This window comes from Saccostrea echinata, unplaced genomic scaffold (genome assembly GCF_033153115.1).
Source record: "Saccostrea echinata isolate AGI-Se365-2 ecotype Australia unplaced genomic scaffold, CSIRO_AGI_Sech_v1 ptg000025l, whole genome shotgun sequence".
Classification (NCBI taxonomy): domain Eukaryota; kingdom Metazoa; phylum Mollusca; class Bivalvia; order Ostreida; family Ostreidae; genus Saccostrea; species Saccostrea echinata.
The window spans coordinates 1,660,419-1,732,507 of NW_026889774.1; the positions used below are offsets into that span (position 1 = coordinate 1,660,419).

At 33.4% G+C, this 72,089-nt stretch overlaps 5 protein-coding genes across 5 annotated transcripts; 4 read left to right on the forward strand and 1 right to left on the reverse strand.

Moving 5' to 3' along the window:
• Positions 1 to 5,033: 5,033 nt before the first annotated feature.
• Positions 5,034 to 14,932, forward strand: LOC133192410 (uncharacterized). The gene is made up of 12 exons (XM_061328421.1): positions 5,034 to 5,141; positions 5,678 to 5,949; positions 7,805 to 7,936; positions 9,385 to 9,520; positions 9,909 to 10,070; positions 10,633 to 10,790; positions 11,026 to 11,208; positions 11,345 to 11,385; positions 13,619 to 13,732; positions 13,952 to 14,035; positions 14,390 to 14,445; positions 14,741 to 14,932. Exons 1-12 carry the CDS (start codon positions 5,034 to 5,036, stop codon positions 14,930 to 14,932), a joined length of 1,638 nt encoding a protein of 545 aa, XP_061184405.1.
• A 15,160-nt stretch (positions 14,933 to 30,092) lies between these two features.
• LOC133192411 (demethylmenaquinone methyltransferase-like) lies at positions 30,093 to 31,418 on the forward strand. Its single transcript, XM_061328422.1, has 3 exons — positions 30,093 to 30,280; positions 30,577 to 30,804; positions 30,927 to 31,418. The coding sequence occupies exons 1-3, from the start codon at positions 30,164 to 30,166 to the stop codon at positions 31,416 to 31,418; spliced, it is 837 nt and encodes a 278-aa protein (XP_061184406.1). The 5' UTR covers positions 30,093 to 30,163.
• A 3,732-nt stretch (positions 31,419 to 35,150) lies between these two features.
• On the forward strand, positions 35,151 to 37,821 carry LOC133192487 (F-box/LRR-repeat protein 21-like). Its single transcript, XM_061328489.1, has 2 exons — positions 35,151 to 35,199; positions 36,083 to 37,821. The coding sequence occupies exon 2, from the start codon at positions 36,112 to 36,114 to the stop codon at positions 37,528 to 37,530; it is 1,419 nt and encodes a 472-aa protein (XP_061184473.1). The 5' UTR covers positions 35,151 to 35,199; positions 36,083 to 36,111; the 3' UTR covers positions 37,531 to 37,821.
• A 2,730-nt stretch (positions 37,822 to 40,551) lies between these two features.
• Positions 40,552 to 42,435, forward strand: LOC133192488 (F-box/LRR-repeat protein 21-like). Its single transcript, XM_061328490.1, has one exon. The coding sequence runs from the start codon at positions 40,566 to 40,568 to the stop codon at positions 42,006 to 42,008; it is 1,443 nt and encodes a 480-aa protein (XP_061184474.1). The 5' UTR covers positions 40,552 to 40,565; the 3' UTR covers positions 42,009 to 42,435.
• A 9,404-nt stretch (positions 42,436 to 51,839) lies between these two features.
• On the reverse strand, positions 51,840 to 72,080 carry LOC133192412 (uncharacterized). The gene is made up of 18 exons (XM_061328423.1): positions 71,783 to 72,080; positions 71,177 to 71,470; positions 70,623 to 70,922; positions 69,670 to 69,855; positions 69,142 to 69,163; positions 68,927 to 69,003; positions 68,786 to 68,798; positions 65,951 to 65,957; positions 65,355 to 65,457; positions 61,225 to 61,538; positions 55,997 to 56,153; positions 55,534 to 55,830; positions 55,042 to 55,332; positions 54,608 to 54,907; positions 54,230 to 54,370; positions 53,967 to 53,991; positions 53,727 to 53,806; positions 51,840 to 53,496 (listed from the first exon to the last, which is right to left on the reverse strand). Exons 1-18 carry the CDS (start codon positions 72,021 to 72,023, stop codon positions 53,492 to 53,494), a joined length of 2,853 nt encoding a protein of 950 aa, XP_061184407.1. The 5' UTR covers positions 72,024 to 72,080; the 3' UTR covers positions 51,840 to 53,491.
• Positions 72,081 to 72,089: the final 9 nt, after the last annotated feature.

Below are 72,089 nucleotides of genomic sequence, written 5' to 3' on the forward strand. Positions count from 1 at the left end.
ACAACCTATTTGGTCTAATAAAATCTTTACCTACAAGGGAAAATCATTTTGCTTATAAAACTGGGTGAAAAGTGGAATCTTATATACAAAGCACTTATTTAAATTTAATGAAAACGGAAATTTAAAATCTTTAGACGATCTTTCATGTTTTATTAAACACAAAAGTAACTGGCTTTGTGAATATCTGATAATTAAGACAGTATTTATAAAATACGAACAAATATTTGATTATTCGAAGATAAACTTCATCAAAATAGATAATCCTATCTTAACCCTTAAAAAACAAAACACCAAATTTTTCTACACTAAAATAAAAAAGGAAAAATTACAAACTCCATGCTCTCAAAGTAAACTTGATATCGAATTCCAAATAACAAATAATTCGGACTGGGAAATATTTATTTACATAAAATAAAATTAATGGAGGACAAAAAGTTAGCCGAATTTAATTACAAGCTACTAAATAATATACTATGCAACAATTTGTTTTTAAGTAAATGGAATAGACAAATAAACAAATATTGTAAAATTTGTCAAAATCAATTGGAGAATACAAGACACTTAATTTTTGATTGTAAAAATGTTTCTCAAATATGGAGCACAGTCAGTGAATATGTTGGTTTTCCTGTTCATTGGAAGCACATTGTTGTCGGATTCTGCTTTGTTCAAAACAACACAATAAGACTTTACAATAAACTTTTCTCTTTTATTGCATATAAAATATATAAACACAAAATGTTTTGTCGAATTGATAATATTGAAGAAAGTGAAAATTCTCTGATACATGCTGTAAAAGACTCTGTTAGGTCCTATGCAAATGTTATGAAAATTATGAAAAATACTAATGATGGAATTTACTTTCAAAATTTGTCTTTGAAATTATAAATTGTTAACTCTTTTTAATTTTATTTTAAATGAGCACTCACTGCAGGGTGGGTCAGTCATCCTGTTATAAAATCAACCTGGAGGTAATGTGGATGGACTCTTTAGATGTTATTTTATCTCCGGTTGAATGTGAGTGTTTCTCCAATGCTATATATTTATAAAATCATCATTATAGTCAATTTTACTATTTACAACTGACAAATATTTTTCTTTGTATTTAATATTATGATTTTTTCAAATTTCAATATGATCTATGTGACTATGTCCTCAGAAAATGTAAATTGTGTAAAGATATATGTCTGTAATGTTTGCATTATTCACACAATGATGTTTATCTGTCTTTTTTTTATGCCCCCGGATCGAAAGATCCAGGGGGTTTATTGTTTTTGTCCTGTCTGTCTGTTTGTCTGTTTGTCCGTTTGTCAGTTTGTTTGTCTGTTTGTCTGTCTGTCTGTTGTCAACTTTAACCTTGCCCATAACTTTTGATTGGTTGGAGCTATGACTTTCATATTTCACATGTGTATTCCTTGTGACAAGACCTTTCTTTGGGTACCATCATATTTGACCTTTTGACCTTGACCTTGGATTTTGACCCACTTTTGCAAAAATTTTATGAGACTTTAACCTTGGCCATAACTTCTGAACAGTTGGTGCTTGGGGTTTCAAACTTCACATGTGTAATCTTTGTGACAAGGCCTTCCTTCGGATACCAACAACTTTGACCTTTTGACCTTGACCTTGGAGTTTGACCTACTTTTGAAAAACTTTAACCTTGGCCATAACTTTTGAATGGTTGATGCTAGGGCTTTCATATTTCACATATGTAATCCTTGTGACAAGACCTTCCTTTGGATACCAACCACTTTGACCTTTTGACCTTGACCTAGGAGTTTGACGTACTTTTGAAAAACTTTAACCTTGGCCATAACTTTTGAATGGTTGATGCTAGGGCTTTCATACTTCACACATGTAATCCTTGTGACAAGACCTTCCTTTGGATACCAACCACTTTGACCCTTTGACCTTGACCTAGGAGTTTGACCTACTTTTGAAAAACTTTAACCTTGGCCATAACTTTTGAATGGTTGATGCTAGGGCTTTCATACTTCACATTAGTAATCCATGTGACAAGTCCTTCCTTTGGATACCAACCACTTTGACCCTTTGACCTTGACCTAGGAGTTTGACCTACTTTTGAAAAACTTTAACCTTGGCCATAACTTTTGAATGGTTGATGCTAGGGCTTTCATACTTCACATATGTAATCCTTGTGACAAGATCTTCCTTTGGATACCAACCACTTTGACCTTGACGTTTGACTTTTATTCTAAAAACTTTAACCTTGGCCATAACCTTTGAAGAGTTGTATCTAGGTCTTTCAAATTTCACAGGTGTATTCCTGGAGACAAGACCTTTCTTTGGGTATCAACATTTTTTATCTTTTGGCCTGGATTTTGACTTGCATTTGAGAAACTTTAACCTTCGCCATAAGCTGCCATACGGGGGCATCAGTGTTTCACAAACACATCTTGTTTCTGCTGTTTTCAAATATATTATGGAAATATTCAATAATTTATAAACGAAATTAATTACCAATCCAGGGAGCTCCTGGCACCCCAGGTGAGGTATCTACAGAGGGCTTCTGAGGAAGTGTTGCCTTAAAAATATGTTGTATGTTATTGAAAAATAAAAGTATTTAAAAAAAACAAAACCAAAAAAAAAAAAAAAAAAAAAAAAACAACAAAAAAAAAACCAAAACAAAACACGGAAATATATGGGCATCCTTGAAAAAAAAATGGTGTTGGGGACATATTAATATTGTTGACATTTCCACCTAATTTTGTCAACATTGCTTCTTCCAGGTGACTTTGACAGTCTTATTGAAACTTCACAGTAATGATCAGTTTTGCATGCAACCATTGAATTGGCCACCGTTGCTATGAAAACGAAAGAAGGTCAGCTCGGGGTAACATAGTCTATTGCTTGTGATAGCAAAGTTCCAGTTTTAATTTGGCTTTAGTTCGTAGTTCCCCTTTCCAATATAGGGGATCACGTTGCATAGTGAAAAAATTGATGTTTTTTCTTCAGGAACAGCAAGGCCATGGGTTCCTTGTCATATTGATATTCAAGCAGCCCCATGTAGTGGGGATTCAAATTTGCTCATATAAATACCTCCAGGAATTATTTTGGGGCCACAGAAGGAGGACTCTTAATTTTAATCTTCTTACATAGCTGGACTACAATTTGTTTTTAAAATAAAGAAATTATGTTCAAATGGTTAATAATTTTACATGAAAGTACACTGTATATACACTTCTGCAAGACAACAAAGCTATAATTTATAAACTTGACCTCAAGCCCGATTATACGCTAAATGGAATTTAAAATTGTTAAACCACAGATTTTTAAGTTGCTGGCTACATGAGGTTTGTTCACATACCAGATATTTATTTGTGACTCAGGTGAGCTTTGTATCCCTAGCCTCTTGTGTCAAGCTTTGTTTTTGATATATAATTCCTCCAAATCTTTATCTGAATAAAGGTTACTGGGTATTAATTTTTTAAACAGTAAAATGCTTTCTTTGGTTGTTAGTAGGGAATTAATGTTGCAGCTGTTGCAGAAAAAATACATAACCTGCGTAAGCGGGTTATGTATTTTTTTTCTATACCCAATTATCAAATGTGTGCAAAACGGGAACACACCGCTTAATTACGGCTTTAAAGTTTGATAAACAACCGTGGATGGTTGTAAGAAATAAAGGATATTTAGTATTCAGTGGATGGCAATATATATACACGTCTTTTCGAGCCTGGGGGTGCACGCAAAATTCTTCGCTAAACAACACAAATGACCAATACTGTTTTTTAGAAAAACGGCGACGAACTACATTAAATTTTTCATCTCATTTTATTTTCGGAGAATTACAACACAAGATTAAAAAGTAAAGGATCCTCACTAACGAATTATTGTTAGACTTTAAGAAAATTATAAAGGTGTAAATATTGAATTTATCTTTTTCAATTCGGTTATCATACGCTGTTGAATACTAGCCATTCATACCCAGGAAAAAAAGGTTACACATGTTAATATATCTTGGCAAAATAAAATGTCAGAAATTTTTAAATTGATTACAAATTGAGTAATACATTGTGGAGTTCAATTTATTTTATTTCAATCTAAACTATCCTCAAGAAATTACAAAGCAACAGAGGTCGTGAACATTGAAAATGTTCGACCATCGTTATTCAAGAATTCTGAAATGTGTCTCGTGTTAAGAAACAGTGAATGTTCAAGGCACCTAACTGAGTGAAGCGTGTTTTAGAAGTCTTTAAAAACACACACATTGTGAACGTCGAGGCTTCTGGGTGTCTTATCCAAATAGAAAATGAAGATAAAGTTCTTTTGAAGTACATACTGAGTGACAGTGATTGGGAATTTCTTGTTGTCAAAAGAGTCCAGTGTTTCTTCAATTCGAAAAAAAAATCTGTAGTAGATTATGATATCTACAAAGGAATTGCTCTCACAATATACCCAGAATCATTGAGAATCATTGGATAAAAATCCCCTCTGGTAGCAAAGGGACTGTCGAAAAGCCGATAAAACGTCCCAAAAGATTTAATCCCTTCCGTGACAAAATCTATCAAAATGCTCCAAATGGCAAAAAGCATCTCCTAGCTGAGGTCTTATGAATATGTGATAGTATATAATAGGTCAGATAAACGTGCAATTGTTGAAACATTCCAGAGGATTTTGATAAATGGAACTTTGTCTACCCGATTCAATTGGAACATTTGGGTATAATTTTTCCAAATAATTAGGTGCGAAAGGTCGGCAAGTTTAAGTGTCATTCAGTTGGTCCACTATAGACCTTTTGTTTGACTCTCATATTGCGAGTGATAAGACGCATATTGAATATAGAAGATATTAAAATCTGGATAGCCGCGTACTGATTTAGGGTGACATATTGGTTCTCAACGAAAAATTTATGACGTTTTAACAAACTCTTTCCATATAGATAACGCAATAATTCTGTATCATCTTTTTTTCTTAGTCAATGTGCGAAATTTGAAAAAAATCGCACTATCTCTCCTTTGATGTTAAGTTTGGCAAAGAAAGAAAGACGAACTGTTTTCTGAAATTTGCCTCCAATGAAAGCTTCATTTATCATTGAGGTACTACTTTTGTTCATTATTTCCAACACGAAAGGAAAATTCCTCGGAGGAACCATCAGCAGTTATTTTTATAACAATGTCGCCGTGAGTATATAAATTTTGTTTGTTTGTTTTTGTTTTGTTTCTATGTTTTTGTTTTTTTTTTCTTTGGTTTGGTGTGGTTAGGTTTTTTTTGTCTTGCCTCCAATAAGAAAGAAATTCGGAAAATAGGACAATTTACAGATAAAATAAATCATGATACTCGAATGTTTACAATTGATTAGAGATTTTTAAGGTAAAAATTTGAATTCCACAAATTTTCAATATCAATTTGAAATTTTATAGAAATGAACATATTTGAAAAATTAAAAAAAACTACCTGCATGTAACTGGGAAAAATAAAATTAGTCTTAGTTTTGCCAAAAATGAAAACTTGTAGAAATACTTTTACTCAAAATATATGGAGACACCACGGCATATATTCCGTTACAGAGATCAATATGAAATTCAATGTAAAAGAACTAACTTCTACATTTTTAAAAAAAAACTCAGCACAGAAACTCTCCTTTTTCTTTAATGAATTTAAGTCTATAGCTAGGTTACAGGAGTTTCCAGTGTATCAATTTTCAATTTATTGTCAGAGATTAACGTACAGACTGGTTTGGGAGAGAGGCACAGGGCCCTGCGGTCCGCCATGTTCCCTAAAAGACATTGGAAAACAATTTAATTCCTTGCCTCCTTCACTGTCATCATTAAAATGGAGGTGCACTGCCGGATGTTCTACCAACACAGAACTACATGACGTCAGTTACACGTTAACAGCATTCAGCAGCAGTAATTTGTCTGGATGGGAACAGGGAGAAACATTCTTCTTTTACCCGGGGTGGAAAATAAACAATACCTATGAAGTCTCGTACGTTATATTTCTAACTAAAAAAAATTGACTAATGATTTCAAAATCAGTTTTTGAGTTATCAGCTTTATTCAAAATGCAGGAATTGCATGTGTATAACTGCATCGCAATAAAATAAAATAAAAAAAATTAAATAAAAATTAAGAGGCATTCCATGCGATTTTTTTAAGATTCAACACATACCTCGTATTTTACATTTTCGAAAAATATATTTTACCTGATTAAAAAAATTGCCAGTATCGTATAGGCCATGATGGCAGACAATTAAAAAATCTCGAATTTGTTCTTTGTGGCAACATTTATATGATTTGGTTATTAGTGCAACTTTTTCCAAAATTCTATATACTTTTTGTTTTGTTAAATGGAGCGTTATAGTGAACCTGGTTTACAAATGACGATTTGTCCGAGATTGATGAAGAAAATATGTTAATTTGGCAGAGACGCAACGTGCGCTTTTTTGTTTTCTGAAGCAATGTATACTTAATTTAAACGTGATGAAAAATCAATAGAACTGAGGAATTGAACAGTTTGTGACCTTGCTGTAACCTCTGTCTGGTATAACTTAAAATTAGGTCTTATTTTATTATAAGCGTAATCACAGTTGTTTGCTTACGAATTATTCCGAGTTTCGCCAAAAAAAGGGGGGGAGGGACCCTTGGAAGAGGCACATATAACTTAATACAAAAAAAAAAAAAAAAAAATAACAATTACACGTAAAATAGGAGGTGAATATATATCCTACATTGAACAAACTTGCTTAGATACTGCATCAGGGAATGTTAAGTAATAATACTTCAAATATACAAGACCTATATCAGGTTAAATTTTCTGAAAGAGGTTTATTTCCTATTGATTACAAACTCAAAAATGACCAAACATGCAAAGAAATTGTTTTTGCAGGTATAATCATGTGTCAGATGCATACCAGGCGCGTAGTATTGTTTTTGAAAGGAGAGGGCTGAAAAAAGATAAATTACCTGAAAAATTTTGGACAAGCAAGTAAACTTATATTGTCCAAACTCGAAAATCCTATTTGAGGGGAGGGGGATGGGTGTGGCCGGGTAGGTTCCAACTTTTTCGACAAACAAAGTTTATTGATACATTACCATGAGACGATTTGATTATACTGCAACAAAAAGTGTGTGTGTGAGGGTGCGTGTGTGTGTGTTTAAGGGGGTTGGGGTTGGTGACAACTGGCCTTTCAATGAATATTTTCAGTAGTTAAAAGATTACGTTTGGTAAAAAACTACTACTACTTGCATACGGCATATGTGACCTACAATTACAGCTTAAGTATCAGGGTAAAACTTTTTGACAGTCTATTTTTAGGAATACTGATAATTATTCCAAATTTCGATATCTCAATCAAATTCTCTTTGGAAAGATGCTTTTTTAAAACATTACCAAACAGCCAATCAAAGAGTGCAGCTATTATAACTGCATGACATTCTTAACAGTAGCTTATAGATGTAATATGTTAATGAGATAAACATTAAATCAATCATAATATATTACTCTTCCAAAGTTTGAAAGCATGAAGGAATGTTCACGTGTGTAAAAATTACACAGGAATCGCATTCACACTTAATTACTCTGAAATCACTAATTTTCATACGGGTTTAATTTTTATTTTTTTTTGTAGCTTGAAGAGACCCACGAATTTATACCCCCAACGAAATGATAAAATTCCATACTTTTTATGATGTTTCTCCTTTAACCACGAAATCAAATCCCCTCAAACCAGTTATTTTTTCCTCAAACAACAAAAATTTAAAATAAGTGATTTTACAGTACAATGTAGATCTTGCTTTCTTTTCGTTTTTGTTCTTTACTATAATATAAAGGTCAATTGTAGATTAAGCGGATTGGACTGGCTGGCGCCCGCATCCGGACTAGGTAAGATGGTCGCTGGCTTTGACTTCGGTATACGAAATGATACTGGAGTGCCTAATGCCAGCCCGATCTCCGCGGTGCCATCAGAATTAGGGTAAGTTTATTGACGATGAAGATTTCCAAATTAATAATCGATTATAATAGTGTCACCATTAGAACGAAAATTTATCGTTCTAATGGTGACACAATTATAATCGATATCAAAATAATAAACTTCTCTTTTCAAAATCAAAAGTTCTCGCTCCGTGATCGGAAGGTCATGGGTAGGAGCCCCGTTCGCGACTGACCTAAGTCGATAAAAAAAGGTATAGTAACTGTTCCTTCGCCAAGCGCTCGGCACTTTGAAGTTGCGGGTCCTTCGGATGAGACCTTAAAAACCGAGGCCCCGTGTCACGGCAGGCGTTGGCACGATAAAGAACCCTCACTGCTCAATAGTCCTGAGTGCCGAGTAAAGGTCTAAATTTGAAGCAATTCACCGGTATATGGTGACGTCTCTATATGAGTGAAAAATTCTCGAATGGGACGTAGAACAACATACAATCAATCATCCAATCAAAAACAAAAAAGATTTGTGCACTGTTAGGCAGAACCATGATCACGATATCATTAAATTTTCTTAAAAAGAAAAGTTTATTTTCCAAGGAAACGAATTGTCGCATTCGTATTGTACAATATGTACAAAGACTTTGTGTGGGTAATGGCACGATTTTTTTTGTGTGTGTGGATAATATAATGAGCACTAGGCAGGGGAGGATTCAGGATTTTTATCCAAGGGGGTATACATGTCAAGACTTTTTTGAAATTTTTTGACAAGCCAAAAAAAAAGTAAAGCAACTGGCCCTAACCTGAACAGTCTTCAAATACATGACTCTCCTTACCGTTTTCAGAGGAATCCGTGTTTCCTTGGGGAGGGGGGTCCATGGTCATTTTTTGGTTACGTTTACATATAAATTTAATAACTGAAAATTCCAGGGGGGGGGGGTTCCACCACCCCCTCTATATTCGCCCCTGCTAGGTGTGTTTAGCCCCTTTTAAGTAATACAGCCTTTAACAATTATGATAGCCTGTTTCCTAAAAAGGAAAGCTAGCTAGACATTCGATGCTAAATTCCATAATCCGAGCTGGCTGTCTTGTTTACTATTTTGCTTCAAACTTTGGATTGGTTTTGTTTCCTCCTATTCTGGGAGTTCAGTAAATTTTTAAACAAACATCTCTTGACTTCGCAAAACTTTGTTTCGAAAATTACTTGTACTTGAGATATCTGTATCCAAAGTCTGCTATGTTCGTCCATGTAGTTGAGTTATCCGTTCAATAAAACTATAGATAAGATGGATACATTATCTAGCACCTAGGGACAAGCTAAGCTGGTTTAGCCCTGCTACTCGTCTATGGTTGCAGATTGTTTATTCGTTAAAGTGACAATCAAATTCTAAGCAAAAATGAAGGCTTAAATTAAGGTAGCCTTATGAAGATTTTTTTTAAAGTCCCATTTACACTCTACCACTCCGTTCTGTCAAGTTCAACTGTCACTTTTCCCCACAGAATTCAGTTTGGATGCACAACAGTGATCAACATTCCCGCCGAGGACCCGGATGCAGACTCTGTAAGATGTCGGCTGGCCACTCCCACAGAATGTGGAGATGCTTGCACTAGCGCTCCCAATATCACACTGAACTGGGTAAAATTCAAACACTGGTCACAGCCTTCCATGACCATGATTGTGAAAAGAGCTTTGCACAATTTAGCACAAACTTGCTTTTTCACATGAGACCCTTTGCGTTGCTGAAATAATGAAATATGACTAATATGTATTTGTATCAGTCTATAATATATGATGTTTATTAAAATGAAAATAAGGAACTACATCTTGTCAACAAAAATATGTCACTAATTACAAATTTTCATCGTCGGGACCCACGGGTTGAATAAAGTGTAACGGAGAGAAAACCCTTGGGTTCCGACGATGACAAAATTTCAAAAACTGTTAATTGTAACTGCATTAATTGTAAATGCATTCAAAGATTAAAAGATGCACATAACCCTATTGTTCTAATTTCCTTATCCAGGAGACTTGCTCTATAGCTATTCCTGCTACCACTCGGTATGGTTACGAACCAAACAAAGACTACAGGATTACGGTAATGGTGGAGGACTACCCGGATTATACAATATCTGTAGGGAATCAGGTCAGGTCCATCAGACGACCCATCAGCAAGATCCCAACACAGGTTGGTAGATACACAATGGTTATCTGTAACAGATAGGTGGATCCAGGATTTTTTTCTCGAGAGGGGTGGGATTGAGGTTCATCCATGGATCGAATCAAAAAAAAAAAAATCACAAGCAAAAAGAAAAAGCAGAAAATGATATCTACATGACTGTGTTCTCATATATTCATTTTAATTCGTAGGGGTCATTGTTCGTAGGCAAGAAAATTTTTACTTTTTCGTGGGAACATAATTTCGTGGGTTATTGGTTTATTCGGTAGATTCGATGAATCAAAATGTTTACAAAATAAACATTCGTATGGATATAAATTCGTGGGTAAGGGTGACCTACGAAACTCACGAACTTTGGTCCCCCACGAACAATGATGATTCCACAGTACTAAGAAGATAGGGTTCGAAATCATCTGTAGGGTACTTGGTTAATTTCATGAAAATGAAATTCTAGGGGTATGAAGACCCTCTCCCCAACTCGATTCGACAAATGGTAGATTCTTATTCATTAGAACTTAGAAATATGAACGTTGCCTTTCTCAGTAAATCTTAAATAGTACTATTATTGCAGTTTACGATAACTACTATAAACAGACAACAATCATGCAGTAACATTGGTATGAGAATTGATGGCGTTATCCCAAACCCTAGAAATTTGTTTCGGGTATCGTACGCGGGTAAACCCGTGGAGTTTAATGGGGCTTTCTACATGCAATCACCGAATATCAAGTAAGAATCGTTCCTTCATTACATCAAGGTAGAATAAATAAGATTATTGATTTATCACAAAATTTTCATATATAAAATGAATGTCTTAGCATGACAATGATCAAATGATGATTTATGCTACGAATTGTTTTAATAAACTTGTCTTAGCCCTAAATCATCAATTCAATTGCTTAATTTATTCAAGTTATAAACAATATTTTTTTCTGTAGTTTAATAATTTTGGGGCAAATTTCAGTGACACGACGTTTATAACCAGTTTCTTTGCTGGTGTAGTGTACACCGTGCTTCCGGACGACGAAAATAGAACGATAGGTGATTTTCGTGATGACGTCAGAAGAGTTCGTTACGTATGGAAGTCATATGATCCCCGACAGTATGCCGATACTTTACTTTGTGTATGGGGACGTGGCACAGAGGGGTATGTTTGTGAAATGTGGTGGACTTAAAATAGTAGTGCTTTGATGCATTGTTGCAAAGATAGATAGAGAGATCAGTTAAGAATCTTAGATAATTAGAATATTTTTGGTGTGACATTGATATTTATCTCTTTCCAGTATAACCACAGACAGGTTTTGTTATACAGCAGTATTAATAGGTAAGTGAATAGTTTACATCCATTTTTTCTAAACGAAACTGGTCCGAAACAGGGTTCAACTTCCGCTATTCACTTCCCTTTTATATATACATTTTCTATTTGTAATTGATGGTATTTTTTGATATTTGCATAACGTTATTTCTTTTACTCAAGTCCCTTAACTCAAATGATGTCCCTTTGAACAACGTAGGGACAACGGCCGTCACACTTCTCCTTCCCATTATGTAAATGTTTATTGCTGTAATAATTCACCAACAAGCTTGTATCACAGGGTAACATAAGTATGTTAGAATTTACGTAATTACTTTATATATATATATATATATATATACAAAAATGGCTTGTATACTATAAAAGCCTTTACATGAGATAAATAAGTGTCAATTTCACAGTGACTAATGATATGTCACGTGGCTGCGTGAGTTCCTCTGACTACCCGAACACTGCGAAGTAAGAATCGGTATGTATGATGAAATTCAGTGCTTTATATTAAATGCAATGCATGTTTGACAGTGTTTTAATTCGATGAATTTTCAATATTTATTTTGACAAATATTTCTCAGAAATATCGTGAAGATCTAAGAAGTATAATAAAAACATAAGCCTTGATTTATTTGGTTTTTTCAAATTCTATTGAAACATATAAGTAATATGTATAGAATTAATCTGTATTCCCAGTATCATATTTCCTTTTAATCATTAATATGTAAAAAAAAAAATGTACAGAATTTTAGTATTGAGCTTTCTCTCTCTCCTATGTGAGAGAGAATAATTCCTTACCAAGGATTCGTTATTTACCATTATTATTTACCCTTCATCGTGATCATTCTGACTAGCTCATACTTTATTCTGCAAACTCAAAAAGAGTTGATCCATTAAAAAAAGAGAACTACTTGCTGTCTCCATATTATTAATGTCTTTTACATTATCGTTATCGACAAATTAAGATCCCAAAATTCCGATTCCCTTAGACATTACAATCCTTTTAGAATGTATGTACTGTAAAATTAAAATAACATATTTTCGATGGTTCAAATTTTCTTGGTTTGAGGAAAAGCATTGCTTTGAGGGGATTCGATTTCGCGGTTTTAGAAGTGTTGAGTGATTATGCATTTGAAATTTTGAAATTACGTGATAGACAAAAATTCGTGGGTCTCTTCGTACCAACCACGAAAATTAGTGACTTCAAAATAATAGTGTGCATAAACAGTTTTCTAATTGCCTCAAAATTAAAAAAAAAAAAAAAAAACTCACCATATATTGATAATTTTTTTAAAACAAAATCAACCAGATCTTAAGTGAAATCACGTTTAAACAAAGTTTGGCCAGCTTAATTTCTATTTGGTTAAGCCCTTGTAGCGATTGGTAAGTATCTGGGTTTTTTTAAATTAAAGATAGAACATGCTGTCATACACTTTTCTTACATAAACCTTCTTGTGATTGAAAGCATAATGTTACTTCGGTCACTAAGTCACTGTTCAACAGTTCACTGTTCATGATGTCCCTTTGAACAACATATACATGTAGGCAAACAGTCACAGATTATGCAAATGTTCAGTTACTGTTATCCAACAACAAGATTGTTATACTATAAAGATAAAAGGATTGCTAGTGTTGAGTTCACAGTGACTCACCGAATGTCACGTGGCTCACGTGAGTTTCTTTCACTAACTGAACACTACTAAGCAGGAATCACCATGTTCTGTACAATATGCATGTACTGAAAGTTGGTGCCTTTTTTTATTTAAAACAAAACAAAAAAAAAATACAAAGTACAGATGCACGTTTGCAGGTATTAAAAATCAGACTGAATTTCAATATTTGACAAATATACATGACACCTGGTCCAACCACTGCACCTTGTCAGAGATTCGTGTTTGCTCTGCTCACAATTCATATATTGTTTCTTTGGACTTGGAGTATAGTTACTTCATATTTCATTGAATTGGTACCATCATTAGATGGGAAGACTATTATCTAGTCTTGATAGTCATTCACGTCTATACGAAGCTTTCATTGCGATTTTTAAGTTAAAAGAATTCGTTTAATCCATCCATTCGTTTTCACTATGTCAGTATAGACGCAAGATTGCAAACTAGCAATTTTTGTCTGATTCGCAAATTAATTTGGAAGATGTGCCAATCTGTGATGCCTCTTAAATACAGTTAGTAGAAACATAAATATGTTTTATAAACAGATAAATGAACTGTTCTAATTTGTATTAAACATACAGACAGCGATGATTGCGGAGGAGTCACGTGCCTGAATGGCGGGAAATGCGTGGATCTTTACAAACGATGGACCTGCAAATGTCCGCACGGATACAAGCCCAAAGACTGCTCACACAGTACGCCAAAAATAGTCAAGCATGAAATCTATATATACTATATATAAATGTGTTTCTCTGTACAAGCTTATAAATACCCAATGGTTTTGATTTAAGGCAACACAATATCTACAAAGAATGTTCAAAATTATCTTTATATTTTTATATTAATTATAATTTTTATAGTCTGAAAACAATAGAAAGACAATAAATATTAACAATGTCATTTAAATATTTTAGAAGTAACATGTGCAGACTTCCCTTGCAAGAACAACGGAACCTGTGTAGACACTGGAACTATGTACACATGTGCATGTATCTCAGGTAATTTTTGAAAAAAAGAGAATATTTTAAGCATCGCTGTACTAAAATAAAAAATGTGGTGGTGACCCAAATATATATATATATATATATATATATATATATATATATATATATATATATATATATATATATATATATATATATATATATATATATATATATATATTAGTATATATATTTATAAAAATGGTATTTGATTATTGTTTATTGTATAACTTAATATTTTGCAGAACTTGAAAGAATCTTACATGCGTCTCTCTCTCTCTCTCCCTCGGTGTGTGTGTGTGTGTGTGTGTGCATGTGTGAACGTGTTTTGTTGGTTGTATATAGCGGGAAAATATTTTCTTTTTCTAGGATTCACTGGCCTCGATTGTGAAATAGAGTTGACTGTGACAGGTACGTATATCAAAGCACAAAAAATATATCCCAAGATAGAGTGATATGAAGATAAAACATATTTTTTTCTTTTCCTTTTTCTTACTTTTTTTTTAAATTATAACGTTGCTTTCCCATAATTTTTTTTTCAGTTCAAAAGAAATCGGTATGTATTTTATCTCTCAAAACAATATTAACACAAAATTGAACAGGATTGGATAGCATAACATAACATATCAGTGTCTCTGATAAAATATTCAAACAAAATAAAAAATAAGGTCATATATAATCGATATGATAGAACTAAATGAGTATTGATGCTATGATTAGGACTTCAAAGTGGTTCCCGCCGTGCTGGGTACTATTGGTGGTGTGGCTCTAGCGTTCGTAACAACAGGTTGCTGTTGGTGGTGTCTGTTTGCAGCAAAAAGACCAGATTCTAGGGAGAAGAAAAAGAGAGTGTCTCCAGGGAACCTTCATAACGTCACACAAGAACAAGACTTAGTAAAAAATGGATGTTAAATAAAATTTACGGTTATACAATGTTTATCGTTTTTGCGTCTTAAGAGGAAGACGGACACATAAAAATCATGCACCTTAGCGGCTTATCTGGAGGTATACCGAGATTCCTCCGACCCCAACCCTCCGCTTTTATTTTGTAATATGTACCCGCACATGTCACAATATAAAATTGGAGGGTTAGAGTCATGCAGAGGAATCTCGGATTAATCTGGAAGGAGTGTCACTTTCAATTCTTCAGGCAAAACGCGTTATCAAAGGAATACTCTGATTTCATATGTTATCTAAAGATTTTTTTTTCATGCAATGTAAATTAGTCCGAAATAACTGATGTTTTCCAGGCGTTTTTCAGGATCTTGATATTTGACGTGCCAGGAAAACGTCAGAAGCGGGCGCCATTATGAAAAGTGGAAATGCGCCGCCTCAATGCAACCGGTGGCGGCATTCTCGGGTCGATTTTCGATACAAATGTCGGACTCCCTCTTATCAACAGTACAATGCTTCTAGTACTTACCAATATCACTTTTATTGTTCCTTTGTAATATAAAGTGTCTGGAGAAACCATTTCATCAAATTGTTGAGGTTTGTTCTGATTTCGTGCGTTTTGAAATCTCGTGAGACCTGTATCGAAATGTAGAGTGATATTTTCTTTTAAGCGATATTGGTGAGAACTAGAAGCATTGTACTGTTGATACGTTGTGAGTTTGACATTTTATTCGATTTGCAATCATCGAAAATCGAGTTCAGTTGGAGGCGGTGAAATTTCCATTTTTCATAATGGTGCCGGTTCTGACGTTTTCCTGGCACTCGTGAAAAATGCCTGGAAAACATCAGATATTTCGAATTAAATGTGCCTATGATTTCCAAATTCCAGTACATAGATTTATCAAGACTTAGCGAGATAATTTTACATGATCAATATCCTCATATGTCCGGCTCTGTTGTACAAAATATGAAGTTATTTGTCATGAATAGAGGATGTTTGTGAACTTTAACTGAACTTGCATAATGGACAATCCGGATGCTGATATCATAGCTCTCAAGCCCGATACATAGATGTGTTCACTTCCCTCAGCTTTTGCCGAGGGGAAGGAGAGCACAAAAGTCATATAATATATGACCAGTATGATTACTTCAATGATAGCTAATTTTAGATCAACATTTTTGTTTCGAAATTGCAACACTGGACAGGAACAGCTGCACGGGGTAGGGGGCGTGACCCCCTCATAATTAATATAATATAAAACATTTTAAATAGATAGTTTACGGTTGTGCTCCATTAATAATTACGTCTGATGACCTTTTCTTGGTTTTGAATTGGGTTTCGGCTGTGCCCACTCTACCAACTGAGATTGCTTCCTACTAGATCGATCGTTCCTGTGACAAATATCGGGAACATAGAACATTTTGAAAAAAGATCGAAATATGAAAAGATCGAATTTTAGAAAACTTAGATTGGAAAAATAAAGGGCTTGTTGAATTTTCGTGGTGGATCTGACAATCGGAAATAAATATATATACATCACACTAATGATCAATTGCTTCAGCTTTCAGCAAGAAGCAATCAGAAACCATATGTATGACACAAACTAGCAATCCCAAGCATTATACATAATGACTAATGATGAAGCTCATAAATCCTACATGTATAACAAAACAGATCGAAAAAAGAGGCCCAAGGGCCACAACGCTCACTCGAGTAAATAAGGCCCTGCTGTTCTTCAGCAAGAAATTTTTTCTTCTATATATTCTTATGTAAAACTTTAATTGCCTTTTGTGACCCCACCCTACCCCAATGTGTCATGATTTAAACAAAGAACAAGGTACGGTTTCAATACAAATCTTGCCCTGTGTTTTTCTAAAAATGAAAGTGATGTAAAAAATTAAAACTCATGCTTTCTGAATCATTGAAATTCCATGCAGAAAGATCATACAAATCATTTTTCTCACATGACTTTCTAAATGCTAATTGTGACGTCATGAACTTGTGCATTTTCCCGTATTTTCTTGAAAAGTTGCAAAGGACACCAATTTTCAATAGAATTTTCTTTCAGATAATATTGTCCACAGGCATCGCCCACAAAGATTTTGAGAAATGTGATTTTTTAAAGAATTTTACACAACATATCCGAAAATTAAAGTGGGCGACGGCTGTGGTCACAATTTTGTTAAGGAAAATAACCCTTGAAATTGGTCATTTTGAGGCTTTTTCTGTTTAAAATAGAAAAATGCTTCAAATTAATGACGTCATATTTCCAGAATGGTACTCCTTCATACCATATTCTTTCCGGATTTATCACAGTCATATACTTAACTAATATTTAAGCCAGTTTCAAAACTTTTTTGAAAACATTAAATTTTTAGGGCACAATAAAGCTAAAACGGTACCTTCTCCTTTGAATCTACAATATCTGAGGATACTTCCATATTCATATGACTAATCATGGCTTTGCTGTTCTTGAGAAGAAATTTTTTTCTTAAAATGTGGCCCCACCCTACCCCAGGGCACATTTGAACAAACTTGAATCTACACTACCTAAGGATTCTTTCATATGAATATGACTAATCTTGGCCTAGCTGTCCTTCAAAAGATTTTCCCCCATATATTCCTATGTAAAACTTTGATCCCCCAATGTGGCCCCACCCTATCCCCGAGGTCATTTGAACAAACTTGAATCTACACTACCGGAGGATTCTTTCATATCAATATGACTAATCATGGCTTTACTATTCTTGAGAAGGAGATTTTAAAAGAATTTTACTTATATTCCTATGTAAAATTTTGATCCCTAATTGTGGCCATACCTTACATCGGGGGTCAAGATTTGAACGAAAATGAATCTACATTATTTGAGGATGATTCCATATCAATATCATGACTAATCTTGGCCAAGCTGTTCTTGAAAAGAAAATTTTTAGAGATGTCTTCCTATATAGTTTTATGGAAAACTTTGATCCTATTATGGCCCCACCCTACCCCGGGGTCATGATTTGAACAAACTTGAATTTACACAACCTAAAGATATTTTTATATTTGAAGAAGTTTTTTTAAAATTTTTTTTCCCCAGTGATTCCCCTTTGTGGTCCAACCTACCCCTGGTGGTCATGATCCAAACAATCTTGAATCGACACCATTTATCTGAGGATGTTTCCATATCAATATGAATAATCATGGCTTCGTTGTTCTTAAGAAGGGTTTTAAAGATTTTATCCTATATATTCCTTTGTAAAACTTTGATCCCCCATTGTGGTTCCATCTTACCCCTGGGGTCATGATTTGAATAAACTTGAATCTACACTATGTGATGAAGGTTTAAACTTTTCTGGCCGATAGTTGAGAAGAAGATTTTGAAAAGATGCCACAAAATTTTCACTAATTCTTAATTATCTCCTCCTTAAAAGACGATGTGGTCCTTCGTTTGTGCGATTTGCATCCCCTTCACCCAAGGATTCTTTGTGACAAATTTGTTTGAAATTGGCCCAGTGGCTCTGCATGGAGAAGAAGTCGAAAATGTGCAGAGTTTACAGACAGACGGACGGCGATCAAACTGTGATCAGAAAGGTTAACTTGAGCTTTCAGCTCAGGTAAGCTAAAAAGGACAAAAACACAGACCCCTGGAAGCAACCGAGGTGGGATCATGGAGAAGTAATCATCTCTTGTCGAACGAACACGCCCGCCCTGAACTTTCTTTTTTGATAACGTAAATAGAGTATTTCACGGTCAAAATTAGTTTGAAAGCAATTGTATAACAATTTGTATAAAACATTTAAGTCAAAACTCGACCCAACGGTAGGCATTATTTGCAAACAAGGTCATTATAACGCCTTGTAACATCAACTTCATTGTCATTAACCTTGATTTAAAAACTGATCTAATTTTTAATTAACAAAGACGTTTTTCAAGGAGGGAAATAAAGTTTCGATCTAAAACATCTCTTTGTGGACAAAAACATGTTGTCATTTAGAAATAGTACATATACTTTTGGGTATCTAATTAACATTTTGCTGTGGCAGTTTAAGAAGTACGGAGATATCTCGAACCGTGAGCATAAAAAAGGGCGATGCCAATACTAATTTACGGATGGCACTTTTCTATATTGACTTTCACTATGAATTTAATTGGCGACCTTAAAAAAGTCAGCTAAATCAAGAAGTCTCCAGAAGGCTGCGTGATTTTACGGATTTATGCAGCTTCAGTCAAGATGTATAAAGCCTCTCTGAAAAAAAATGCGGGTATATGAGGCATTTATACGATAGGTGCCTATTTCTGCCCTCTTCATCCAAGATAAATTATGTTTACATGCTCAAAAAGTATGTCAACATGCAAGATAAGTACGTCTACATTTATTTATATTTACATAATTATGTTGACACGCAAGTTACCAATCTTTTTGCGAATTAATTATGTTGATATGCGACTTCTTCATGTCAACATGCAAGATAATAAGTCGCATGTCAACTATCTCTTGACATAAGTCGCATTTCTACATAATTGTCGCATGTTGACATAAATACGTCGAGTGCCAACATAATTTTTGTTGCATCTTGTGTGTATAATGTCAGATCCTGGCATTAGTATCTGTTTATATAGTTTCTTCTACTTGATTAAGTATAGTAGGGTGGTCCCTTTTTACACCCTTAGTTCACCGGTTAGATATTTAATTAGAATACGATATTCTGTTTGTGTTCAATGTGTATGACGAAGTATTTCTAATTAAATCATTGTGCATTTATACCGAATAATTTAACATATCAAAAATACAAGACAATTTTTGACACCTATCGCACTAAAAAATTCCGGAACATTTCCCCCCAAAGAGACTGCGGTTTCTCTATCACATGGAAATGGGTGGAGACATTTAGATTAGAAACTATAAAGAGATACTTGACAGTACGCATTGCAGACACAAAAAAGGAATTTTACAATCAAAATAACATAACATTGTTTATAATTTTGTATCAAAGATTCTCATTTCTTTATTGCACTCTTTTATATCACATATGATTTCTTTTTTTAGGGAGGGAATATATGTTGCGCTGTAATTAGTCCCCTACCGGTGAAACCGGAGGGGACTATAGGTTTCCTCTGAGTCTGTCCGTCCGTCTGTCTGTCTGTCCCTCTGTCTGTCAGTCTGTCCCACTTGGTTTTCCGCACTTTTTTCTAAACGCTTGCAGATATTGAGCTGATTTTTGGTATGTGAGTGTATCTTGATGAGTTACAGATCAAGTTTGCATTTCGTTCCGCTTCATTGATTTTTGACGGAATTACGACCTTTTCAATTTTTACGGGTTTTCCGCAATTTTCTTTTTTCCTAAACGCTTGCAGATATTGAGCTGATTTTTGGTGTGTGGCTTTACCTTGATTAGTTATAGATCAAGTTTGCATTTCGTCCTGCTTCATTAATTTTTGACGGAATTATTGCATTTTCAATTCTTAACGGGAACGGAACCAGATTACACTAGCCGGTAGGGGACTAGTATTGCTAATGCAATACTCTCAGAATGCTTGTTTATGATAAGTATTTTGGCTTAAAGAGGAAGCGTTAACAGAAAGGAATATTCTTGAAAATTTTCTTGCAAACACGAATTATATGTTCAAGAATCACAATCATTTACAAATGCTATTTTCTATTTACAAAACTTTGACAACAAGCATTCTGAGAGTATTGCATTAACAATACTAGTCCCCTACCGGCAAGTGTAATCTGGTTCCCGTTAAGAATTGAAAATGCCATAATTCCGTCAAAAATTAATGAAGCGGGACGAAATGCAAACTTGATCTATAACTAATCAAGTTAAAGCAACATACCAAAAATCAGCTCAATATCTACAAGCGTTTAGAAGAAAATTGCGGAAATCCCGTAAAAATTGAAAAGGCCGTAATTCCGTCAAAAATCTATGAAGCGGAATGAAATGCAAACTTGATCTGTAACTCATCAAGATACACTCACATACCAAAAATCAGCTCAATATCTGCAAGCGTTTAGGAAAAAGGTGCGGAAAACCAAGTGGGACAGACTGACAGACAGACAGAGGGACAGACAGACAGACGGACAGACAGACAGACAGACGGACGGACAGACTCAGAGGAAACCTATAGTCCCCTCCGGTTTCACCGGTAGGGGACTAATAAAACGCTAGAATGAGATGAAATAAACAAATCCACGCTGACCGATATAAAACTGAGTATTTTTGAATTACGAGCTAGCACCCCAAACAAAAACTTTTTTTAATAAATCATGCCAAAATCACACAAAAATCTTATCAAACTTACAAATTCATGATTTTGAACTATGATTTAGACATGATCCATTAAATGGATCATACACAAATCATAAATAATGATAAATAAGGAAGTATGATCCTGATGTAGTTTGTTTCTTGGCTATGAGTCTGCAATGATTTTCTTGCGATTCTGGCATGTGCCATTAACTTAGAAGACAAATGAACATGAGTTTGAAATGATTCGTTAACTTTAACTGCTAAAAGTTTGTAATTTTGATATGATTTCTTAACTTTGTCTTTAAACTCAACGCGAGTTACACATGATTAGTTAACTTCTCTTTTAAGAATCATGAGTTTTATATGATTTGTTAACTTTGCCAGTATTGGTTGCATGATCCTGATATGGTTTGTTAACTTTGTCATCTATGATAGGTGAAAATGGATGCTTTAAATTCACTCCAGCTTGGAGAATCAAACAACATGCATACATCAGTAATAGCCATATTTAAATAGAACAGGAAAATTAAGTTTTAATAAATAAAATGCATACAGGCAGGTACAAAGTTCACCGAAGACAAAAATATTTTAAAAAATAAAAGTTGAATGAAATACCAAATAAATAAATACAATAACTTATAAATAAATTAGCACACTGTTTACAATAACGCAGCCTGGTTTTTTTTTAAAAAAAATCTTTGTCTTCATATTAATATTTGTGATCCACTCCCAATTTAACTCTAAGGCATTAGATTAGGATTGGCTCACTGGTCAGTTTCAGAGTCATAGTAACCTTGCTGTGCAATTTTTTCCTGCTGGGCAGCACGTTGTAGTGTATAGTGGTTTGCTGCTTATCTAGGAATTCTGATAAACAAGATGTGCGCGTTTTCTTGTTGCCGATTTGAAAGAAAGGACTTTGCATCATATAAGCAACAAAAATAAGCGCTGGACTATTAACTCTGCTCTGTGAGTATAATTCCTTTATCTTAGATTTTTTTTTTTTTTTTTGTTTTTTTTGGGAAAAAAATTACTTTTCTAGCTTCTACCAGTACATGATTGAATTTCTTCTTTGTATATGTGTAGAAGATGGATTTGAATTGAAAACTTAATTTAAGCATTAAAGGAGCATTTACATCCTTGATTCAAGTATTCGTTGTATATGTGTAATGTTAATCATCATATAAAATGTTTATTAAAAATGAAATTCTTTTGCAGCTAGTTGTCAGTTCCATCAACATAATCAATATATTTGGATTTCATTCAAATTGCCAGATTCAAAAGACCGCCTTTGATGAAGGCAAAATTTGTGTACGTTAATAATACTCTTCAGCAATATTATTATGTTCCCCAAACGAAGTTTGGGAACATATTGTTTTTACTCTGTTTCTTATTATTATTATTATTTTTCTTCTTCTTCTTCTTCCTGGGTACTTTTTTGTCCGTGAATGATCTCGTCAACTACTCTTCCGATTGAGGTGAAACCTTTTTAGGGTTAATAGGCATGTTATGTAGATTTGCGGAATCAAGGTCATTTTGCGCGCACGTGCATGCACGTGCGTGCACGTGCAATGCGTAAAATGACCAATATACTTGATATAGCTGTAACTTTTATATTTTTTGATGAAATGCTTTGATACTCAGAATATAAGGATGTATTAAAAGTGTAAACAAGATGACATGGTCAACATGCACATGCATGCACGTGTGCGCACGCGCAAAGCGTAAAATAACAAATATACTTGATATACTCGTAACTTTTATACTTTTTGATGAAATGCTTTGATACTCAAAATATTTATATATATTAAAAGTGTAGACAAGATGACATGGTCATCATGCACATGCATGCATATGCATGCACGTGCGCGCAATGTGTTAAATGACCAATATACTTAATATAGCCGTAATTTTTATATTTTTTTATGAAAAGCTTTGATATTAAGAATGTACAGATATATTAAAAGTGTAGACAAGATGATGTGGACATCATGCTCATGAGTGCACATGCGCGCGCGTGCAATGTGTTAAATGACCAATATACTTAATATAGCCATAACTTTTATATTTTTTTTATGAAAAGCTTTGATACTAAGAATAAACAGACATATTATAAGTATAGACAAAATGGCATGGTCATTATGAACATGCATGCAGGTGCGCATGCGTGCAATGCTAAGATGAGCAATATACTTGATATAGCCGGACTTATTTATTTTTTGATGAAACGTTTTGATACTGAGAATATAAAGATGCATTAATAGTATAGATGAGATGACATGGTCATCCTGCACATGCATGCACGTGCGCACGCGTGAAATGCAAAAAACGATCAATATACTTCATTGCCTTATTTAATGAAGCTTACAGGAAATAAGACACCAAAAGGGTGTTGGGGAGCGTTTGGGGAACATCTGTAACGGTCCCCGTTACAATTACAACTAGTTATTATTATTATTATTATTATTCTTTTTTTCTACTTTCTTCTCCGGTACTTTTTTGTCCGGGAGTGTTCTCATAGAACCACTCATCCGATTGACATGAAACCTTTTTAGGGTTAATAGGCATGTTGTGTAGGTGTGTGGAACGAAAGTCATTTTGCGCGCACATGCATGCACGTGCGCGCGCGTGCAATGAGTGAAATGACTGATATACTTGATGAAGCCGTAACTTTTATATTTCTTGATCAATTGCTTTGAAACTCAAAATATAAAGATATATTAGTAGTCTAGACAAGACAACATGGTCAAATTAGCGTGAACTCACGCGCATGCATGTGCGCTCTTCTCTGATTGGCTGATACAAAAATCTCAATAATTTCCTTTTTTTTTGACAAAATACTTTGAAATTTAGAATATAAGTATATATTATAAGGTGCTACAACATGTTATATAGGAAATTTCTTGAAAACACGCGCATGCAGGTGTGCTGCAAACTGATTGGTTGAAACTTTAAATGTCTTTAACTCCCTTGGTTTTTAACAAAACAGGATGAAATTTAAGACATGGATAGGCACATAGAGCTCCTACATTACGATACTATCAAAATTGAATGCAAGGCCATGCATGCGCGTATGCTGAATTTTGATTGGCTAATACTTAAAGGGTTACATCTCTCTTATTTTTCAATGAAATTCTTTAATATTTAAAACAAATGTATGTATTGTGAGACACTATAAGATAATTAATGTAAAAAATGTAGCTATTAGATTGGCTCATACCCATATGGCTATATCGGAGTAGTTTTCCAATGAAATACCCTTAAAAATAAAGTGTCCATCTATATTACAAAAGTATTGTCTAATTTATTGAAGCTTGTAGGGAATGGGGCATCACAAGGGATTGGGGAGCCGTTTGGGGAACATCTGTAACGGTTCCCGTTACAATTAGCACTAGTTCTCATGGTGATTAATCTTATTTTTTCATTAATGAAATGGGGAAAGTACTTGAATATTTCATATTTTCATTATCTAAAGATAATTATAATATGTAGATCGATGAATAAACACCATTTTCTCTACGTTTCTTTTCAGGTTATGCTATACAAAACAAGAACTTATATCCGAGGACAGACTACTTGGGCGCCTTTTCAGTGTTTGTGATTCTAAATAATAGATCCACCACTCTGTTGATCCTATAGTGAACATTTGTTGTAATTACATGTTTTTTGCAGAATCATAAATAAGCAGCGACATCAATGAAGGCGGGATTATTCTTTAAGAAGAAAGGATTTCCGTGATTCTATTCATTTAAAATTCAGTGAATAGATTGGATAATGTTTTTATGCCCCCGGATCGAAAGATCCCGGGGATATATTGTTTTTGACCTGTCTGTCTGTTTGTCTGTTTATCTGTTTGTCCGTTCGTCCGTTTGTCTGTTTGTCTGTTTGTCCGTTTGTCTGTCTGTCTGTTGTCAACTTTAACCTTGCCCATAACTTTTGATTGGTTGGAGCTATGACTTTCATATTTCACATGTGTATTCCTTGTGACAAGACCTTTCTTTGGGTACCATCATATTTGACCTTTTGACCTTGACCTTGGAATTTGACCCATTTTTGCAAAATTTTATTAGACTTTAACCTTGGCCATAACTTCTGAACAGTTGGTGCTTGGGGTTTCAAACTTCACATGTGTATTCTTTGTGACAAGGCCTTCCTTTGGATACCAACAACTTTGACCTTGGAGTTTGACCTACTTTTGAAAAACTTTAACCTTGGCCATAACTTTTGAACAGTTGGTGCTTAGGGTTTCAAACTTCACATGTGTATTCCTTGTGACAAGACCTTCCTCTGGATATCAACCACTTTGACCCTTTGACCTTGACCTAGGAGTTTGACCTACTTTTGAAAAACTTTAACCTTGGCCATAACTTTTGAATGGTTGGAGCTAGGGCTTTCATACTTCACATATGTAATCCTTGCGACAAGACCTTCCTTTGGATACCAACCACCACTTTGACCTTTTGACCTTGACCTAGGAGTTTGACCTACTTTTGAAAAACTTTAACCTTGGCCATAACTTTTGAATGGTTGATGCTAGGGCTTTCATACTTCACATATGTAATCCTTGTGACAAGACCTTCCTTTGGATACCAACCACTTTGACCCTTTGACCTTGACCTAGGAGTTTGACCTACTTTTGAAGAACTTTAACCTTGGCCATAACTTTTGAATGGTTGGTGCTAGGGCTTTCATACTTCACATATGTAATCCTTGTGACAAGATCTTCCTTTGGATACCAACCACTTTGACCTTGACCTTGACGTTTGACTTTTATTTAAAAAACTTTAACCTTCGCCATAACTTTTGAACAGTGGTATCTAGGTCTTTCAAATTTCACATGTGTATTCTTCGAGACAAGACCTTTCTTTGGGTATCAACATTTTTTATCTTTTGGCCTGGATTTTGACTTGCATATGAAGAAACTTTAACCTTCGCCATAAGCTGCCATACGGGGGCATCAGTGTTTCACAAACACATCTTGTTTAAATTGTCATCTGAATTAAGGAAGATCCATTGTTCGGATTATAGTTGCATGATAGTTCATGTGACATATATGTATATTTTTTTATTTTTGGTAACTGAAATTGTATATCAAATATTAAAGGGATGTTTGTTGCAAATTTTAAAGTGTTCAGTTAATTTGTATAAGAATGTATAATTGTCCTATGAGTTGTTACCTTTAAGAGATCATACAAGGATCATGATTTTAATACGAGTTGTTAGCTACAACAGATCATACCAGGACCATGGTTTTCTTGCAAGTTGTTTAGTTTAACAGATCATCCAAGAACCATGATCCATTAGCTCATTTGGATGTATGATTTTTGAATGAGTTTTATAAGCTTTAACAGATCATACCAGAATCATGATTTTAACTGTAGTTGTTAGCTTTAATGGATCATACAAGAATCATGATCTATTAGCTCATTTGCATGTGAAATTTTCCTATACCGAAATCATAACAAAACCATGATTTAAACATGGGCCATTAGCATGATCCCATAGGCTGTTTTTCTTTTTCTGTTTGGGGTACGTACGTTTACTGGGTGTACTTACCCGTGACGAGGCTTGCTATGATTCTAAATAGGTCATAAGAGGTTAATCGCATGTAAATGAAGTCAAGCAAGAGAATCAGAAGAGAATCAAAATCAGAATACTTTTATTTAGAAAACATATAGCACAAGGTTGTTCAACAAAGATATTTTCGCTGAACCTTTATACATATAACATATACACATTATATTCCGAACTTGACTCTAAACAAACCTGTGGCCTGGTGTTCACGGAAGCTTCGAAGTCTGCAGGCATGCTATCGAAGCCATCTTAGGACTAAGACATATCTTAAGAGATATCTTAGTCCTAAGTGAGGCCATTGAATCTGTCCTAACTTAAGACGTATCTTAGAATTTCTCCTAAAGTTAAGACATTGCAAGACCCGTCCTAACATGAACTTAGGAGACTCCAAACTTTGTGCAATCGTTCATTTCTTATCAGACATGTAGTATTGGGGGAGGGGGGGGCAATGTGGGTCCTCCTATTACTCCCCCCAAAAGTTTCTTCTAACCCCCCCTAAAAATATCTAGTGTTTAGAAGTTTTCCTTTTTTTGTGCCTCTCAGAGTTAATCAGGAACTTTTTCTTTTTTTTGTTTGTACGTTTATTATACGGTTGTACATTTTAGTTACAATCTGTTGCTCTGCCCACCCCGTTCCCTCCAACTTTGAAAAACACTGAGTGCTTCGTTCCTACCTATGTATAAATAATTGTCCAATTGTAAATATAACTATTATGATATTTCTTCTTAGCAATTAAGAAATTAAATTGACTTGAATTAAATTGGAGTTACATGTAGTCGTCACAATTCCAAAAGTATTTAAGTAACACTTCGAAAAAGTTGGGATTGCTTTGATGGTTCTTTATATGCGTTAAAACCTAAAGCTATACTAAAGCTGTACTAGTTATTATTCAGTCGAGGATCACGAATGAATGAGAATAGCACTAACCAGCACGGGATTTAGCGGGACACAGTAACTTGAAGAGGTCACCACCAAGGGCTATTCATGCTCGCTGTACCTTATATGAAATGGAGGAGGTTCTATACCGCGTCAAAAGCTATCTTACTATAATCGAGGCAGTATTTCCCTGCCTAGACTCTGTCCGCTAAATCGCTCGCCCAAGCTAATTTAATACCCGACGGGTTTATTTCTTAGTTTGTTAATTATATAAAATTTATTTATCTAATTTGTTTTGCAAGACTTAGTATTAATATTGAAATGAGAATTTTTACAAACTTATCTTTTAAACTCTTTCAAAATGTATGTTTTCATATTTTCTTCATTATATATATATATATATATATATATATATATATATATATATATATATATATATATATATATATATATATATATATATATATATATATATATATATATATATATATATATATATATATATATATATATATATATATATATATATATATATATTTATTTATATATTTATTTAATTATTTAGAGAGAGAGAGAGAGAGAGAGAGAGAGAGAGAGAGAGTTGTCCCTTTAATAAATTTATTAATTAAAATAAGAAAGCGTTTTTAGAAGTAGACAATTATTCTATGACTACTTCTATCTAATTCAATTTTTTACAAGTTATTAAAAAAAATTGTAAGTCCCAACAATTATTTTTTTTATTTTATTATATAACTATAATTATTATTAACATAGTCTGTGATGTTACAATATTTAAGATTTGTCTAAAGAATCTCGTAAGTCTACCCTAGTTAGGACATTCCTAAGAGAGCTTCTATGTCGATCTTAAGAACTCTCTTAGGACCATCCTAAGTTTTGTCCTAAGATATCTCTTAAGTCATATCTTAGGACTATTCTTATGACACTTTCGATAGCATACCCGCTGATTTCTTTTCATATTCATGAAAATCAGGGGATCCCACCTTCAAAACGCAGCTTCGTATGCTGTCTATATCTTTTATTTGACATTTTCATATCTTGACTCAAAAAATTAAGACATCATTTAATGATATAATGTAATTCTTAAGGTTTTGCCAAAGGTCAAGATGTCCAAAAATTTATTTTTACAATAGCTCCAAAACTATGTGAGGTATAAGGTTAAAACTTTTACAGTTTATAAATGTATCATTGGTTAACAGATAGAAGGTATCACTTGAAAACAAATATTTAAAAAAAAATAGTTTTTGAGAAAAAAATTCAATTGGACGTGAATGGTCTCTGAAAGGGTGTTAATTAAAAGCATGACATGACCCCTATAAAATCCGCCATTTGCAATGTACTTTCGGTTTCAAATCTTAACATTTGGACAAAATAAACAGGGAAAACAACTTTCCAGAGGCTATCGAAGTCCAACTTGCCCAAATCTTAACATTTAGACAAAATAAACAGGGAAAACAACTTTCCAGAGGCTATCGAAGTCCAACTTGCCCTTCATTGATAAACATACTGTATATTGTCTCTGCAATGATGGCTTTCACTAAAAATACGGAATTAATTAGGTGTATTTTTTAAAAATATATGCATTTTTTAAAAAGAATTTTCTCGATTAATATTTTTTTTTAAATATTTGTTCTCAAATGATACTTTCTATCTGTTAATCAATGATATATTAATAAACTGTAAAAGTTTTAACTTTATAAACCACATAGTTTTGGAGCTATTGTAAAAATAAAATTTTGGACATGTTGACCTTTGGCAAAACCTTAAGGTTTTAATAAAGGTTCAAAATTTGACAAGTAACCGGGAACCACAGATAAGCCTTATTGAGACTTGTTCTTTGACATTTGGTTTTCAACATATCTTAAATGCTTGAAATGTACATCTAAGAAAAATAGATATTTCATGATATATTTTCTCTCTCAAATGTTGACAAAGTGTGACTATGCCATATAAAACGGGGAAGGAATTAGAAGAAAGTAATCAATTTTGTTATGCCTCTCCCCCTCCTCCGAATTTCATTTTTCAAAAAATAATTCCTTTGTAATTGTGTATTAGAATTAAAGATGCCATCCTCTGGACACAGTGTGCTATATAAATATCATCTGTTATCCTGTTAAGAATTTCGCTTCAAAGAGAAAATAATTAACTTCAAAATTTAACAAAAAAATATTTTCGAAGGTAAATTATTTTCATCCGGCGAATCTGAAATGATAGTTTTTTAGATTAACAAATGAAACTACTCATTAAGATTAAAGCGAAGATCGAGCATTACTTGGAACCAAATAAAAACTGTAGAACATTTATTGAGAAAACATTTTTTCCACTGATACTTTTAATAATAACAAAATTTCCATTCTATTGTAGCAGAAACTACATTTATGTACATACATTCACAAGAGAGCAATAACCTCACTGGGCAAATCCGTATCTTATAGGCATGTCTTTCCGCTAGAACATTCATATACAAGTGTATAAGGATGTTTCGTGGTCTTAATTTCAAATGAAATAAATTCTTAGCTTAATCTTGCAGTTATCCCAAATAGTAAAATGAGTAAATTGACAAATTACAACGAAATTTCTAAGGTTTACGACTCTGGGAGAAAGGCTTTTGATGGCCACGTTCTCAAAAGTATGATGGAAAACTTTACAGAAAAGAATGTTCAGGTAACAAATATATATATTCTTGCAACAATAAATTCATTTGTCTTTCACTAATTAACAATTTTCAATTGCCAATGAGTACATGACTAATTAATTTTAAAAAATATTATTGAAAATTGTTAATAAGTGAAAGACACATTTATTCACGAATATTTCCGTATTTTAAAAGTCTTTCATATTCCGTTGCAGTTACAGTCCTGAAATAAAAATTCATTATGTTATGTCTTGACCAATTTGAAACGCATTTAAAAAACAAAACGTTTGTAATGATATGCATATCTATCGTCATCTACATTTAGGAAATGGATATAATTGACATTGGCTCTGGAACAGGAAACTTTTCGGAATATTTTCTTCAATTTGAGCCGCGAAGTCTAACATTACTAGATGCCAGTGAAGGTATGCTTAACAAGGCTAAAGCAAAACTGACGTCGCCATCACCCAGAACTCAGTTGTCCTTCAAACAAGCAGTTCTACCGGAAATGCCTTACGAAGACAATTCATTTGACGCCGCTATGATCAACCATGTAAGCATATTTAATTATTTAGCCATTTTATTTTCTAGTATACCGTTTTAAATGAGTTTAAAGAAGATATTGTGTCTCTGCAAAATATTTAAGAATTAGAACTCTTTAATCTTATTTCGAAGGTCGTGCATCACTTGGAAAAAAATCCTGATGGAGAGTCCTATCCAGTGTTGCTTCAGACACTGAAGGAAGTTTATCGAATCCTCAAGCCAGGCGGTGTGTTGACCATCATTACTGATACGCCAGAAAATTTGGAAGGAAATTGGTTTGTTCATCTTGTACCAGAAACCCTGAAGAAATGGCATAAATTGTTACCCACTCATAAGCAAATGAAGAAAATGCTGAGGGACTCTGGATTTTCTTTGAAATCGGCTTTCAGATCATTAATGATGTCATACTTCCCTGTTTATGGTGACTTAGATGGACCACTTCATGAATCTTGGAGAAATTTGAATTCCTATTGGGATGTCTGCACGGAAGCAGAAATGCAGAACATGATTAAAAATGTGACACAAATGAAAGAAGAAGGCACTCTTCAAAAGTACTTTGAAACACATCATAAAATTGATAGCACTGGAGCTTATGAAATTTTTGTCGTTAAAAAAGAACTTTAGTGTTGTGTAATATTTATGAATATGGAAAAAAGAACAGGACTTTTTAAAATTGTTTTGGACTTCACGCTTACCATTTATATTTTTCATTTTCATTAATATGTAGTTCTGTATCTGCATAGGAAAAGTATCGTCTTAGTTTTTTTCTCACGAGCACTCACCAAGAAAAACATGTACTCTAATTAAAGTTATGCTGAATTCAAGAAGCTATGTCATTTTTAAGCAAGCAAAAATGCATAAATGGTTTGATCATCTATTTAATTTACTAAATTATGGTGCAATCTAAAAGGTGATTAAATTCGAATACATATATGTATCTGGTTGAGCCGAGAAATATAAAGAATGTCAAATTTAAAGAAAAAATTCTTATTATGGTTTACAAAAAAATGAATTACTAGATAGCTTGCTTCACTGAATTCTTTAACAATTGCAGACCGTTCACGGTAGCTCAGTCGGTACAGCGCTCGCTCCGTGATCGGGAGGTCGTGAGTTTGAATCTCGGCCGCGACAGACCTAAGTGAATAAAAAATGGGTAGCAACTGTTCCTTCGCCATGCGCTCGGCACTTTGAAGTGAAAGTTGCGGGTCCTTCGGATGAGACGCGGCAGGCGTTGGCACGATAAAGATCCCTCACTGCTCAATAGCCCTGAGTGCCGAGTAAAGGTCAAAATTTGAAGCCCTTCACCGGTATATGGTGACGTCTCTATATGATTGAAAAATTCTCGAATGGGACGTAAAACAACATACAATCAATTAACAATTGTAGGGATGTTTTGAGACAGGGAGTCCAAAAACCACCAGGGTGAACTGAGAGACCTTCACCTGACTAGGGGAGAGGCAGAGACCATGACCAAGAAGAGTGCTGAGTGGCCAAGTCTTGTGTTGACCTTATGCTCCACTGGGAGCGAGGAGGATAGGTAGGTAGGTAGTTTGAGACATTGTAGACAGTTTAGATGGTTTAAGTTTTTATTGGTGAGTAATTCTTATAAATATTGTGGTGTACATGAGGAAATTTCTTGGTATAAAAACTTTTATCAGTGTCATTCAATATTCCAATGTGAATGACCACATCAAGCGTTACGTTTGCTTATTGAGGTTTTTATTAACTTAAAGGCTCATTGAGCGTTTGACCAGTTGACTTTTTTGCTAAGAACGGCGCATTCGATATTGAACATATTCGGAATCTCGTATACATAATGCAAAAACACCGTTCAAAAATCGCTAAAATATCGAACGCCAATATTCTCTTGACTTTTAGTGAGTTTTGCTATATAATAATAATTTGATATTTTTCAGTGTATTTTATCATAGATTATTTAATAGCTATACGAGTATAATAATAATTTGATTTTTTGAGTGTTTTTTTTTCAACTATAGATTATTTATTAGCTATATAATAATAATTTGATATTTTTCTTCACTTTTCAATGACTAGTCCTAATTCCCTTGATATGCGTTTATTTTATGTACAACATAAAATTTCTTTGGAAATAATAAAAATATGTCATTCATATAAGATATGCAAATTAAGAAAATAAACCCAAGGGATTGCAGTTACTGATATGTAGCACTACAAATTGAAAACCTGATCTGAATTTAGCCCACAACTTCAAAAGTGTATATTACATGTAATTATAAATACATGTATATTTGGCACAAATATTACATGTACTTGGACAGTTTAATAATCCAGACAAGTTCTAGAAGGACAGATGGAATAAAAGATTATATAACGAATTGATTTAATTCTAAGGTATCAAAATTGATCAAATATATATACAATTGCAATCCATCGCAGCTCATCGCAGACAAGAACGCCGGGCCGTCCTCCTTTTCTGCGATTTTTTTTTTCGCAACCTGTCTGCTTTTCTACGACTTCACACTGCTTTTCCGCGATTGGTTTTTGCAGTCCAGAGGACCGGGCTGCTCTATACATATAATTTTAAGTTTTCGCGATTTTTAAATGGTAACGGTTAGCGCTTAGCATCAAACGGTTGCCGATGTTTACCTTTATTTTCACCAATGTTCTACTTGGTAGTGGTACCAGAGACATGAATGTTTTTTGTGTCTCTGGTGGTACCAACTCACAGTTGGATAAAAATTGAATAAATTTCGCAATTTACACTGGTGATAAGTTTTAGACGTTATGGAAATTGAATACAGAAACAAAAATCGTGGTAACAAATGCACATGTATTATATACGGAGCTCGCGTCGAACTGTGAAAATATGCATATATTTAGTATCTAGACCATCTTGTTTTTAATCTTTGTTTTATCCAGTGTTAAGTAATCAGTGGTCAACAGGTTTTACCTGGCTAAAGGAAGAAGTACATATATTGAAATAAGTCGCGGAAAAGCAAAAAATATAATTGCAGAAAAGCAGTATTACTCGTCGCGGTTCCAAAAGCAGTGCCGAATCGCGGAAAAGTGGAATTGCGGGACGCCGGTATCGAGTAACAGGGTGATTGATTCTTGTCCTCGAACAAAGTGTGCTACAATGACACATGATAGTTCCGGTTGATTGCGTTTAAATGACAGAGATTTTTTTTTTACAGTAAAGCTGTGGAGCCGGATGGATTCAAACCAAGCCTCTACAGAATCAGCGGTCTAACCATTTGAGCTTCATTAACTATGAGAAGAAAAATTGATAGAAATATGAAACACGTCCCAAACTTGTTTCTTTTCTTGTTTCTTTTTTTTTTTTTTAATTAAATTTATTTTTTTTATGAATTTCGAACTAAGGGCAGGGGTGCCCTAAAAATCCTTTTATAAAGTATTCCTTGAATGACAAGCTATCAAATTATTATTTAGGGAATAACCTGGCAGGCCTTGAAGGCTTCCTAGTATCATGTTGTAAATTTTGAATTTACTAGGGGGAGGTAAATGCAAAATTTACAACATGATAAGTTATCATGTTGTAAATTTTGCATTTACCTCCCCCTAGTAAATTCAAAATTTACAACATGATATTTGGCCAAAATCCATGCAAAAATCGGTGCTTTGAACAACGGGTAAAATGCTTTTAAAACCAACTTTAAAGGTTAATCTTTAAAATTCAACTGATCAATTTTTAAGTTTCAGATGTAAATTTGAAAAATTCAGACATAATTATCGGCCGCAGGGGCGACCGATCCAATTGTGGTTTTGTTACATGGGGAATTGAGACGTTATTTTTTTCATTGCTTCCTTGGAATAATTCTTTATTGATAACGTATATAAAAGTTATAAACATTTTTTTTTTTAAAAATTGCTTACTAAGTCTACATGGTTGATAATACATTTCAATTTGTTTTTCATTTCTAATCAGAATTTTTTTAATTCATGATTTTATAAAAAGTTGTTACACGACCTGCTCCTTAACAAGGGCGTGCGTAAGATATAAATGCAAAACGTATTAAATTTCCGGATTTGAAATACAGTGCCTAAAATAATAGAAGTGATTCTTTCTTGTAATGCAGTACGTACTTTAATTTTTTTCTTTTGACTCTTTCTTGTGGAAATAATCTAAAATGCTGAAATTAATATATTTTGCGGTTGACTTGATACTTTGCATCATGTTACCTTGTTAATAGTGCTTATACTGAAATGCAAATTTAAATTGTCTGGATATCCCCCCTCTAGGCCTCTCCTATAAGTCGCATGGCTAACGAAGCGCTCTGAAATAACATCGGGTTTGGCATACAATAAAAGCGCAACAGTTTTTTTTCAATGTTTGTAAACAAAGACTGAAAGAGGAAAAGTGTACCATTTAGCTGAATCCACTCAAGAAGCACGTGACCACCAGGTATAAACTAATTAACATTTGTAGATGACTTTTTGAGATGTAGGCCTAATTTAAAAAAAAAGAAGAAGCTGTAACAGCCGAATAAATTTCACGACGATGTGTAGTACTAGTAGGTTCTATACTTTGTAGGAGTCGACAGTTTTATTCATAAAGCAACGAAAACAATAGCCAGTGAGAGTAGCGAGCGAAGCGCTCGCTACGCCGGTGAAGCTCACTGGTTATTGTTTACGTTACTTTATTGATAAAACTGCCGACTCCTGTGATCGTACCAACACCAACGTATATCAGTATATAATGGATACTAGAGTACATGTATATTGGTACATACACGTCCCTGGTCGTACACCTTAAAAAATAGCCAACACGTAGTTAACTTTAGTCGATAATGTTTGTTCTAACTATAGGCCTAATTAAAATGCCTTTTAAAGTTAGGCGTGTTTGGTTTTGATGATGTCAGATTCATATATCCGCATGTAATTGTAGATAACAGTCTAATCAATGTTGACGTAATTGTAGGACAGTGTACTTATTCAGATCCTGTTGACATCTAATAATTCTTGAATCAGATAGTTAGCTGAATACAGCTTCTTTGCACAGGGGCTATGTGCTAACTCATGAGTGGCCCTGTGTCTTAATTTTTTCCTATATGTATAATACATGTAATATGTATATATATCAGTATATTATACACTGTATGCAAAGCTAACTTCCATCTTCATATTGAATAGATAACAGTTAAAAGTACAAAAGGAAATATTTATTCCATATCTTCCTTAGGATCTTAATTTTATTGCAGTAATATCAACAATTTTCCAAGAAAGTGTTGAAGCGTTTATGATTCCTCTTTTTTAAATACATGTACCAATTTTAATTTTTATTTCAGATAGAGAGAATGCAAATGAGCATCCAGCTATGAATGTAGAAGCATCTCCCGATTTTGGCAACCTCCCGATTGTCGTTTGGATCCATGTGTTGGAATATTTGACGCTCAAAGACAGATACAGCACCTCTCTGGTGTGTTCAAACATTTACAATGCATTTAATCACCCCACACTATGGCAGAAAGTAAAACTAGATGTAGGAGGAAACTCAGGGAAACACAAATACTTCCACTGTGTTAAAATACCCCAAAGAAATTTTCATCTCGTTCGTAGGTTTGCAAGAATGTTCCATGACGTTACCTTTTCTATTTGGGGACCATTACATATAAGTTTTGGAGAATGGAACACAGTGTTAGAAGAAAGCATCAATGATTTTAAATTGGGATATTTAACGTTGAACGTAGGTGGTTTGAGAATTATATCAAAGGGAGGAGAAAGGAAACCTCTGACTGAAAATATGAAGCCTATGGTAGACTTACTTAGAAATCAGACACATTTAAAGGCACTTGTCATAAATTCGTGGCCAGTTTTTGCCAAATCCTTAGAGAATCCAGATGAAAATATATTTCAAGCTGCTATTGAAAATGAAAAAATTAAAGATCTGAGAAAACTAAGCTTGTTCAAATGCGAGTCCACAGCTTGGTCTGAGCGTAGACCACATTTAATTTCTGAAGATTTGACACTGAAATTGGCAGATCACTTCAAGAATTTGACCCATTTGGCCCTGCGGTCGCCTATGATTACTTCAGACCTTATTAAAAGTCTTTCATGTAGGGGTAGAGAAAGGCTTCAACAATTACAAATAACAATAAATTTCATCCCTGAAAACGAATTCTTCAAAATGCCTGAAGTAAATGAATCAGTTTGGAAAAATTTCTCAAGTTACAACTCGAACGTGAAGGTGAAAGTTTTGGTTTTGTCAAGAGTACCACATTACAAACTAGAATGTTTCTTAAGGCCTGCTTGTCCTGTCTATGAAATAAAGTTTGGAGAATATATCAGAAGTGATAAGGAATTTATCGCTTACCTGGCAGATACTTTCAATTCGACACTGGATACATTTGAATACAACGAAGAGGATGGAGATTTTGAAAGAGAGCTAATCACTCTTGTTGAAAATTCAGACCAATTATGTAGGTTAAAATACCGCGGCAAAATCAACTGTCAAAATGTAATACATTTAGCGGAACTGAGGAAAAAGAAATGGGAATCGTTTCACTTTATTAGAAAGAACATTTATAAAAAGAATGTCGAGAAGGAACCGGAAATGGCCTATGACAGTGATCAGGTCATAGCGAAAAATAATGACGGAGTCTATGTCCTCGTGAATCTGGTGAAATTTCATGAACAGGTTTCTATTCTAGACAGTGAAGAAGAGGAATATAGGATGATTGAGAAAGTGTCAGAAAATTTGGGACGTCATTGGTTCCCTGACGTCATTGATCAATAGTCGATGTACAAATTTAATTTGTTTATACTGTAGGAAAGAGATTGAGCATCTTCACAATGTCAAGGTTTTGTGACATCGTTCTTCTTCACAAATTTCACAAAACCTTGACAATGTGAAGATGGGGATTGCTACATGTATGTTCAAGGTATATTTTAGCATAATGGCATTAAGAAATTGCATCGATCATTTTGATGACTAGAAATTGAAATAAAATTGAATTGATTGTATATGAATCAATATACGACTTTTATGGTAAGAAGTATTTAATATTTTTTATGATGATGACATGTAAAAAATAAAATGTGGTCAATCCTTATGTCTTATGTTGTCCATGACAAAAAATAGTCGTTTGATTATATCTATCTATATTTTGGCCCTTTCTTTTAGATATTGAATAATCACGACATGACCAGATGACGGGCAGATAGTTTATGATTGTCTGTACAATATAATATTAAGTTGTCTGATAATCATTCTAAAAGTATAACGACAACTATTATGTACGCCCCTTTTAAAAGGCTTATTAATGAATCTCGAGATTTCCTTTGAATTTAGAAACAAATACATAAAATTCAAAAGAAATATAGCAAGAGTTTGATTGTATTCCTTACTTTAAAAATGAGAATGATAAATCTTTTCCATCTCTTTCCCAAATTTCTAAAGGCCGGTAAGATTACACGCGGAACGTGTTCCTCGTGTGGACTATTTGTTGGCATGCAGTTATTTAAAAAACAAAACAATAAAAAATATAAGCCATATCTAGCTCGAAATGGAGACAACTTATTTTCGAGCCACATTTTAAGCCAGGACTCAAGCTAGTGTGTCTAAAAAAATATTTCGAGCTGTACCCCAAATCAATCTCTTTTTTCGAGCTAGAGTTGGAGCTGTACATGTAGCCAGAACCAACGTTCGTAACCTCTTATAGTCAGTGCTTCATACATGATTATAGACTGTCATGAATGCTATAAAGGGGTAGCATTGTGCACCGTGTTTTACGCTTCGACTTCGAGACGATATATATGTAATGGCCTTAAATGACCACTGCAATAATTAAAATCAAATATCAACTGCATGAAATAGATCAAAATATGATTTGTACCTAAAATAAATGCCTACAATAAATATTTTTCATGCTCATCACAACAGCTTTGAGCAGCTGTTGAGTGCTGCTTTAGCCTTTTGAAGGGAGATCTTTGTTGATGTCATTACCCAATGTTCATTTAGTTGCCAAATAGAGCAAATGATGTCAAATTATACAATTAATAAATTCTTTAAAAAAGATTTGGATTTCTCGTGATGACTGAAAGCGAAAGTAGAAATGTCATTTTTACTTTATAAACGAAGTCAAACGTTTCATGAGGTTTTCGAATACTATCTCTCGCTTTCTCTAACCCTTGTAATCACGGAGAGGAGTGCATCTTTCAAACACGTGTTTTAAAATCTCTGTAAACATCGGAACAAAAAAGCTTTCTTTTGTTTCTCGTTCAAATCACGCGAAATCTTAAAACTTAGAGAGATTTTATGACCGAGTAGTTTAAAAAACATCATATTGTAAATTTTGAACTTACTAGGTGGAAGTAAATGCAAAATTGAAATAAATTTTGCGTTTACCACCACCTAGTAAATTCAAAATTTACAACATGATAAAATGGCTACCCAAGCGAACCAAAAACGGATTTTGTGGAAAGGAGGTATATAAAGCGGTAGGCGGGAGATTGAGTATAAAACGGAGGTAGACTTTCGCCTTAAGCGGTAGAGTTAACATATATGGTACTTGCATTCCATGTGACAAATTTAATGATATACCATTAAGTCAAAATGATAAAATGTTTCCATGTTTGAGAAAATACAATTAGAAAAACATTTTTTCAAATATGAAGTCCCTGAAGGATGCAAGAATTTAATTATCTTTTTTTTCAATTAATGGTGCCATTCATCACACAGTGTGCATATTATACAAACTGAGTAACACGATTGAGCTAGTCTACCCTATATAACAAGAAATTAAAATACTAAAGTGAATCGGTGTGCCTATACTGCGTTTGCGTTATTTACTCAGAACACTCATGTGACTGTTTTTATTGTTTGCTGTAATATATTTTTCTACATTCTTTAGATCCACGAGTATGTTTTTAGGGGCACTACACACGTTAAAAAGACACTAAAAATAAATCTGTTAATCAAACAAGTGAACATCGTCGCAAACCACGGCCAAAATGTATGATCCTCTCCCATTCTGGCGGGTAGGAGAGAGCTATATGCGGACTCCGGACCGTGGCTTGAGACGATCAAGTGAACGAAATGACAGAAATTCGTTAAAAATATATTACACAATAGTTCACTATGTAATTGACTGTCTGAAATTACAATTACAGGTATAAAGTATATTATTCACTTGTTGTCCAAAGAGATCCTCGCATGTGAAATAATTTTATTAAACTACTGAATATCATCTGATGAAATCATTGATCCATTTCCGTATGTTATACAAAGGTAAGTAACTCGGGTGGTTATCACAGCTAAATATAGGTTTCTAAAAATACACATTATCGTGGAATGTAAACAAATGACCACATAATAAACCCTTGCGAGGAAAGAAGTAAGTTTTCTTTTAGTCATACAATTATATTTTACTTCATCATATAGTTTAGTTGCAGCACTTTGTCAGTAAATTATTCATCCCTAATGTTTGTACGTAGAATCTGTATGTTAATTACACATACAAGTTCTGACTGACTTTCTCGTTAAAAAAATGCTGTTAAAAATTGTGTCTTTCTTTCATCCATGTAATACTCTACAAATGTCTGAATTACATTATATATATATACGCTTTCTCATTAAATCCGTTCACGTAGATAATATTGAAAATGCTGTTTCATACTAGTCATTAGAATAGTCATTACACTCTGTAGTTCACCAGAATTGTTTTCTTCGAAGTCAGACAATCCGACATTGCTTCATATTGAAAATGTGCCAGAAAACTGTACTCATTGTTGTTTTGTTTTATTTCTGCAGACTTGAAACGATAATAAGAAATGATGAAAGGAAGCTCACCAGATCAAGGTGGACCTGACTTTAGTGACCTTCCCACAATTGTTTGGGTCAACATCTTGGACTACCTTGACCTAAATAATAGGTACCATGTTTCAGTCACCTGTTCAAGACTTAATGAAGCGTTTAACCATCCTACTTTATGGCGGAAAATGAAATTATTCGTACTGGGAAACAATGAAAACTATGGTTTTTATAACCAGGTGGTGATACCAGCCAAAAGCATCAATCTTGTCAAACATTTTGGAAAATATTTCCAAAATTTAACTTTTGTTATTAGTGGACATTTGGATCAAGACTTTGGTAATTGGAATGATCTCGTAGAGGAAGTTTCCAAAGAATGCAGACTGGAAACGTTAACACTGTACGCAGGAGTTTTAACGTCAATCCGTCATTTTGCAGGGAATCGATCCTGCAGTCGAAATTTGAAACCACTTGTAAATTTTGTGAAGAATGCATTTCGCTTGAAAAATCTGAACATTGTTTCCTGGCCTATGTTTCCTCGAAACTTGGAAAATCTTGATGAAAACATCTTCGAAGCAGCCATGTTAAACCCTAAGCTCAAAGACTTGGAACACATGAGTTTGTTTTGGTCTAACACTAATGTATGGACAGAAAGACAACCAATCCTGCTCTCTCCCAGAGAAACGGCGGACTTTGTCGGACATTTCAACAATCTGAAACATTTAGCTCTGCGTTCACCTATGATGGACGAGAATCTCTTGCAAGTTCTATCATCCAAACAGAGACAAACATTGAAACGTCTACAAATACTTGTCAACTACATACCAGACGATCCAGATTTCGCAATACCTGAAATTTCCGACAAGGCTTGGGAATGTTTTTGCTTGAAGAACGTTGGCGTAGAAGTGGAAATAACGGTTATGTCTCGAGTCCCTCTAGTTGAACTTTCAAATATATTAAAACCTTCTTGTCCAGTTTCTGTCACGAAATTTATGGCGTATTCTCGTTGTGACGAAAATGTCGTTCAATATGTTACTGAAAAGTACAAAAACACACTCCAATGCTTCGAGTCATATGGAGAAGACTCAACTTTTGAAAACGAGCTTGTAAGCATGGTAGAAAAGTCACCAAACCTTCTACAACTTCTATACCGTGGAAGGATCAGCTGCGAAAATGTAGAACGGTTGGCGGCGCTTCGATCAAATTCATGGATGACCTTCAATTTTCTAAAGGAGAACATATTTGTAAATAATACTGAGGATCCGTATGATGAAGATCAAGTGATTGCGAAAGGCCCGGATGGAAAATATGTCCTTGTGGCTATGCTGAGGTTTCATCAAAGAGAACAAATGCAAAGTGAGCACGATATTAGAAAACAAGAAATGATTGATACCGTGTCGAAGTATTTGGGATATAAATGGAGTCCCACGCCTAAGAAAATTCAACAGGGGGCACAAAATTGAAAATACAATGTACATGTATCATCAATTTATTTAGGGGTCGTATGGGGGCTGTATTCTGCCCCATTTCCAATGGTAAAACGTACGTGTTTTTCCCGATTTCATAAATGAACATTCACAAAAGACAATCGAAACAAACAAATATGGTAAAAAAAAATATCCGAACTCAGTAAAAAGTATATCAGGAATGGTGTTAAAATATGCTCCAAAAACTGATTTACTGAATTTAAAATAAGTCAATATTCAATAAATACCTTGCAAATGAAAAAAAAAAAACCCTGTAATTTGAATTTATGTAGAAAAATGTTAGATATGATATTTTCCCAATATCAACCAAATATCACTGTTTTTCCCAAGTAGAAAGGCCCAGGCCCTTGATTTCAAACCCCCTGATAATATTTAATATAGGAGTATAAAATTTGCACATGCTGTTATAAATAAGGCATTTTATTTAAGTATATACATTTATATGCTATGTGATATGCAATTCAAATTGCTTTCTGATTGTAAAGCAGTATTTGTTATTTTTATTAAAAAGAAATAGAGTCTGGACCCATTTTTTATGAAAATTGAAAAATTCTGAAATAAAGATAGGCTTCAACAAATTTCGTTTATCTAAAATCACACTGACACACGCAAGATACATGTACAGAAATACTGCATATCGCAGAGATTATACGCGCCTCCGCTAGCTTTGGAATGAATTTGAATCATACGTGAAGCGCTTTTCACCCCTTTTTACATACCTTAGAAACATACGTGTAACTGAAAAATAAATTATTTATCAATAAATAATTCAATGAAATAAGGGAAGCAAATGTGTATAAAATGATACTGACAACACAATTTGTGAAAAAAAATGTATAAATCTTCTATGAAATTTTCGAATTGAGAAATATCTTGTGTCAGAGCGGGGGGTTGTCCTCGCCTTGAATTGTACGCCTCCAATATTTTATAAATAATTTGTCTCTTTTTCTTAAGACGCAAGAAAATCACTGTCAAATTTACCAAAAGCATTGTCGGAAACAGAGTTGAATAGGAGTAAAACTGTTTAAATTGAAGAGTGAAAAAAAGTAAATAAATATTTTTTTTTAATTCTGCAGGGGTTACTGTTTAATGAATATGTATTAAATTTTGTCACTGATAAACGTAAAGGTTAATAGCTAAAGTTATTAAAGTTTCAATAATATAAACAATTTAATGCCATAGGATTTTACTCTTTTGAATTATAGAATACATACACATTCATTTATTCTTGGGGCATGTTGAGGATACAGCGGGGTAGTGGACATTTAATATAATTTATGTACCGGTACGTATACAAAGGAGATGGGTGAACAAGGCGCGCAGAATGCCTATAGCTTCAGATACATAAAAATCAAAATCAATTTGTGAATATAGTATTTAGAGTAAAGTTCTCATCATTGAAATTTATGATGTTATGATAAACAAAATTTTTCTGAGAAAAATTTTCTCGGCAAAAATTGCTCTGTTATTAAAAAAATAATGTGGTATTCGTGGGGTTCGAACCCTAGCAATAAAAATCCTGAGTATCATTTTCTTTTGAGACTAACACGCTAACCACTACGCTACACAGCTCTTGATGATGGTGGCATTTAAATCATGTTTGCGATATGACCCTTGACTGAATGGACTTCAAGTATTTCTAGGAAAGATGCGAATATTGTGTCATAAAGGTGTATTTTAAAGGTAGAGTGGGTCTTTGCTCCATGTTTTTGTTAACCAAAAAATGTATATTTTTACGCAAACTTTGAGAATATACTTTGAAAAATATGGAGCGAAGACCCACTCATATCGAAAATATGTGTTATAATATGAGAAAATGATACTTTTTGCCCTCTTTAGTGTGAGTATGCTATTTCATAAGCAAATAATTTCAAGCTTTGAGAGATTTTTGCAAATTGTGGAGATTTTACATAAAGTATACTTTAATGTTAGATGAAACATCAAATAAAATTTTGTTAGAATTGAAATTTAATTTTCACCTTCATGTTTGTCGCACTGTAGGCATTGCGCTCGCCTTATTCGCCCATCTTCTTTCAACTTTTTCCATTCACCATTTTTCATTCACGAAATTCAATGTTCTCAAACAAATAGCACATAGTGAAATTTGGATTCGAATTTGTGCACTTCTCATCACTTATGGGGGTAAAGAAAGCTATAATACCCTAAGAATGATATACGATTTTATTTGAGAACTGAGAAAATATTGCTGAAAATAAAAACTTGAAGTTGCGTAAATTATTTTTTACTTGTCACATTTTTGTCTTTTGACAAGTAACGCTTTGGACGATAAAATTACGACTGTGAGTGTCAGGAATCATAAACTACATGTATAAATCAAGATAAAAGAAAATCTACTTTTCCAAACATTATGTCATTGAAGGATTTAGAAATTAGAAAAAAGGGGTAGATCATAGAAGAAAAAAGAAAAAAAAACAAGATATGTTTGTGAAACACTGATGCCCCCATATGGCAGCTTATGGTGAAGTTTTGAGTGTCTTAAATGCAATTAAGTCAAACTCCAGGTCAAGAAATTAAAAAAATGTTGGTACCCAAAGAAGGTCTTGTCTCGAGGATTATACCTGTGAAATATGAAAGCCCTAGTACAAACCGTTGAAAAGTTATGGCGAAGGTTATTTTTTTTTTAAAGTAAGTAAAACGGCAAGGTCAAATAGTGCCCAAGGGAAGTTCTTGTCACAACTGATACACATCATCGTGAAATGTGAAAGCCTTAGAACCAAACGTTCAAATGTTATGGCCAATTTTAAATTTTTTTTAAAGTAGGTCAAACTCCAAGGTCAAGGTCAATGCCGAAACTGTCGAAATCCAAAGGAAGGTCTTGTCACAAGGAATATACATGTGAAGTATGAAAGCCCTAACACCAACTGTTCAAAAGTTATGGCCAAGGTTAAAGTTTTTCAAAAGCAGGTCAAACTTCAAGGTTAAGGTCAAAGGGTCCAGGTTGTTTGTATCTTAAGGAAGGTCTTGGCACAAGGAATGCATATGAGAAGTATGAAAGCCCTAATGCCAACTGTTCAAAAGTTATGGCCAAGGTTAAAGTTTTTCAAAAGTAGGTCAAACTCCAAGGTCAAGGTCAAAGGGTCAAAGTTGTTGGTATCTAAATAAAAAATCTTCTCACAAGGAATGCATATGTGAAGTATGAAAATTCTAGCACTAACTGTTCAAAACTTATGGCCAATGTTAATTTTCTTCAAAATTGAAGTAGGTCAAACTCCAATGTCAAAAGGTCAAAGTTGTTAGTATGCAAAGAAAGGTCTTGTCACAAGAAGTACACATGCGAAGTATGAAAGACCTAGCTCAAACTGTTCAAAAGTTATGGCCAAGGTTATAGTTTTTTTCAACAGAAGTTCAAACTCCAAGTTTAAGGTAAAGGGTCAAAGATGTTGGTATCCAAAGGAAGGACTTCTCACAAGGAATACGCATGTAAAGTTTGAAAGCCCAAGCTCCAAGTGTTCAAAAGTTATGGCCAAGGTTAAAGTCTCAAAAAATTTTGCAAAAGTGGGTCAAACTCAAAGGTCAAAGTCAAAAGGTCAAGTATATGATGGTATCCAAAGAAAGGTCTTGTCACAAGGATATGAAATATGAAAGCCATAGCTCCAACCAATCAAAAGTTATGGGCAAGGTTAAAGTTTTTGCGGACAGACAGATGGACGGACAGGGCAAAAACTATATACAGTGTATGCCCCCGAATCTTCGATTACGGGGGCATAAAAACATGAAAATGACTTCGTCTTGATAACAAAGGGGAACAAGGCGATGTAATAGGTAAAGGTAACGGCGGGAGGCAATGGCTGTATATGATATTATAACTCTCCATTAATTTACCATTTAATTATATATAGCTGTTGATTTATAGCTCACTGGTCTGAAAAAAAGATTCGATGCATTAAAAAGTGCTCACTTTACACCAGCTTTTGGTCTTGTGAATATTGTTCTCTTTGGGTATTTAAATCATTCATTTGTATTAATATATTGACATTTAAAAAAAAAAACCAAGCAATTATTGCACTATATTTATATATTTTCACAACCACACAACAAATATGTGCACAGCACAATGTATTCAAAATGTGACAACAGTATTAAAAGACAACAGTATTAAAATACATGGTCCATAGGTTTCTTTTACACACACATCTTGGTGTAACTTTTACTTGTAAGAAAAGGAAATTGTTTGTCAACTTTTAAGAGCTATCTTTTTTTTTTCAGCTATCACTGTACTTGAGGCCTTCTTGTTACGATCTGAAATTAGCAATGACAATAATGAACCAGTACTTATCATCAAGATTGTGGAATAGTTAACTTGAAGAATAATAAGGCATTTATTGAATTATTGTATTTTAAAACAGATACCAGTAACCCAAGTCCATTCTTTACAAGTTGTATCACATTACAAATATTAAACTTTCTGTCAGATAAAATAACAAACTAATTCAGAGAATTTGAGTCCCCCCGCTTAAATAAAAAAGAAGAGGGTGGAAGAAATGGGAAAAAAAATTGCAGATGGAGAAAAGGTCAACCGTGACCTTTCAGATTTTGTCCTTAATGCCACATAATTTAAGTTTAGATTTTCATCTTAACTTGCTTGAAAATTGGAGCAGAGTTTATTTTTATTTTCTATTACTGTAAATATCTACATTACGATCTTCTTATATATTCAAAATTTTCACATTGTAAATGCCAATATGGATATGTAAATTTGATTGCTTGTTTTTAAAAATGTGTACAGAAGATTCATTTTATATAAAATATTTATCACACCGTGAAAACGTTTGTACGCGCCATACATAACTGCTTGTATGAAACTGGGCGCGGATCCAAATAATTTGTGCATATAGGTGCTTTACGTGTTATTCACACTTCTTTTTATTCTAAAACATGTGATGGTTTTGAAAGTAATGAATTTTCTATCTCATGGTTACGAAAATTCTTTTTGTTTTCTAACTGCCTTTTACATTCTTTCAGGTGATCTTTGTCTTATGTCCTTTTTAGTTTTCGCTTCACATGTATGTTTGCTATAATTTCTTTGGCTTTCTTTCTTCTGCCTTACTCGACACAGCTTTTGGTAAACCCTTTTTTCAACTTCTTTCTTTCCACTTGCGGCAGTGGGAATAAAAATGGCTCATCCATAGATTGGCACCTTTTCCGTCCATTTTCTTCGCAGCAAACTGATAGAGTCTAGTCTTGAATGTTCCTTTGGAGATAGTTACTAGAATTCAGTTCAATAGCTTTGCAAACCATTCGGTACATTTGTCACTAGATTTTTGAATTGTGACCATAAACAAGAAAAGTTCTACAGCTGGTCCTTTTGTTAAGTTTGATATATGAATATTCCTTGTTGATATATGAATATTCATTCGAATGTTTTCCTTTAAAGAATCATATGTGATGTTTAAGTCTTTGCAGTACTTTTCTAATCCTGTCACATTAGCTTGAATAACTTCCAAAAGCTATACACAAACAAAAGTGTCAAAATTTATCTCTTCTGAAGCGTGATTGAAAGCTCATGCATCCTCTTTTTGAATACCCCATTAACGCTGTTTTTTCCCTCAAGAAGCTGCTTTTCTGATTGCTCTGAATTTTCAATCTTTGTATTTGGCTTTGGAAATAAGAAAACCATTTTTATTCAAAAATTATTTAATGAAGTTGATAGAAATATTTTTTTAGGGATGCAAATTGTGAACCGTCGTAGTGCGAAACGTCTTTTGATGCAAAACTGCCATTGAATGCGAAATGCTTCGTTAACGTACATTTTGAAGACTTCCTTAGACCTTTGTAGATTTTGACAAAACATCACGACTCTTTTGAAATAAATAATTATCTTATCTCCTACCCATCAGAACAATGGAAAGTAAATTAAATTTAGGTGAACATGCATAATGTCTGTATCAGTGCTTACAAAATCAACAGGGCTAATGGAATATGTACTTCCATGTACATAACATTTGAAAGAAGTTGATAATGACGTTATACTGTACAGCAGGTTAAAATCGCGGTCGGAAAAGATCGCGATTTGTTCAATTTGCAGCAAATCGCGGTCGTTTGAATTCGCGGAAAGGAAAATTATACAAAAACTTTTTTCAGCACTGCAAATATTTCCCTTGCTATTGTGTCGATTTTGAACCCGATTAATATAACGAAACGTCGTATACTAATCCCGATTAAAGGACAAAATGTACGATTTACAATGTTACGCATTCAGATAAATTGTCTTCTTTCTCTAGTTTTTTCTTTCTTTTTATTAGATATTTATGAAATACGTACCTATTAGTCTATACTCAAGTGATTTATTCAAGCGATTTCAAGTCGTATTAAAATCTATTAACATTCATGTAAAAAAAAATCCCTTTGAGGGGGTGTTCGTTCATAGGTATGTTTTGAGTACACTGTATAGGGTAGTATTTACTGCAGTATATTTAAAACTTCTGAATCTAAATTGGTTGTCACTATCGATAGTCAAAATGTTGAACTCTTTATAAAATTGAATTAATAGTGTTGATTTTAATACGAAAGTGCCTTGATTAAAGATCGGGTTTTTATACGTTATCACATCGCACCTCTACTAGATGGCAGAATTAAATGTTAATTATAGCCGTTTGTTTATCAAATAAGCTTTTAAAACACCAACAACTACGTATTAGTGATTGATCCGTACACCCGCATATTAGGAAGAGGGTCTTATTACATGTATCTCTGCTTTTATGTTTGCAAGGAAACACAGATAGAGTTAACGAATCTAATCACAGATATCGATAATATTCAATTTATCCTTATTAATTTTTGAAGATTTATTCACTGTATGTTGATTTCGCGGAATTGTTATTTCCGCGAATATTAACTCCGCGAGTTAATTTCCTGCTGTACAGTATTGGAGGTTGTTTAAATTAAGAATGAAGTTATAAAGTAAACAAATGAATGAAAATGATAATACTGGAAAGCTTTCACATGAATGTGTAGGTAATAGGACTAGTCCAATTAACTAAGAAGACTTAGCAAATCTGTTGCTTATATGCCAACATACGATATATTATATATAAACTGATATTTTTTAAATATAATATAATAAATATTTTTAAATAAGTATTCCTTTTATATCACAAATGTAATAAGTTTCACTATAAACCCTGAAGAATGCTGAATCACACCGGAAACAGTTATGTCACACGCCGGAAACAGTTATGTCACCCGACGGTAGCTCATCCTTGCCAAGTGACGCGGAGTACACGAAGCAAAACAGGGACAGGGAACCAGGCTAACCCGACGGAAACAGTTATAACACCCTCTCGATCACTTTCACGTGTTTTTATGTTACGCATTTGTAGCTCGGGTTCGAGATGTAATAACGTTAGTTGCTAAGGGTGCAAAACACAGTTTTATGTATGACGTTATCATGACGTTACTAAATGAGGGACATGCTAAAGTGACCCCCATAAAGAAATAATATGAAGACTTGCTACATATACATCTATATATCAATAGAAAGATAAAATTGTGAATTTTATAAATATATAAATATATAGCATTTATCACTTACTAATAAGGTGTACTTGACACATGAAACATGGGGGAAATAGGGAAGTTTATGCATCTAATTGTAGTACACCTATGCATTTTTAGCTCCCTTGATCACAAACAGTGCATAAATCAGAAAATATAAGTGCTGTGCATTTAACAGAGCAAGTCCTTAGGTTTCTTTCTGTTATACTTTTAGGGTACATTTTCCAGCTTTTTAAAGAGCTACTTTACCTGCTACTCAAATCATGCAATTCTGCACATGTGAAAAATGGGTGATTTTAGAGTTATCTCCCACTATTAAAAAGTCACACAAAAAATAATTCTCAAAAAATATTTGTATACTTTTTTCATTTAATCTTAAGATAAGACTCTACTTTATGCAAATAAAAATAAAAAAGCTGCAATTTTCATGTACACTGCATAAAAATAGCAGGGAAATCCCTGCCCATCATGCTTTTCTCTCAGGAAAACCCCTGGATTTTATACGAAACTGTGTTTAGCTACCTAAGCAAATGTAAACAACGGAGCGTAATTCTAACGTCATCAAAGCATATTGGATTATTTATCTAAACACACAATTTTAGACGATTTTTTAATTTTAAAAATGTTATAATATGTTGACGGTGCAACCGTTAGGGCGAGCGCAGATACCTTTCAGTTTTAATTTAGATCGGGCTCGTCAAACAGCACGTGACATTTGCTACGTCTAGACTCTGACGTCATATGACGTCGTATGTATGTTGCATTACCAAAACGAAGTCTGAACAGTGCTAATTTTAATCAATCACGTTTGATTTATATGCTTTATATCCATTATATCAAGGTGATTTTATTTTTGGTCGAATTTTTGTTGCTACCGCGAGAACGTTGTTTGCGGCGAGATGCAATTCGCTAAGCATTATGGGACCACAGGTAACTGCGGAAAAAAATTCATTTGGATCAATCTGTAAAGTCCGAATTTTCTCTTCGCCCAGGTGTTGCTTTAAGAGCTCGCAGTGACGAGCGGCGCTTCGCGCCGCTCGCTGCGCTCGCTATAACATATACCACATGGCTTCTCGGATGACTATGCCTTCGGCATCAGGTGACATAACACTCCAGGACTTTCCTGTCACCTTGGGGCAAACATTCTGGTATGTCACCCTCGAAGCCATGTGATATATGTATAATATAAACATGTTAAAGCTCGAGAACAACACCTATTCAATAGAACATTCCAAGGTTTCCTCGTGACATTTGACGCGAAATGATCGTGTCAGCCTTACGTAGAGGATAAATGGACTGATCCATGAAAAAAGATTACACGGACTTGCCCGTATAGGGAATGGCATGGAATAAACAGTCGCATGCAATAAACCTAAAGGAAATAAAAACATTAATATTTTGCATCATTTATATGATTTTATCTTTAGCTAACTGACTGTTGTTGTTAAAACGCAGGTAACAAATTCAAATGTAAATCTGTTTTCACAAAATTTAGCTGGCAAGGTTTCAACCCTTAGTTTCGCACCATGGAAAAATTTGTCCTAAACCAGATTCAGTAACGCTTTGGCAATGACCATGAAAAAATGTCCATTATTTTTCACACCTAATAATTATGAAAACATTTTTGGTAGTTTTCCGAAACATCAACTCTTCATGGGAAAAATCCCACTGTGGGACGTGGAGACCGGTCCTTCGGATGAGACCGTATAAACCGAGGTTTCCGTGTCACAGTAGGTGCTGGCACGAAAAAGATCCCTCACTGCTCAATGGCCCTAAGTGCCGAGTATAGGTAAAAAATTTGTAGCCCTCCACCGGCAAGTGGTGGCGTCTCCATATGAGTGAAGAATTCTCGAGAGGGACGTTAAACAACATACAATCAACAATCATTGGGGGGGGGGGGTGTCGGATGAAAGATGTTATTGAATATCAAACGCTTACAGAGCAATTCGGTCCTCGAAACAATACAATACGAAATAAATGTACGTCAATAAAGAACGTAATTCACAAAACAGATTAAAGGCATCAATGAAACTTCTGAATGAATGATTTGCATTTGAAATCATAAAGCGGCTGTATTAAAGGTAGAAGTTATGATGACGTACGTAGAAAATGGCAATTTTAAATTCTTTAGACTATAATGGGATTTTTTAAAATTTCTTTCATAAGCAGAAGACAGAAAATATTATATTTTTCTTACAAAACAATATATTTCCAACGTATAATTATATAATTTGAAAAAAAGGAAAGCAACAAAGGTTATAAGGTTTCACAGCAATAGAATTTTGTAACATAATTTTTGTGACAATGAGACATTACAAATTTTGCATTCCATTTGCACCAATCTAGTAACTGCTTTTATTAATACAGTGTTTTAATACAGTATTTTTCATACTCGTATATTACTTCTGCGATATGATTTTATGAAATACATGTATATAGGCTAAGGTTATATTTTGTCTGATAAAGATACAATTTTATGTTTATACCTTCAATTTGTGACACGAGTTTCTTGATACTTTCATGTTTCAAAATATTTTATAATGATATATTTTATAGTGAATTTTTTACCCTTTTACCTTTCTTCTTTGAAATAAAACACTCTGCAGTATATAAGCACTTTTGAAAATAATGTTTTTGTTTGTGACAAGAAAATTTAGAACTGGCACAACTTTTAACTATTAACTATTATTTCATTTGATGTTGACTGTTGAGAATTGTACTATTTACATCTCATCCAAAGGATTGTCAAGTGGCGAAACTGTTTTATCACTATCTGCGCCACTATCAGATTCACTTGTAAATAAGTCTAGATTCGGATTTCTGAAAGATTTTGGTAGGTTATAACTGTTACACGACACATTCGTCCCAGCATGATTTTCATCAAGGTGACAGATACCCGACTTTCGAAAATTTTCCATAAACAATCCATAAAAAAGGTCATTGCTGAAATAACACAAGAAACTAGTTTGAGTAATGCCGTTGATGTTGAGTGTTGACATTTAATTTTGACATCATCCCTTTCTCGTTTCCATACTGTTTTATGCTTAAATTTCATCTGGTCAAACATGCAAAATATTTCAAATCAATATACGTATGTAAAACACGTTTACATTTTGAAGCACTTTCTTCTTGTTAAAGCATAATAAATTGTAGAGGAAACAATATGTTAACACAATGGTGGCGGCCATTTTGAATATTGACGAGTCGACATAGGTCTCAGGAATTTGAATATTACACCAGAAGACCGGTAGATTGTGTCTACATGTACAACAAATACATGTACATCTATATAGTAGAAAACGCAGAAAAGATAAATATATCAGTTTTGATGCATTACTCGCCCGTATAAAATTGAGAAGTAATTTCATATTTCAACTTTGTTGTAAAACATATCTTCCCGCCATACTTCATCCTCTGAAGGTTGGTAATGTTAGGGCATTCAAGCGGCATCACAATATCACTTCAACGTTTGAATACATGTCAAAAAATACCGTAATAACTTTATTAAATCTCTTTTCATAAGCGGAATAAAACAAAGTTGAGGAAATTCGGAAAATTATCTCCTCTTTGCTTGGGCATTGCTAATTAATGAATTAAAACTTAAGCATGTTGTTGATGATTACTTTAAAGGTTATCAATTATTCGACTCAGGATAAAATTTCAAAAGTCAAGGTCATATAATATAGATATGGTGCTTATTCATTTGAAGCTTTGGTTTCAGAGTAATCCTTTTATATTGGTATGACATTAGCTACATGTAAACCTCAGTGCACTGAAGCAAAGATTTATATTAGTATATGAACATTTTAAATAAAGACTTTAACTTGTCTTAAAAGTTCTTCGTTTTAAATAATACACGAAGAATTTTTTTTTGAGGGGGGGGGGGGGAATTCAACAAAAATAATGCCCGATTCCTATGTCCGATAGAAATTCCATGTTGTACGTTAATCTGTAAAATAAGAAAGGCACTTATGAAGGAAAGTCATTCACATGAACGTTATTGAATATCATTTTGATAATTCTAATCAATTTCAAACATGCATTATCGAAATAGAAATTCTGTAACCGTTGGGTGAAAAATTCTGCAAAATCCGGAAAGAAAGCCAGAAAAGATTTTTAATACTTTATCATGCAAACCCTTTTTCCAACTTCTTACAGATTTCTTTAAAAAGTACTCACCTTTGGAGTGGGCGCCTTCTTCCCGGAGGGTTCTATAATTCAGATTGTCCTGTCCACCTCCAGTGTCCTTTACGTTTTCCCTACAAAAGACAGCAAAGAAAGTCTTTGTTTCTTTGTATAATTTTTCTTTCAAAAATTTTAGTAGCCTTGTTTTTAATTGTACTTGTATTCTTTGTACATCAGAAGTAATATGCATATAATTTGTTTGGCCTTTATACTGTAGTTAGAAAAAAACCTTACCTTGTCCCTGTGGAATACTGTTTACCTATAAGATTATAACTACAAATTCATTTATCATAATCAGCAAGAAGTAAAATTGTTCTTTCTAGAAAATTAGTTTTTCATGTAGTGAATAGTCAATTATCGTGATTCAAGAAAACAAAGGATCACAAAAGCAGTGAAAAATACATTCGTGATACGTTTTTTCATCAAGATAGACAAGTTCTCATTAAATCATGTTCAAGTCAAGAAAAATGTTGCTTAACCTATTCAAGCCTACAAACCTATGTCATCAATTCTTCTATGATGAATAAAAATAATGACTCCAGCAAGAATAAGCACCAGTAGAAAAATTCCGGTCACGGCACCAAATACTCCAGCACTGATTCCAGCACTAGCCTTACTAGACGTTGACATAGAATTGCCTAGGAATAAACAGTTTTTGTTTAAAATCGATTGACTAATATTTACAAAGAAATATCAAGGAAGTTTCCTCATATTATATGTTTTAGCTATGCATGTTCTGACAAAACAAAAGCATATTTTTTCATATACCTACCATACTATACAGTAACCAGATTCAAACATTCGATGTTATATTAAGTTTGTATTAGATACAGTATCAATACTGACTGAAAAAAACCCCACATGTAAAGCCTTACTTATACTTTTGATTGCAATAATTGCTTTAGACGAATTTCTGTCGTAATTTCCCCACTGAGATTGACTCTTTGCCCGACAATAACATGCAATATTGTGGTCTTTCCGTTGTGCAAATATTGTCAGAGCCGATCTGGAACCAGAGTGTTTGATGCCTCTGTCCTGCAGTTTGTTGTCACAATACCAAAGCCATGACACAGGAGGGTTTCCAGCAGACCGCAGTGAACAACTCAACTTGACTGGAGTATTCTCATCAACAAAATAAATGGATTTATCTATTTCTGGATTGCCATCAGGAAAAGCTAAAAATATTAAGTCATAGATAAAACTACATCATATGGAATTTCCATTAAGTTGTCGATTATTCAGTTTAACAAAAATCCTATCAAGTTTTAGCTCCCCCTTAAAAAACTTTATTCTATGTCAAGTTGCTTACAATATACGGTAAGAGAGACCGTATTGGATGAAGCTTCGTAGTTAAGAGGATAACTTTTGGCCATACAGTAACAAACTTTCCCGTTTAGATTTTCGTCAGCCTCAAGAACAAGTTTTGACGTAGCATTAAGGTTATAAATTCTTCTGTTATATAAATAGATTCTATCGCACTTCCATGACCATCGAATAGGAGGATTTCCCAAAGAATCGAGGGTACACATAAGGGTGATTTCCTCACCCGCCGACACAACTGTTTTGGAGGCATTCAAGAACGGCACCTCTCTTGGAGCATCTGCAAGAAATACTTGTTCTGAGAGATTCTATGATTTTTTAATTAAAGATTTTCTACATAGCTCCACAGAACGAAAAGCAAAAGACATATCAATTAATGACTTTTTGTATCGACTTCTGTCTGTTACGCATATATCAATTATATTTTTAACAGGTAACCATGTAAAACTTATTATATATTTTATACAATCACATGACTTACATTTCACATTAATCGTTTTGTGATTAGACATTTTGCTGTATGTTTCGTTTGCAGATCTCGGCCAGACTTTACAATAACAAGCCTCTCCGTTATACTTTCTGTCTGAACTAATCTTTAAGACAGATTCCTGTAATGTGCTGGTTGCATTTCTGGTCAAGTTGTCATTTCCACATATCCAAGACCATGTGACTGAAGTGGAATTTGGGGACGAGTGGACAGTACATTTCAGAGTTATTGGTTGCCCCTCTGTTACGTTGTTAGCACTCATTTGCAGCCATGGTGCTGCTATTGTGTTCACTTTAAAAGAGGTTTGCAGTTAAGGGTATTCTTTGTTACTAACTTAATGAATGTTTTATCAATGCTTGTTGAAATCATGAAAAATAAGCTTTGCATGCATAATTCTGTATCTTACACAGGAAATTGATTGGGAAAGCAAGTATTCTAATATCTGACTGAAACTTACCAATTGACGTTCCACTTATAATTCCAGATAACAACACAAATAGGAAATACTGCAACATCATATTTAGAAATCGAAAATTCAACTGCAGTATATGAGGGGCGTCGTTTCTGTTTTTATTAAAACTGAGTCTTACTTTCGTGGCAAGCACCTTTAACTTCTAATTAGTTTTACTGATATGATGTGGCTTTAATCTCCAGCGACTGCATACTATCAAAATGTACTTAACAACAAGTACTTATTATGAATATTAAACATGTATTACAATTTATATGACTAGCATATCTGTTACTTCTATTACAGGACCAAGTACTGTATAAATATAGGTAAATAGATGAGATGTAGACACTGACCGATATATTTTAATTCGTTAAGATGCTGGAGTTTGGGAACGGGCAATTAAATATGTGTGAAAACAGTTTTATATACCTTTGAATCATTTAGATCAAGTAAACAATAAGTATTTAACAACTCTCAGTTTCCTTTATTTCTATAAGTCAAACGGCTCATTAAAATAGCAAATACAATATATTATTAAAGAAAGTACAGATACAAAGACAGTTAACGAAAAAAAATTTACGAATGAAGAGAGTCTTACTTGCGTCATTTTTTCTTAACAATGTTGCAGCACTCACAAATTTCCCGGAGCCTTAAAGATCGTTAACATTATGAGTTTTAAGTATTTGAACTAATTTAAGACACTCAATTGGTGTAACGTCTTCAAAAATTTCCTTCATAAGTTGTTAAAGGGCATTTCAATCTGAAATGGAACTCGTCTTCAATATCATTGACGTTACAAAAAAAAATTCAGTTTAATTTATCTTTAAAATTGATCAAAGGATCTAGATATTTAAATTCATTAACAATTTCTAATTCTACATTGTTATAAGACCATGATTCATTGTTACAGTTAGTTCATCACCGTTTATAACGAATATACTAGTATACATACTAAATGTACCTCATATACCTATTTCACACATTAAAATTTGTCACACTGGAATAAATTCCTTCGTGATACTGAATGGTGAATTCGAGGAATTAACTCTGGGAGTGCTGCAACTGCCAATCGGCTTCTACAGGATTATCTAATTGGAAAAATGGAAACAAAGTCCGATTTAACACAAATAGATCTTTATTGATAGAGCTCTCGGTAGAAAGTCCTTTATAAACATGAGAACATACAATTAAAACAAAACATTGACAAATCAATCACGGAATCTAGTCTGAGAACGATGTAATTAGCATGTATAAGTAGGTATATAATGCATAACGCTTACTATAATAAATTCCATTAGATTTGATAAACTGAAATATTAAAATAAAACACACTAATTTTACCGTTGTGAGAAACCTTGTTTATATTTGATCGAGCTTAACTAACTTCTCAGACTAGAGAGCTCCGTTTAAATTAAGGCGGTACAATTCAATTCGTACAAAATATCATTCAGTTAATTCGTTTAAAAGAATTTAGAACAAAACCAAAAATAAAGATATCAAGATATTTCAAAGTTAATATAAAAATAATTCAACATAACATTACGTAATAAAGGTAACCATTACGTAATAAAGGTAACATTATTCTACAGCTACAATGTTAAGTGAAATTTATGAACTTCACACTCTAATTATTTAAAACAAAAAATAAAAAGAGCTATCAAAAGTATAAAGAAAAATCAGAATCAAAACTTTACTGATTATGAGAGAAGAAAAAAAAAACTTTTTAATTTGATAAATATTGTCAAAAAGTAATTTAAGCTTACCTAATTGGAAAAATGGAAACAAAGTCCGATTTAACACAAATAGATCTTTATTGATAGAGCTCTCGGTAGAAAGTGAATTTCTTAGATTCACTTTTCACCGAGGCACAGTACCGGACTTGTTTCATTAACCAATCAGGTAGCTTGTTATAAAAGAGTTAGGCCAATTTCGGCAATTCTTCTTTGATGTAGTTGACACTGATTACTCGGATTAACAAAAAGTGAAAGGTGTGAGGAGTCAATTACCTGTATTTCCGTAGAAGAGTTTCATAACAAAGGAAAAATTATGTTTAGCCGAAAGCATGTAAATAAATTTATCGGAGCGAAATTTCAAAGTGTCAAACTAATTCCGAAAAGAATTTATTTCCAAAGAAGCCGAAAAAGGAAAGAATTTACTTATTTATCTAAGAGATGTCATGAATGTTTGATCTCCAATAAGAAGTTAATTGATTACAAAATAGGTGAAAATTGACTTTGAACCTAAGTGTTATTTGCCAAATTACAATAAAAATAGGAGTAAATATGGACAAAAGAAATAAAAATTACTAGCCTGTAATCTGGAAATTTGACTTAAAATCAATATTCAAAAATAAAGTTCCATTTTGAAAATAACAAAAGAAATCCATGAATTAAAATTCATATGATATAAACCTGTTACATTAAAAGTTTAAAATTTATCAATTTAAACTTATCTATAACAATCTCCCCCCTTGCCAAAAGAAGTTTTGTTCCACCAAAGCAAAAGAAAGTGAATTTTACTGACAACATATAATAATATATACAAACTTACAATTAAAGCAGGATATCATATGAAACAATATGCACACAGAACACAAAAATATAAAGAAATATACAAATATATGCAAATACAGTAGTCGGAGAACATCACTAAATGAACACATTGTGGAAAATACTCAGAAAGTGATTTTTTTTTTAATACATATATCTATTTCTTATTATAGATACATACATATAAAGCAAAATACAAATTAAACAATTACGTGACCAAATTGATAATGGGAAAAAAAGTCTATATACAAGTAGGATAACATATTTACAGGCGCGCATATATAAGAAATAGCTGTTTTGTTATTTTTTTTAATAATGAAATATGTTCAACAATGGCAGTCAGATACCTAGAAATAACACTGATGCTATTTATTCAATTCACATGTAGGCAAATAAATGTGACAATGACAATGAAGCTCAATCTAACAAATTCAAAGTCAACATTGACATTTATGGGAAATGTTCTTTAAAATTTACATCATCAACAATAAAGGAACCAAAATGTGGTAATGGTTGATATAACCCATGATGAGAAATTAAAATGTGGACATCAAAAGGTTGTTCTGTAATTCTTTTTGCTTTATAAGCAGTATAAAAATTTAGTTTTATTTCTGGCTTAACATTGATTGTTCTAGTACCTTTCAAATTTGTAACACAAAAATCAGTTCAGTCAATATGCATCTTTGATGAAAATAAAGAAAAATTCACAGAGATATCATGAATTTGAGAAGGTGGAACAATTTTCCAAAAAGATGGGCATAATGGCAATGTTAAAACAGGGATAAGGACACATTCACCACCTGTTGTAATTTCAAAAATAACCTGAGTACATTTTAATTTTCTTTTCGAAAACCAGAAATATGCAGAAAGAAAAAATAAAATGAATATCACAATAGGTGATAATAAAACAGATGCATGATTCCATGAAAAATCTTGTAACAATAATTCAAAATCAGAATATGAGGAGGTAGTTGATTGGACAGGGTTGTAAATGAATGAGGGAAGTTCAGACTCTGATTTGACCTTATGTGTTTGTTGTAAAACAGCAATAATGGCTAGTAATTTTCGAACTTTAAAAAATGTAAAAATAACACCAAAAATAGCTAATAGTGCAAGTCCAATAGCAACAAGGTCTAAAATGTCATTAACGTTAGGCCAAGAAGAGTTAATTTTGATGTTGCCTTCAAGTAAGGGTTCTGCTAGAGAGTTGAAAACTACTTGATCTTTCTTAGCAACTTGAACCATTTTTGTTAAATTTAGATGAGCTTTTTGATCTGCAGCCAAAAATTGATTGTAAGAATGAGTATACATTTTGAATTCTGGTAGATTGACTTGAATAGGCTCTAAGAACGTAGTGTCACCTAAAATGGATTTTAATTTTGAAGCAGTGAAAAATTCCTGAAGAAGTGCCAAGTTTACAGGATGTGCTATGGTAATATTATCTAAAGATTTATGACAATTTCCAAGTTTTGGGGAATAAAACAGATCTTTGGTAGTTAAAGTACACCTGCATGGGACATGCAAAATACAAAATTTACACCCTGGTAAGATTTCTTGCTTGTTCGGACAATTCATGTCGATATTCCAACTATTATAAGCCAAAACAGAAGTACTTGAGAGTTCAATAATTTCAGATTTCAATACATCTTGCAAAAATCTAAAACTGCAAAAGGTTTGGATCCACTTTTTATTGTTTGCAAAAAGACCAATAATGCAAGATGGTGATGTTACTGGAGTGAGTGCTTTGTTAAGTGTACAATCTATGTAGGAGTCATGTTGGCATGATTCAATTTCTGCAACAGTAAATGTGGTGTAATATTGTTGATGTGAGGTAACAGCAAAATATGTAGGTAAATTTAGGAGATTGGTTGCATGAGATGATGTAGAATTAATTGGCACAGGGTAAGAGATGACTTTATAAAGATTCATTGGTTGTCTCTGTGATGTGAGTGGAAATTTGACTGTGATGTATAATGTATTTTTGTGTCTGGCATAAAGAAATTTTGCATTTTGGTAGTACCAATTCGATTGTTTCTGAGTCAAATAGAAGGTGGGTTCTTTTCGAGAAAGAATCTTTTGAATTTCAGAAATGGAATGATGGAAAGTTTGTCTTGAAATGAGAAATGGGGTCAACTTTCCTTGAATTAAAGCCAAAATTGATGAATGAAGCTGATCAAAATTTGCACGGAGTTGGCTTGAAAGGTCAATTTGATTGATCAGAATTTCTGTGGTGTTTTCAATAACAATTTGGAGATGTTGAAGGTCAAGGAAAAATGTTCTGGATAATCTGGATATAGCTTTAAAATTATAGGTAATGCCAGACTGAAGATTGTCCATTCTTTTGTTTGAAGTGACCATAAAAGATGACATATGTTTGTTGTGTTGTTTTAAAGCATTTATAATATTCCTGGAAGTTTGAGTAAGGGAATTTATATGTGATGCTAAGATGTTGACATCATCCATTGTTGCAGTTCCGAATAAACTTTTAGAAAGAGATCCAACAAAGGGTAGCAGTGCACGATGTTGCCTTTTAGGTTGTTTTTTGTGGAATGGAATGACAGATTTAAAGAAATGTAAAGTTCTGTTGACATGAGCATAGGTTTCAATTTGAATTTGATTGATTTGAGTCAACAAAGACCTGAAAAAGTTACAATTTTGATTAGAACAAGCTTGCTTATTTACTGAAAAACCTTTTGGAGATGGTATCTGTGCTGGAATTGGTATTTTGTAAGTTTGGAGCCAGAATTCTTTAGAGATATGGATGTTTCCCATTGATTTGAAGATGGTCCCATAATTGAGTCTGTGGATTGCATTGTCAATGTCCATGATAATGTGTTTGGAGGATGAAATTGCGGTTGTAGTTTTTGGCAGGAGGCAGACCAGAGCACAGATATAGAATGGAACCCAACGCCATTGACCAAAACCTACAAAGACATTAAGAAGAACAGTAAGATGGCGATAGTCTGAGGGGTTGTGTTGATCAGACACATATAGCACTATAAACATTGAAAAAAAAGAATTAAACTTATGTCAGTAATAACTACCATATACCAAATACAATGTCCTATTCTTAATGAAACTTATAAATTCCTAGTCAATTCCATGGATAGCGAAGAATATCCAATCAAATATATCTATTTTATGCAAAACTGCTTCCTCTGTTAATGCCAAATTATTGCCAATGAGTTCAAAGCAAGTTTTCTAAGACATAATCATTATCAGCTATGAATTAAAACAATTTTTCAATGAAGTGAACAACTATGAACATTATTTAGATTGTTATAGATAAGTTTAAATTGATAAATTTTAAACTTTTAATGTAACACCTATACTATCTCTCATTCAAGAGTTATGACCAAGGTTAAATCTTTTGTGACAGACAAAAAGACGGACAGACGAACAGACGGATGGACCGATGAAATTTAATGTTCCTCCACTTTATAGAAAGTTTGGACCAATATGAGAATCTATGCAAACTTCAGAGAATGCATTCATATGTCAGCGTCTTTTTGATATTGATGTTTTGGTGATACAGATGGGCAATTCTAAATGTCAGCAAAATTATTGTGTTTGCAAGTTTTGACATCGAGAGGATTTTTTAGTCCATTAAAAAGTAATCATAAAATTTGCAAGACATTAAAAAGTTACGTAGCACACCTTGATCAAAAAACTTAAGAGACCCCTTAATCACAACGCTCACCTAAATTGCAAAAATGTCGATAAATGAAATCTCAAACTGAAGCCACCAAATTATATTTCATAATTTCCACAAAATTCATAGTATAAGGACTCAGGGACTTAAGGTCAAGATTGCAAATTACGGCGTTGTTACTCCTGCAAATATTCCCCCATAAAATGTTATTGTTACCCCACCCTAGCATCAGGACCATGATTTGAACAAATGAATGAATTCTGTCACAGTATCAACAGTGTCAAAGCCATGACATAAGCGGGTTTCCAGCAGATGAGCAAATCAACTTTACTGGACTAGTTTGGACTTGTCAACAAAATAAACGGATAAACAGGTTTCTTCGTTATACATGTACTTTCTGTCCGTTCTTATATTCAAGGCCTTATACTCTTATGTGCTCGTTGCATTCCTGGTCAAGTTACGTCATTTAATTCATGAATAATGATGAAAAAGGCGGAGTCATTTCTCCATATGGGCGGCTTCCCTACACATGAAATGGTGCCTACTTCTTCTTAGGATTTTAAATCATATAAAGCATCTCCACTGAATCTCACGTATTTTCTAGGAAAATGCAGATACAATGTATATCCATATCAGCCCTCATCAAATGTGCACAGAAATTAAGTCATGCTTTGTGAATCATTTCATACTTTTTGGAATACATTTTAGATAAGACATCATTTCATAGAAAAGCGAGGAATTATCATGTTCTAAAATTGGAATTCATTGTATGGGTGAAAATATAAAATGTCAAACGTGGCAAAAACCATAAACCATATTACAGCCGATCGAAATTTAACGAATGCATATGCAAGGTCTTGCGTGCCATATTATAGGGACAAATAATATATAGGCTATCTCCATTTCAAATCTTGTCTTGTCTCGTTGAAAAGTTAGAAAGCTGTGGTCTGACTTTTTGAATGCTTTTCCACTTTTTATAAAGGATTCCTTTAAAATTTTCTGACAGGAATTTTGGTTAAAAAGCAATAAATTCATATAGAGTTTAATATCAGCCAATCAGAATCAAGATCATGTGACTGCATGTGCTTGTATGGTTAATCAAAGAAACTATCTAAATAGGTCGTTTATCTTTGTATATATAATTTCATTTTCAAACGTCCGACCAAACACACATTTGTTCTGCATATTTATTATCGGCCGCAGGAGCGGCCGATCTATTTGTGGTTGTGTTAGAATGTGCACATGGGGAAATTTTTTCATTGGTTTGATGGAATAATTCCTTACTGACAACATACATAAAAGTTATAAATAAAAGTTTTAAAAAAGTCTAAATGGTTGTAACTATGTTTCAATTTGTTTTTCATTCCCCATCAGATATTTATTAATTTATGATTTTATAAAAAGTTGTTACATTATCTGCTCCCAAACATGAGCGTGCGTAAGATAAAAAAGCAAAACGTATAAGGTTTCCGGATATGAATTACAGTGCCTAAAGTAATTAATTAATTGTAAGAAGTTTTAAGAAGAAACTCATTTTGTTTTGAATCACTACAATTGCAAATGACACAATGATTTTTTCCCCTGCACTTTACATTTCATTGACAGTATCACGTGACATAGATCCAGGGTATCAGCACGCGAAGTTTGTCAGCATTCAAAATAAATATTCATTTCTATATTTGTTGCATTAGTCTTTGAATCAAATAATTTGGTGAAAATACATTTCTATCCTTTATCTCAGTCCGATTTTCATTTCCCATGAATTTATTTATTTTGATTAATACTAGTATTTAACAATTGATCACTGAAGATTAATGTATAAAAATTGCACAGAAAAAGTTAGGCAATATATATCATAAACTTTCGAATTCTCTACTTTGATTTTTTTTCTTTAGGTTCTTTCTTGTGGAAATACTTTAAAATGTTTAATATATTTTTGCGGCCGATTTGATGCTTCGCATCAATTTAACTTGTTTAAATTGTTCGTATATCCTTCGCAATGGGTAGTTTCTGAAAACAATAGCTACAAAAGAGTAACAGGAAAAAAAAATTATAAAATGATAAAAAAGTTTCAAAGCTAAGTTTAAGTAAGTAAGTAAATTTTATTTATTTAACAAAAAACATGAGCTTTAAAGCTCTTTTGCCGACTAGTAACATAGAAACACAGTTTAGCACAAATAAAATATACATATACACATAAGAGAAAACATACTTAAATTTCACGTCGACAGAAGCACATAAACACACAAGAATGGAACAAAAGACACTGGTAAACACACATAAAAGAAGACATAAAAGACACAACATAAGAAAACACACACACACACACCCACACCCACACTCACACATATATATACACAACAAAAATCATGCACACATATAAAAAGAAGAGGGGTTAAGACAGCACTAATATAGTAAAATCATAACTTAAAACCAGCAAACAGTAAGCAACAAAGGGGGAGACATTAGGTATGAGGCATAAAAGTCTGGAGTCTGCAGGAACAACACTTACAATTTAGTTCTTCACACCAAGATGAAATGTAGTTTGAAAATTGCTTGTAAGAGGAGAATTTCCTGACTTCATTTGGCAGAGAGTTCCAGAGCTTGCTGCCTCATACCTAAACGATTTCATTACCTTGTTGTTCTTGGTACCTCTGCAGTATTTGTATATCTAAAATCGTATGAATTGTTTTTAAAAACAACTAGGTCTTGCAAAAATACAGGACTTAAGCTTTGGATAATTTTAAAAGTTTCTAGAGCAATGGCACGCATTCTTCTATTTTTCAGGGATGGCAGTTTAGATTCATGTAACAGACTTTCATATGAGCTTTTATAATCTTCATAGATAAATCTCAAAGCCCTTTCCCGATTTTTTTTTCAATTTTACGAGTGTTCTGCTCTGAAAAGAAGTGCCTTGTTAAAGGACAATAACTGAAGTCTGACATTATGAAAGATTGATATATTGTAAATTCTCCTAACTTGTTAAATGCTTTCCTATTCGTTTAAAGAATATTTAATTGCCTTGCTGCCTCTTTACACATATTTGTAATATGTGTATCGAACGACAACCTGGTGATGCCTAGAAGCCTAACTTCATCAATACAGGGAATTTTGGTTCCATCTAAATCAATCACAATGTTTTTACTTTGTGTTTTCTTACCAATAGAAATTGCCGGAAATTTTTCAGGGTTAGCCTCCTGCATTTTATTTGAAGAAAACCATCTAATGAGAGATCTACTGTCATATTCTAGAGCTGCTACCACCTGTTTTAAAGATTTATCAAACTTTGATAATGTGTTATCGTCTGCATAATTGTTAAATTACATTTTTCTGCAAAGAAGAACAAGTCATTAATAAACCAAGAATAGATCCTTGTGGGATACTTTTAATGATGTTTAGCATGTCACTAACATGATTCCCTACTTTAACACGTTGTTTTCTGTGTGAAAGGTAGCTGTTTAGCATATCTTGTGCTGTCAAATAGGCCATAGGTTTTAGCTTCAAAAGAAGTAGTTCATGGGGAAGGCAATCAAAAGGCCTTGGAAAGAGCCATAAAAGGACTGCAGTATATACTTTTTTTTATTAAGTTTATTTTTTTTTCATTTTTATTATATATATATATATATATATATATATATATATATATATATATATATATATATATATATATATATATATATATATATATATATAATCCAGGGCATATTTCCAGTCTTCAATAACTCTTAATAAACTGACTGACATCCAAAACCTGACCGAAAAGCTGATAAAAATGGATTAAAAATTTTATTTAAAAAGTTCTGTAAGTTTAAGTGTATATAAGCAAGCATCAGATACAAAAAAAATCTGAACAAACTTTATTCGTATAATCTTAATTAAAGGTGCTTAGACACAGATTTGAAGTTAATATTTTCTCAAATTTTCTGTATAATATCACGACTTATATATTGCAATAGCATTTCACACGAAAATATAATTAAAAGCTTATTTTATCTGGAAATTGTTGGAACTACGAATTCCTGGACGCGTTTGATTAACACATCCTTGCACTTTCAAAATTTTATCTTTATCCTTAACATTTAAGAAAAGAAGCGATTTTGTTGTGTATTAATGAAAAACATTACATCTATAATCCAGAAAATTCAGAGTAGAAATGTGCGAAAGCAAACCCCTTCACTAATATCTTCAGCCCGTGCTCAGTGTTGTGTTCAGAGTTTAACAAATTAAATACACCCATGAAACGTAAACTGTTTTTGTAAACAGGGCACGAGCTCTGTTATTGTTAATGTTTACGATTCACCGGGTATGTTCAATTGTTAAAGTCTGCACACACCACTGAGCACGGACTGACAATACTGTGAGTGGGTTTTGCTTTCGAACATTTCTACTCTGAATATTCTGGATTATAGTTTTAATATTTTTCATTAATACACAACAAAATTGCCACTTTTCTTAAGTATTGAGAATAAATTTAAAATTTGTGAAAGTGCAAGGATGTGTCAATCAAACGCGTTCAGAAATTTGAAGTTTCAATAACTACGAGATGAAATAAGATTTTTATTATTTTTTAGTATTAAATGCTATAGCAACATATAAGTCATGAAATTATACAGAAAATTTGAGAAAATATTAACTTCAAATCTGTGTCCAAGCACCTTTAAAACATTGCTGTGATGTCATTCCTTTGTTTTTGCAGTTTAAAAATTTACCTGTAACAGTCAGATATAAGATATGAGCTTTCTGATATTAAGTGTAATATAAAGACTGTCTCGGTACTAATATCCTTCAAAATTGGACTGTTACTGAACAAAACAAATTAAAATGTGATTACTTATCAAACAGCAGTGTTTGATTTTATGTGTACAATGATTATTTTAAAACAGAATATTATTTATTGATCATGCAGAATTTGAAAATAAACAGATAAATTCCACTTAAAAGAATATACTGTAATAGGATTGATTGTATGTTGTTTTACGTCCCATTCAAGAATTTTTCACTCACATTGAGACGTCACCATATACCGGTGAAGGGCTTCGAATTTAGACCTTTACTCGGCACTTAGGGCCATTGAGCAGTGAGGGATCTTTAGCGTGCCAACGCCTGTCGTGACACAAGGCCTCGGTTTTTAAGGTCTCATCCGAAGGACCCGCAACTTTCACTTCAAAGTGCCGAGCGCTTGGCGAAGGAACAGTTGCTACCTATTTTTTTATCGACTTAGGTCCGTCGCGGCCGAGATGCGAACTCACGACCTTCCGATCACGGAGCGAGCGCTTACTGTAATAGGAAAGGAGAAAACAAAACGATTCAAACTAAAAACGATGCTTTCATTTATTGTGTTAAAAATTAAGAAATTCCCTTATCTGTCTTGACACTATTGAGTGTTTTTAAAGTTGAGTTAGCTGCTAATTCTATCATGTTAATCATAGGAAAGATCTACTTCTGGTTACAATTTACTTTTAAGTATCCATTACGCATGCAATCCTTTATAAGGTTATTCTCAATGTCTGCAATAAGAAATTAATATTTCATACAGAACTGTACTAGGCATGTAACTAGTACAGATACTACGCTGAATAAAACTACATTTCGTTCCATTTTACATCTGTGGATATAAATATGACGAATAATCCTCCTCCATTTTTCTAGACAGCCTTTCCCGTAAAATTGTTTTTCTGCCATTGCCCATAGTGAATTTACCGGCAGCTTTCGATTTCCTTACGTTTCCTCTCGGATTTTTTCTTGTTTTATCCGGATTTTACATAACACATACAAAGACTAATCGGCATAAAAACACCTATTTTCTAACTAATTGAACAATAGCAAGTTTGTACCTCCTCGACAGCAACTATTCCTCTCGGTTGTGCCTCTGGAAGTACACTGTACTTACGGTCTCAGGGAACAATAAATTTGCTATTGTCCTCATAGCCAGTATGTAGGTTTAAGATATACGTATATGCACAATAATCGCTTGCAAAAGAGAGTTTGAATTTGACATCAAAGCTGAAGTAATATTTATATAATAATTATTATCATAACCTTAATTTGTAAAGCTTCAAAGTTTGGAATCCTTTTTTATTTTGCAATTCCAAAATTAATAAATTTACATTATCGGTATGAAGGTGATACAAAATGACAGAAATGACCATAAGTACTGTAGGGTAACAACATTTGTTGAGTGACATAGTGAAAATGTTTTGTGGTTCATTCATGTAAATGAATATCAATAGAGTATGAATAAAATGCATAAGAACAAAAAACATTGAATGTTGTGATTTTGAAGATTTAAGCTCTTTCATGTTTTCTGCTTCTTTTTCATCCGTATATTTTGGTAAGTTGGGACCCTAAAATATAATTGAAATATATATTTTAACTGTATCGACATTTCTTTAAATATTATATTTATGTCTCAACATTGATATATTAAGAACTCCATAAGAAAAATTAAATTGTCTAGCTAAAAAAATAAAAATATAATAATTTTTTTCTTTAAAATTTCTGATAGAGAATATCAAGAGATAAGCCTAATACACTAGAATTATATTTGTTTATTTAGAAGAAAGATATATTTAAAAAAAAAACTACACTTACGTTTCGTCCTTATCTGAGGAAGAGATAATTACAACAGTTTTAAAGAAATAAATATTTATTTATTTATTTAATTCAGATAAACCTAAAATTGTTGACTTATAAATATATAAACCAGTATTCACTGCTACAAGATTTACTTACTTTTGATTTGATATCCGGTTTTCAGGGTTTCGTAACTGTGTTCCTCTGGAATTTCTTCCGGGAAACTCTTGGATTTCCTTAAATGGTCAATAGCTGTGGGTTATAGTGACCCATCAAAGGAAAACAATTATTTCTTTTTCTTTATATTTTGCAGTAAAGAATTAAAGTAATATATTCATTTAAATATTTTTGGAACATAAGAATTTATGATGTACCTTTTCCTGTCTGATACCCTACCTGAAATAAAAGTGCTTCAATGAGCTTCAGTATATAACAAGACTCACAATACGATATATAATGGTAAAAATAAGGTTAAAATGCTTTGCTTTAAAGATACATACCATAAACAAATTTCCTTATCTCCCATACAGAAGAGTTACATTGCTATTTTTTCAATATTTCTTTCAATCCAATTTTAATTTGAAAATTTTAATTATGTTAAATGTAAAATAGACTCTGGAAGATGTCCCTAGAGACTTTTCAGTAACAAAATTTCATAATTATATTTCTTAAATTTTTCAATCGTTGTAGCTGTAAAGTTATATTTTCCAAATTCTCACCAAATTATGTAGCTTGGGAAAACATAAAGTTGTTCAACTAAACAAATATTACTTCTTTAGTCAGAGAGGCCCCTATTTAAGCAAAGATATTTAAATTTTGGAAGAAAAAGCTAGTGTTATTTGTCCCTAAACATGTACTATCAAAATCATAAAAATCTAAATTAAACAGTTCATATATCTCACCTAATTTGACAAGAACCCAGGTAATCAGTGACGACTCTTTTGGAATTCTCCTATGCTGAATAACGATGATAATAGTGCAGAAAAATAGGGCAATCAATAGGATGGTCAAGGTTGCTCCAAATGCCGCCGGGGAAATTCCCTCACTTCGAGATTCTTTAGAAAGTACTGTTACAGTATGGGTGGGGTCTAAAATTATATCACGTCCTTAAACATATAATATCTTGGACATGTCTTAAGTAAATATCCATTTTAACAAATTTTGGACCACATTACTTTAAGATACTCGGTAGAAAGGTTCATTGAAATTTTTCCAATAGTTCTGGAGTCCAGTTTAAAATTGACAGACACCAGACAGTAAGACGGACAAACTTTGACAAGAAATGCTCACAGTTTCAGGTGAAGTCAAAGCAATGCTTTTATAATATAAATAAGTAATGCTTAAATTTTTATTTGAAGTTAAAACACATTTTTTCCCATCTCAGCGCGCTGCTTTTAGTAATATTTACATTTCCAATGTCTTTGTCCGAGCTAAAATTACAAATTGTAAAAATACTTTATTTCTACATAAATCTACTGGTTCATCGATAGGCGCGGTTAAAAAAAATCACGTGCAGGGCGGGACAAAAAGAGACAGAAGCGGGGCTATTAGCACGGGAATTTGCAGAATCAGGAGCATGTAAATATAAGGAATAACTGTCAGATTTTTTGGATTCATGACGATGATCAATCGATTGGCTTGCGTGATAATTTTATGCATAAACGCCTTCGGCGTTTATGCAAATTATCACGCAAGCCACTCGATTGATCACATCATGAATCCAAAAAATAAGACAGTTATTCCTTAATTATAACATGAAATGGTTACCAGTGGCATATCTACTTATTAGAAGTTTAGTGTACTTTCAATACGTGAAAATATAACTATATGTATATTATAAGTATTTAAATCAAACCGATTATCTTTATATAACAGCTGGAGGATTTTTGGTCGTAGGATCTTTTTATCAAGGTATGACTACTTTTCCCTCTACAGTAACAAAAAGCTTTGTCGTCTGTCAGTTTTGCTATAAATGACAACTCCGTCGATGTGTCTCTATTTCTGACACCTTCACGCATCATGACATCATTGCAGTACCATGACCACGTGACCGGTGGATTTCCAGCAGACGACAGTGAACATCGAAGTATAACTGGAGAACCCTCATTAACATTGATTGTCCTTGTGCTGATTTGAGGATAGTCTGACGGAAAATCTGAAGAAATTAAGATATGAGTCACTTATTTTAAAGGTTGAAGAATTAGTCTGTATGCTTTATAAGAGCATCTGAAACAAAAAATCGTCGATTTTGTCTCTTTGAAGTAACCAAAAAACAACACACGATAACATGGTCATCTATTTTTTTGCAAAGTAAATTTACGTTTGTTTATGTCATGCATTAACATTCATTCAAACTTCAATAATGAGAAATGATAAATTGTAACTATTTAATTGTATTATGAAACTCACATAGAACACTGACATCTGCAGCACTGGAAGATGCCTTGAATTCGTACGATCGTGAACTACCCTCTACCTCGCAGTAACAAGATTTGCCATTTAGACCTTGCTCAGCTGTAAAAACAACTTTTGACGTCAGATTAATATTAGTTATTCTTGAGTAAATTGTCCGAGTTCCACATTTCCACGACCAACGTATCGGAGGGTTTCCAAGCGAATCAATCGAACATTGAAGAGTTATATCCTCTCCAGCTGACTTTTCTATCTGATAAGCATTTAAAGTTGGTGTTGTCAATGGTGGATCTGTAAGTTAAGCATATAACCAAATTTTTTAATTGAGACGTTTACTAATTATAATATGCAAATATTCTATACACTTACAGTAAAAGCGCCTCAGTACGTATTAATGATAAATTTACACGGAGCTGTCAGTGCATAGTAAACGGAAAAAAAGTCCGTCGCGTCATGTGCGCGCAAATGGTTACCTTTGCCGGATATGTCAGTCAATTATGATTAACCGAAGCCGATCACAAAAAGCATGCATACATGTACTTATGGAAAACACCATTTGAATATACTATTTGTCATGAAACAAGCTAAGAAATACAAACTTACAATAAACTTGTATGCTTCTGTATGTGGAAGTTGAATTGTACGTTTGCACTGAAGAATTTGATGTTGCTCGACAATAGCAAAGTTTCTTGTTGAATTTCCTATCTGCTTTGAAAGTCATTGTGCTTGTATCACCGCTGGAGGTAGAACTGGACGTTAAATCTTTGTCACCACAAGTCCAAGACCACGTGATTGGGTCCGAGTCTGATGGGCTTACATGCACTGTGCACTGGAGCGTCATCATTTCGCCTTCTTTAACGTTGGAAGATGGCAATGCAGTCAAAACTGGACGGCTGTTTGGAATTGCTTC

Bases quoted from the DNA above. Each gene is read 5' to 3' on its own strand.
- LOC133192411 (XM_061328422.1), top strand. From the start codon at position 30,164: ATGAGTAAATTGACAAATTACAACGAAATTTCTAAGGTTTACGACTCT. The intron at 30,281-30,576 runs GTAACAAATATA...ATCTACATTTAG, and splicing joins TTACAGAAAAGAATGTTCAG to GAAATGGATATAATTGACAT. The intron at 30,805-30,926 runs GTAAGCATATTT...CTTATTTCGAAG, and splicing joins ACGCCGCTATGATCAACCAT to GTCGTGCATCACTTGGAAAA.
- LOC133192487 (XM_061328489.1), top strand. From the start codon at position 36,112: ATGAATGTAGAAGCATCTCCCGATTTTGGCAACCTCCCGATTGTCGTT.
- LOC133192488 (XM_061328490.1), top strand. From the start codon at position 40,566: ATGATGAAAGGAAGCTCACCAGATCAAGGTGGACCTGACTTTAGTGAC.
- LOC133192412 (XM_061328423.1), bottom strand. From the start codon at position 72,023: ATGATGACGCTCCAGTGCACAGTGCATGTAAGCCCATCAGACTCGGAC. The intron at 69,004-69,141 runs GTACATCATAAA...TGACCATTTAAG, and splicing joins AGGGTATCAGACAGGAAAAG to GAAATCCAAGAGTTTCCCGG. The intron at 56,154-61,224 runs GTAAATAAGCAA...AAAACTAATTAG, and splicing joins CATCTCCAAAAGGTTTTTCA to AAGTTAAAGGTGCTTGCCAC.
- LOC133192410 (XM_061328421.1), top strand. From the start codon at position 5,034: ATGAAAGCTTCATTTATCATTGAGGTACTACTTTTGTTCATTATTTCC. The intron at 10,071-10,632 runs GTTGGTAGATAC...CTATTATTGCAG, and splicing joins TCAGCAAGATCCCAACACAG to TTTACGATAACTACTATAAA. The intron at 11,209-11,344 runs GTATGTTTGTGA...ATCTCTTTCCAG, and splicing joins TGGGGACGTGGCACAGAGGG to TATAACCACAGACAGGTTTT.